This window comes from Bombina bombina, chromosome 8 (genome assembly GCF_027579735.1).
Source record: "Bombina bombina isolate aBomBom1 chromosome 8, aBomBom1.pri, whole genome shotgun sequence".
Taxonomy (NCBI): Eukaryota; Metazoa; Chordata; class Amphibia; order Anura; family Bombinatoridae; genus Bombina; species Bombina bombina.
The window spans coordinates 143,567,846-143,639,934 of record NC_069506.1 but is presented as its reverse complement, the minus strand read 5'-3'; the positions used below and the strand labels follow the sequence as shown (position 1 = coordinate 143,639,934).

The 72,089-nt window shown below is 40.1% G+C and overlaps 1 protein-coding gene across 2 annotated transcripts; it reads left to right on the top strand.

Annotated features, from left to right (window-relative positions):
• The first annotated feature begins 28,617 nt into the window (after positions 1-28,617).
• On the top strand, positions 28,618-65,927 carry ZNF524 (zinc finger protein 524). Of its 2 annotated transcripts, XM_053690609.1 has the most exons (3): positions 28,618-28,756; positions 31,036-31,157; positions 64,133-65,927. In XM_053690609.1, the coding sequence occupies exon 3, from the start codon at positions 64,184-64,186 to the stop codon at positions 65,552-65,554; it is 1,371 nt and encodes a 456-aa protein (XP_053546584.1). In that variant the 5' UTR covers positions 28,618-28,756; positions 31,036-31,157; positions 64,133-64,183; the 3' UTR covers positions 65,555-65,927. The 2 variants fall into 2 exon arrangements, with proteins under 2 accessions (XP_053546584.1, XP_053546585.1); XM_053690610.1 differs by lacking the exon at positions 31,036-31,157.
• Positions 65,928-72,089: the final 6,162 nt, after the last annotated feature.

Genomic DNA, 72,089 nt, shown 5'->3' with positions numbered 1-72,089 from the left:
GTCAGATTAGGGGTTAATAATTGAAGTTAGGTGTCGGCAATGTTAGGGAGGGCAGATTAGGGGTTAATACTATTTATGATAGGGTTAGTGAGGCGGGTTAGGGGTTAATAACTTTATTATAGTAGCGGTGCGGTCCGCTCGGCAGATTAGGGGTTAATAAGTGTAGGCAGGTGTCGGCGACGTTGTGGGGGGCAGATTAGGGGTTAATAAATATAATATAGGGGTCGGCAATGTTAGGGCAGCAGATTAGGGGTACATAGGGATAACGTAGGTTGCGGCGGTTTACGGAGCGGCAGATTAGGGGTTAAAAAAAATATGCAGGGGTCAGCGATAGCGGGAGCGGCAGATTAGGGGTTAATAATATAATGCAGGGGTCAGCGATAGCGGGAGCGGCAGATTAGGGGTTAATAAGTGTAAGTATAGGGGTGTTTAGACTCGGGGTACATGTTAGAGTGTTAGGTGCAGACGTAGGAAGTGTTTCCCCATAGGAAACAATGGGGCTGCGTTAGGAGCTGAACGCTGCTTTTTTGCAGGTGTTAGGTTTTTTTTCAGCTCAAACAGCCCCATTGTTTCCTATGGGGATATCGTGCACGAGCACGTTTTTGAGGATGGCCGCGTCCGTAAGCAACTCTGGTATCGAGAGTTGCATTTGCGGTAAAAATGCTCTACGCTCCTTTTTTGGAGCCTAACGCAGCATTTGTTTGAACTCTCGATACCAGAGTTAAATTTATGGTGCGGCCAGAAAAAAGCCCGCGGAGCGTTAACAGCCCTTCTACCGCAAAACTCCAAATCTAGGCCTGAGTATCCATTGTTGAAGGAGCAGCAACGCACTACTGGGAGTTAGCTGAACACATCTGGTGAGCCAATCACAAGAGGCATATATGTGCAGCCACCAATCAGCAGCTAGTTCCCAGTAATGCATTGATGCTCCTGACACTACTAAGGTATTCTTTCAGCAAAGGATACCAAGAGAATTAAGCACATTTTATAATAGCAGTAAATTGGAATGTTGTCTAAATTTGTATGCTTTATCTGAATCACAAAATAACATTTTTGGGTTTCATGCCCCTTTAAGAGCAACATGTATTATTGATGTTCTCCTATATTTGCAACTAAAAAGGTGTATAAGAATTAATGCCCTTATTTATCATTTAAAAATGTCCCTAAAATTGGGCAAGACTGACTGTAAAATTCTCCTACTCAGTTTGCGTAGGCACACGGGAGCACTAAAAAAGGGTTAAATTAGATTGTCGCAGGCGTATTTTCTATAACATGCCTTTTCAAATAGTCTAGTTACTTATTTATCATTTATTGTGCCTATAGAGAACTTAAAGTTCTCCTACAAATGTGCGCACTGAAGTTTTCCATAAGTACTATGGAGTACAGCATTAGAAATCATTTCTCTTTGAGCTTGTACTGTGAGTTCTTTCTGATATTGGCAGGAATTTCTGTTGCAAGGTGCCTGTGGAGGAAGATTTAGCATTTTCACAATATTGCAATCGTGATTTTGTGTTGTCATATTTCATAATATTGTGATCTCTATTTTACGTTTGTAATATTCATATTGTGTAATATTGCTATTGCACTGTAGCAAATATCTATAGATATAGTTATTCGACAGGAGAGATAAACTATTAGTTATTCGACAGGAGAAATTTACCATTAGTTCACCTGAGCTTCATAAATCTTGCTCTAAGTGGTATGTCAAGGATGTTGAGTGGATCTTGCTGGTGTAGTTAAAATGTGACTTTATATATTAAAGGCAGAAGGGTGTCTTTACATGCTACCATTCGGGTAGTGTTAGGACATATATATACAGAAAGAGGAGCAATCTGCCAGGAACGAATAACAGCTCAGTGGCTTGTTATATGGCCTGGGAGTAGCTTCTATTAGACCAATTGTGCTTTTCACAGAAGAGAACTTTCCTGAAGTATATCAGTCTGATCCCGACCAACAAGGTCAGTCCAGCCCAAAAAATACCAGGAAATTATTTTCTGAAGAAGGGAAATGGCAACCTCCTTTGGGCCTCATCAGTGAGGTGCAGCCACACCCCTCTAAGCACATTGGGCAAGGAGTCCATGTCTGGTTTTCCCCATCAGCCTTAGTGAGACTTTCCCCAGGATCATAATACAAATACACATAGAAAGAGAAGCAATCTGCCATGAAGGAACAACAGCTCAGTGGCTTGCTCTATGGCCTGGTTACCACCTGGGAGTAGCTTCTTTTAGCCAAATTGTGCTTTTCACAGAGGAGAACTTTCCTGAAGTATATCAGTCTGATCCTGCCCAACAAGGTCAGTCCAGCCCTAAAATAACAGGCAATTCTCCTCTGAACAAGAGAAATGGCAACCCCAAACAATCGTTTTGGCTTTCTTTGTGCCTCGTCATTGAGGTGCAGCCACATCCCTCTAAACATATTGGGCAAGGAGTCCACGTCTGGTCTCTACGATCACCCTTAGGTAGACTTTCCCCAGGGTCATAATACAAATACATACAGAAAGAGAAGCAATCTGCCAGGAAGGAACAACACCTCAGTGGCTTTTTTTATGGCCTACTAACCACCTGGGAGTATCTTCTTTTAGCTTAATTGTGCTTTTCACAGAGGAAAACTTTCCTGAAGTATATCAATCTGATTCCGCCCCCAACAAGGTCAGTCCATCCCCTAAAATACCAGGCAATTCTCCTCTGAAGAAGGGAAATGGCAACCCCAGATGATCATTTCAGCTTCTTTTGGGCCTTGTCAGTGTGATGCAGCCACATCCATCTAAGCACATTGGGTAAGGAGTCAACGTCTGGTTTCCCCATCACTCTTAGGGAGACTTTTCCCAAGGTCATAATACAAATACATACAGTAAAAGAAGCCAGAACAATTGTCTGGGGTTGCCATTTCCCTTATTCAGAGGAGAATTGCCTAGTATTTCGGGGCTGGACAGACCTTGTTAGACGGGATCAGAATGATTTACTTCAGGAAAGTTTTCCTCTGTGAAAAGCACAATTGGGCAAAAAGAAGATACCCCCAGGTGGTTACTAGACACTGAGCTGTCGTTCCTGGCAGATTACTTCTCTTTCTGTATGTATTTGCAGTATGGTTATTTCATAAGGGCTTTTGAGTGATCTCAGTTTTCCTAAGGAGAATATCAAACACAAATAGTTGGGGATCATCCATGATTTTCAAGATGATTGGGAGGTATGTTGTGTACAAATCATCTAGGTATATACTTTTAGCAATAGTGCAAAATTCTCAACCATCCTGTATTTGGCAGGCTTGTCTTTAACTTAATAACTAATTAGCACTGATATAAACATATATGTGAACAAGAGTAGTCCAACTCAGGGTTTAAATTTAGCTTTTTATGTGCAATGTATTAAAATTCCATCATATTTGTAGCCATATTTTGGCTCTCATTTGAGCCTTAGTCAAATGTAACACTTTTTGATACATTATATACTAAAAGCTAATTTTTAACCCTGTATGTCTGTTGATTGTTTCTGGAATAGGGCTCCTACCTGGCCTTTTCAAATAACAAGGGTTACTAAATTTAATGTTTAAATTTAATAGCTGTACAGTATGTATACACACACACACACACACACATACATATATATGTAAACATAGGAGTATGTAATAAATACAGCACATCAATGACCAAAGCAAATGTTCTGAATTCAGAATGGGGAACCAGGGAACTCCAAAAACTCTGAAACCACAACAAAAAATGCCCACTCTTCCCTAAAATGCCCAGCCATGACCCCAGGCTGCATTGTGCATAAATATCACTAAAGCAACCATTTTCTGTAGTCTATTGGGTTTCTGCCAAATGTAGGATCAAATCTCTCTAGTAAAAGCAAAATTAATACATCTTAAAGGGTATAATTTCACAATAAATCTACTAAGATACAAAGACAGTTTGATGGTATTTTGATTTGGCATCTGAATAAATAATACATTAATGCTTAATTACTTCATTAGTAGGTCTTTGACAATAGCAAGTATTAGTAACCATGCTACCTTTGACTTTGGGCCTTGATATTTTTTATATATCGAGTTCCCAGGAAACACCTACGATCTTAATGATATTATAACTACATACTTTATACAAGATGAACTTCAACAAATGATCTCACTCTGGTATAATGGTTGCAAAATTGAGGTTTACTTTAAAGGGACCATTATAGGTGAAAAATTACATTCTCTAATTTGGGGCATTTGCTGTACACTGGAGGTCCTTTTCTGTGGTCAAGCCTCATCGCTGTGGTGGTAGTCTATGAAGCCGCCAGTAGCTATAGAAGATCCGGACTGCATGCAAAGCCTCAGCTACTTGAAGAATAACATTTCACAAGCGGATAATCTGCCATTAGAAATTAAAGGTCCTTTCTGGTTTCCATAAGGAAGGCTTGAAGTTAGTCGAGGGCTGGGTATAACCAGCCCAGACAGGCTTGCCTCTGGGGTAGGAGTGAGTGGAGGCACATCGGAGGATGAATAACGACAATACAAAAAGAGCCTCAGTAGCTGGAGAGCAATACAAAGAGCTGTAATCTTCTCACCTTTCCAGGCTTGGTTTAAGTGAATCGAAGTATTACATAATGCCTGTACAGGGATAAGAACTAATCCTGAAATGAGGTAGGACATATTTTTCTAATTTTTTATTAAGAAGACGATATTGCTGGCTAACCTCTTATGAGTTTCCACATCCATTTCTGGTTTGATAACTTCAGAGTCTGTGAACATTAAAGGGACAGTCTACACCAACATTTTTCATATTTAAAAAGATAGATAATCCCTTTATTACCCATTCCCCGTTTTTACATAACCAACACAGTTATATTAATATGCTTTTTACCTCTGTGATTACCTTGTATCTAAGCCTCTGCAGACAGCCTCCTTATCTAAGTGCTTTTGGCAGACATGCAGTGTAGTCAATCAGTGAAAACTCCTAAATAACTTCACGGAAGTGAGCACAATGTTATCTATATGACACACATGAACTAACACTGTCTAACTGTGAAAAACTTTCAAAATGCTCTGTGCTAGGAGGCAGTTTTCAACTGTTTGGAAATCAGTTTGAGCCTAGCTAGGTTTAGCTTTTAAAAAATACCACCAAGGGAACAAAGCAAATTTGATGATAAAAGTAAATTGGAAAGTTGTTTAAAATTGCATGCCCTATCTGAATCATGAAAGTTTAGTTTTGACTTTACTGTCCCTTTAACATATGCAAAACAGAAAGAGAAGCAGTCTGCCAGGAATGAACAGCAGCATCAATAGCTTGTTCTATAGTCCGGTTACCCCCCGGAAGTAGCTTCTTTCTGCCCAATTGTGCTTTTCACAGAGGAAAACTTTCTTGTAGTATATCAGTCTGATCCCGCCAACATGGTCAGTCAAGCCCCGAAATACCAGGCAATTCTGCTCTGAATAAGGAACATGACAACCCCAGACGATCGTTTCGGCCTCCTTTGGGCCTCGTCAGTGAGGTGCAGCCATATCCCTCTAAGCACATTGGGCAAGGAGTCCACGTCTGGTTTCCCCCATCACCCATAGGGAGACTATCCCTATGGTCATATTTACTGTCCCTTTTAGCGCCAGTTTAATTCACTAATTGCTGATTTAGCAAGTGTTCAGCCATCTCTGTTGTCTTTACCTGTTTAGATGTAACCAGAGTAAAAATAGAGACTGACCTAATTATATCTAATAACTTTTTGATGAAATATTCAGAGCCTGTGGATAATGGCTTAAAGCGACACAAAACCTAAAATGTTTCTTCATGATTTAGACAGAGCATACATTTGTAAAAAAACTTTCCAGTGTACTTCTATTATCAATGTAGCTTCATTCTCTTGATATCCTTTCATGAAGGAACAGCAATGCATTACTGTGAGCTAGCTGAACACATCAGTAAGCCAATCACAAGAAGCATATATGTGCAGCCACCAATCAGCAGCTAGCTCCCAGCTCCCGAGTCTACCTAGCTATACTTTTCAATAAAGGAAACTAGGGAACAAAGCAAACTAGATAAAAATAAGTGAATTGGAAAGTTGTTTAAAATTGTGTACTTTTTTAAAGTACTATTTAGAAGAAGTCAATAACTGGCCTTAAAGGGACAAAAAAACAACTTTTTTTTCTTTCATGATTCAGATAGAGCATGCAGTTTTAAGCAACTTTCTAATATACTCATATTTTTCTTCATTCTCTTGCTATCTTTATTTGAAAAAAACAGGAATGTAAGCATTGGAGACTGCCCATTTTTGGTTCAGTACCTGGGTAGCGCTTGCTGATTGGTGGCTTAATATAGCCACCAATCAGTAAGTGCTACCCAGGATGCTCAACCAAAAATGGTCTGGCTTCTAAATATACATTCCTGTTTTTTTTTATCAAAATAAAAATAAAAATAAAGATGCCAAGAAAATGAAGAAAAATTGATAATAGGAATAAATTAGAACGTTGCTTAAAATTGCATGCTCTATCTGAATCATGGAAGAAAAAAAATTGGGTTTAGTATCCCTTTAACCCCTTAAGGACCAACGCCGTACAGGGTACGTCCTACAAAAAAATGTCCTTAACGACCAAGGACGTACCCTGTACGACGTTGGTTCCTTTAAGCGGTGGAAGCGATCCTGATCATTTCCAGCCACTTTCCTGTTATTTCAGTGATGCCTCGATATTGAGGCATCCTGCAATAGCAGTTTTTAGCCATCCGATGCAGAGAGAGCCACTCTGTGGCCCTCTCTGCATCGGACATCGATGGCCACGATCGTTGGTGGATGGGAGGCAGGTGAGCAGCAGGGAATAGAGCTGTTTGGAAGGGATCAGGGGGTGGGACGTTTCAGGTGGGAGGCTGATCTCTACACTAAAGCTAAAATTAACCCTGCAAGCTCCCTACAAGCTACCTAATTATCAAACGCATAGTATTGATCTAGGCCCATTTTGGTATATTTCATGCCACCATTTCACTGCCAAATGCGATGAAATAAAAAAAAATTGTTCACTTTTTCACAAACTTTAAGTTTTGCACTGAAATTATTTACAAACAGCTTGTGTAATTATGGCACAAATGGTAGTAAATGCTTCTCTGGGATCCCCTTTGTTCAGAAATAGCAGACATATATGACTTTGGTATTGCTTTATGGTAATTAGAACGAAGGCCGCTAAATGCTGCTGCGCACCACACTTGTATTTTGCCCAGCAGTGAAGGGGTTAATTAGGTAGCTTGTAGTGAGCTTGTAGGGTTGATTTTAGCTTTAGTGTAGTGTAGTAGACAACCCAAAGTATTGATCTAGGCCCATTTTGGTATATTTCATGCCACCATTTCACCGCCAAACGCGATCAAATAAAAAAAATAGTTAACTTTTTCACAATTTTAGGTTTCTCACTGAAATTATTTACAAACAGTTAGTGCAATTATGGCACAAGTGGTTGTAAATTCTTCTCTAGGATCCCCTTTGTTCAGAAATAGTAGATATATATATGGCTTTGGCATTGCTTTTTGGTAATTAGAAGGCTGCAAAATGCTGCTGCGCACCACACGTGTATTATGCCCAGCAGTTAAGGGGTTAATTAGGTAGCTTGTAGGGTTAATTTTAGCTTTAGTGTAGAGATCAGCCTCCCACCTGACACATCCCACCCCCGGAACCCCCTCAAACAGCTCCCTTCCCTCCTCCACTCCACAATTGTCAGTATAAAAATAAAGGTGCGCTTTTAAAAAAAAATGTTTTAAAATATATATATATATATATATATATATTTAAATATATATATATAAGTGTAGGATTACCCCCCCAACCTCCCTGATTCCCCCCCCCCCCCAAACAGCTCTCTCAGCCTCCCCCCTCAACCTAATGGCCGCTATCTTAGGTATTGGCAGCTGTCTGCCAGTACCCAGTTTACTAATAAAAAATAATTTTTTTTAAATTAAACTAAACACCCCATTTTCTGTAGTGTCACGATCGCTTCCAGTGCTTGAAAACCCTGAGTAACATTTTTTGTAGGACGTTCCCTGTACGCCCTTGGTCCTTAAGGGGTTAAACAACTTTCCAGTTTACTTGTATCATCAATTTTGCTTTGTTCTCTTGGTATTCTTAGTTGAAAGCTAAACCTAGGTAGCCTCGTATGCTAATGTACTAGCCATTGAAGGCCATCTCTTATCTGAATGCATTTTGACAGTTTTTCACAACTAGAGGGCATTAGTTCATACGTGCCATATAGATAACATTGTGGTCACGCCCATGGATTTACTTTGGAGTCAGCACTAATTGGCTAAAATGAAAGTCTGTCAAAAGAACTGAAATAATGGGGCAGTCTGCAGAGGCTTTAGATACAAGGTAATCACAGAGGTAAAAAGTATATTAAAACTGTGTTGGTTATGCAAAACTGGGGAATGGCTAATAAAGGGATTCTGGTGTAGACTGTCCCTTTAATAACAATAATTATCACTATTATTATTATTACTATTGGATACACAAGTAAAGTCTAATCCTTTACTTTTCTCTGAATGTTCAGCAAAGTATTAGGTTGCAAAAAAAACACCCCAAAAACTAAAAATAATACTGAAGTCTAAATAGGTACTCAGAGTTCCTGAAGTCCGGCGGAGAAGGTCTTCTTCCAGGCAGCAACATCACAAAAGGCCTTTTTAAGGACTATTGGTAATTTAGTTTTAGATTAGGGGGTGTTTTGTTTTGGGGTGGCTTTTTATTTTTATAGGAGTATTAGATTAGGTTTAATTTTTGATAATTTTGTTTATTTTTTCTGTAATTTTAGACTTTTTTATTTTTTGTAATTTTAGATTTAGCTATTTTAATTTAATCTTAGGGTTTTTTTTAAGTAATGTTAGGATTTTTTATTATAATTGTAACTTAGTATTTTTTTATTTTATGTAATTGTGGTTAATTTAGGAGTGTTAGGTTAGGGGGCTTAGTGATTAGATTAGTTATTTGCGTTCTGGGGGGATAGAGGATTAGGGGTTAATAGTTTAAATAGGTACTTTGTGATGTGAGGGGATGGTGGTTTAGAGTTTAATACATTTTATTGTTAGTTGCGATGTGGAGGGATGGCGGTTTAGGGGTTAATAGTTTAACCCCTTAGTGACCAGACCACTTTTCCATTTGTTGACTGTTTGGGACCAGGGCTATTTTTAAATTTCTGTCTTTAGCTGTAATTTTCCTCTTACTCATTTACTGTACCCACACATATTATATACCGTTTTCCTCGCCATTAAATGGACTTTCTAAAGATACCATTATTTTCATCATATCTTATAATTTACTATAAAAAATTATAAAATATGATGAAAAAATGGAGAAAAACACTATATATATATATAATGAAAAAATTGAGAAAAACACCCTATATAAATATGATGAAAAAATGGGGAAAAACACACTTTTTCTAACTTTGACCCCCAAAATCTGTTACACATCTACAACCACCAAAAAACACCCATGCTAAATAGTTTCTAAATTTTGAAATACCCAATGTTTACATGTTCTTTGCTTTTTTGCAAGTTATAGGGCAATAAGTACAAGTAGCACTTTGCTATTTCCAAACCATTTTTTTTCTCAAAATTAGCGATAGTTACATTGGAACACTGATATCTGTCAGGAATAATTGAGTAACCCTTCACATGGATATATTTCTTTCTTTTATGTAATTGGCAAGAGTCCATGAGCTAGTGACATATGGGATGTACAATCCTACCAGGAGGGGCAAAGTTTCCCAAACCTCAAAATGCTTATAAATACACCCACCACACCCACAATTCAGTTTTACAAACTTTGCCTCCTATGGAGGGGGTGAAGAAAGTTTGTGCTAAGATTTCTACGTTGATTTGCGCTTCTCAGCATTGTTGAAGAACGATTCCTCTTAGAGTACAGCGAATGTCAGAGGGACGTGAAGGGAGTATCACTTATTGAATACGATGATTTCCTTATGGGGGTCTATTTCATAGGTTCTCTGTTATCGGTCGTAGAGATTCATCTCCTACCTCCCTTTTCAGATCGACGATATACTCTCAATTTACCATTACCTCTACTGATAACTGTTCCAGTACTGGTTTGGCTATCTGCTATATGTGGATGGGTGTCTTTTGGTAAGTATGTTTTTTATTACTTAAGACACCTCAGCTATGGTTTGGCACTTCATGCATTTATATAAAGTTCTAAATATATGTATTGTACTTATATTTGCCATGAGTCAGGTTCATGTATTTCCTTCTGCAGACTGTCAGTTTCATATTTGGGGAAAATAAACATTTTTAAAGAAATTTTTTCTTACCTGGGGTTTAGTCTTTTTTTCAATTAGGCCCGCGGGTGCGCCAAATGCTAGACTTTATTTGCGTCATTCTTGGTGCGAGAATTTTTTGGGCCCGAAAAATACGTCTACTATGACACAACTTTGTCATTTCCAGCGTCATAGTTGATGCCGAAGCCTTACACACGGTTGCTTCATTAGTGACGCGAGTGTGTCATTTCCGATTATTATTGATGCCAAAAAGTTTTCAGTTACGTTGTGCGTCATACTTGGCGCCAAACTTTTTCATTATTTTTTTTTTTTTTAATTTAAAATATTTTTTTTATTGAGGTTATAAGAAATAAGACATAACATTTCATCTGAAAACAATGTTAACATGGAACTAAAAAGTACATATCATTCCAGGACATAAACATAGCCATGAATTAACGAGGTACCATCTCTTAGTATAAATTCTGTGTCTTTGGGATACGATGAGTACAATATTCATGCAATATACAGCTGTAATCAGTGTTCAAATCTCTTTTATGGAAGTGAAAATCTGCAACAAAATAGAGGCGCATGTAATTGCAATTGCGAGTCATGTAAAACATAGATGTTAGGAAAGGAGAAAATGTTTGTATGTGGAGTAATGAAACCTCGGTTTTATATGTTATATGTAGGAAGTATGGTCCACACTTTACCATAGAGGAAGTTTATGTATCTATTTATTCTGGTAGAATTGGGGCAAGTGTGGAATAGTATTTGATAGGTCGCTGTTGGACCTAATTAGTCAGGAGGGGGGAAAGGGAGTCCAGTGGGCCAGAGCCACTCAAAATGAAATGAGGGAGGGGGGAATGAGGGGCGGAGCCAACTGAGATATCAGGATAGTGATGTGGAGGGAGTGAATAAAGGTCATGTTATAAAGTTACAGGGGTGTACTCTATAAGGAGTGACTTACTGTTTAGGTGACTACTAGGGAGGTACGCAGAAGTAATTATTTGGCTTAGTGGGGTAGGAGAGCTAAAAAGGTGCTGTGTGTTATATAAAATGGCTAGAATAAATAAGTGAAAAATAAGCAAATTATTGGTAAAGATATCATTTCCAATCTTCAGGTGGTGTTGTATATAGTGAGGGGAACCTGGGATCATGTATGTTGCGAGTCTCCCATATGGAAATGGAATGTAATCTATAAGCTTGGCTGATAGTGGTAACTTGGCATCTTTAAGAGATCAATAATACAAAGAGATAGGATATTCCTCACAAACAATAATAGTGCAATTAATAATATAGTAGACAGTTTGAACTGATTATATATACTGGGCTCCATGGCATTTGGTATTGGGAATTATAATTCTGCCATTTTGGTAAGGGGGAATATAACTGTAGAATGACCAAGTCTATGTATCTGCTGTAGGATAACCATTAAAGTATAATATCATGTCTTTATAACCTAAACTAAAGTGTTAAAGAGAGGCTGCGTGAAGCATATGAGGGAAAAGTGATATATGGTATGATCACAATGACCAGCAGAAACCTGTAGGCAATAAATAATAACTACAGATGTCGTAATCAATAAATATTATGAACGTGAAAGCAAAAGTAGCATGGTAAATGTCCCAGGACAATAGCTTATGTAACGCATGTCTAGAAGAGCAATTGGGGGTGACATTATCTATCCCACAGCATAAAACAACATTGGTAATAAAATCGTATATATCAGAGGTTTACTGAGAATTATAGAAGCATAGCTAAATACAATAGTACTGTGAATCATATCTACACTTAAGTGTTAATGAAGTAGTTCATCTGAACCATAAGGAATAATAAAACTCTAAAAAAGGTAGGGTACATTGGTATTCAACATAGAATTATACAGCATGCTAACAGACAAAATGTATATGCTATGATTTTAGGTAAAAATTATAACTAGTACATACCAAATTGCACGCATACAGAAAAAAGAGTTCTTGCTTACATCAAGTGCGCATGAGGGCTATTTTAAAACCTTATATTTAGCGGTGGTAGGTAACTATAAGATGTAGTATATTATGCAATGTAAGGCTGCGCACAATAATCCTGGATGCATATTTATATAGCTACATTCACATCTATAGAGTCCAAACGGATCTCTCAGACCTTGTCACAGAGGTTTACAAAAGGAGAGAGGGCGCCACATAGTGTGATATAATTTTAAGCAGAGTGGTAAAAATCTGTAGCGGTGGTGTGCTTACCAGATAATGTTGTACTGTGCTGTGACCAGTACTGTCTCGCCTGCTAGCACTTAAATCAGTGGCTAGTACACTGCCAGACAGAGTCTTTCCAGGGGCTCTTCCTTCAGGCTGTGGGCTCCAAAATCTTCAGTATTGGCTGCGAGCAAAACTTCGTTTTGTGACTTTGGATTTTAACTCAGTAACAACATTATCTGGTAAGCACACCACCGCTACAGATTTTTACCACTCTGCTTAAAATTATATCACACTATGTGGCGCCCTCTCTATCTCCTTTTCTAAACAGCTACATCCCCGCTCTCTGGGAACAAGAGGAGCTGCCTTCAATAAAGCACCGACTAACAAGACAACCTCAAAGAAACAGACTTTTACCACTGGTTTCTTACAGTCAACAGCCGAGTCAGATTTACTCGACAAAGGACATAGTAACTATTCATATACAGTCCAATTTGTTGGATCACTACATTGGTATTATACATCCCTAATTGTTTCATTTTATTATTTCATATTTTTTGTGAAAATCCGAATATTTATATACAATCATTTATACATTTCCTCTTTACCCATAACAGCGCGCCTTTTGTATTCCTCAGTGGGATACCACACAACTTGTCACAGAGGTGTATAAATAAAGCAGATAGGGCTGTATGTATCTGAGAGACTTTGAACAATAAGTGTTACTGAACAGTAGGGACATGAGCATGTAATAGGCTATGTGCTTTATGAGTTAGGGTGCTGTGGCTACATATTAACATGTATACGAACTTGCTCCATAGATATTATGGGTTATTATAGGTGCTATAAGCAAACAAATACAAAACATAGGGAACAATCAACATATAAATCAATCACAAACATATTAAACAGCTGCAAGATCAGTAGCCAACAGGGCAATATGGGTATAGATTAGTGTCAGTGAGGTTTAAGTGCATTGAATCCTAGCGCTCAGGCAGTCAGCCCTGATCTAGAATACCAGATATTCCCAAACATGGCACAGTCACAAGGCCACTGAGATCGGAGTCCAAAGTCCCAAAACACATATCGAGTATTGATATAACATAGGTAATCCAACTAACAGATAGACGATCACCAGATTTAAGTCTAACCTAGATTACCCTACACCTATTCTATCTGCAAGCCATGTGCTCCGGTGCAAATATGTGGTGTCTATTCCCTGCAGGAGCAATATGCTATTCCACAGCGCTTGCTGAACACAAACACTGTGAGTTAGTAACAAGTAGGAGCCGCTGTCTGCAGTGAGAAAGTGGGTGACAACCTGCGTCACCATCATGAGCAGTCCCTGTAGTTCCCAGGATAACGGGATCTCAGTAGTTAGGTACGGTTTCAGCGTGAGGTCTCCACACTGTCCATGGATCGGACAGTCAGCTGGCTCTAGTGCATCAGCCATCTCTGATGAGCAGGAGCCGATTTCCGGGTTGGCCGTTAGGCGTTGGGCTGGAGGAACATGGTGAGCAGGGAGATCCAAAGAAGACAAATTGACGTGTGTGCGAACAGCTTTAGAACACCATATCTCCCCAGGTACTGGCTCTGCATGTATAAGCAGCGGAAGGAAAGGGTCCGATGTCTGACCTGACTTGGATAATGCAGTGCCCAGCGGGAGGTCACTAGAAGGGATCTCTGAGCAGTATTGAATGTTGTCTGCAAGTTTAGCATAGCCCCCGTCACAGTGCATAAGGTTTGTGCTCTTAGCCTCATGGCTCAGCTGCGGTGCAAGGGGTAGTAGTAGCAACATTAGATCTTCTTTTAAGCTCTGAAAGTGCTGCTCTAGGAGTTGTTGGGTCCGTTGTTCCCAAATCTCTAGGGCCTCCATTGCAACAGCGCCAATTATATGTAGTTTCTGTCAGGTATCTCCTCGTGGCGCAGCTGTAAAGTAATTGTCCGTGTTAAACTCGCTAGATAGTAAATCTTCTATTTCTTTAAGTAGAGGATGGGAAATACAGGCTATCTAGGATATCCCAGAGAAAGTTTGGGCTCTTTGTATGTGGATTAAATCCGATAATTAAGTCTAAGAGCCCGGAGCTTCAGAAAAACACGTCTAGCTGCTTCAACAGTTGGCTCCGCCCCCCCTTTCTCTTGTAAGGTGTATCCAGTCCACGGATCATCCATTACTTGTGGGATATTCTCCTTCCCAACAGGAAGTTGCAAGAGGACACCCACAGCAGAGCTGCTATATAGCTCCTCCCCTAACTGCCTTATCCAGTCATTCTCTTGCAACTCTCAACAAAGATAGAGGTAGTAAGAGGAAAGTGGTGAAATATAGTTAGTTTTTGTCTTCAATCAAAAGTTTATTATTTTTAAATGGTACCGGAGTTGTACTTTTTTTTATCTCAGGCAGCATTTAGAAGAAGAATCTGCCTGCATTTTCTATGATCTTAGCAGAAGTAACTAAGATCCACTGCTGTTCTCACATATGTCTGAGGAGTGAGGTAACTTCAGAGGGAGAATGGCGTGCAGGTTATCCTGCAATGAGGTATGTGCAGTTTTAAGTTTTTCTAGGGATGGAATTGCTAGAAAATGCTGCTGATACCGGATTAATGTAAGTTAAGCCTAAATACAGTGATTTAATAGCGACTAGTATCAGGCTTACTATTAGAGATTATACAATATAAAACGTTTGCTGGCATGTTTAATCGTTTTTATATATGCTTTGGTGATAAAACTTATTGGGGCCTAGTTTTTTCCACATGGCTGGCTTGATTTTTGCCTAGAAACAGTTTCCTGAGGCTTTCCACTGTTGTAGTATGAGTGGGAGGGGCCTATTTTAGCGCTTTTTTGCGCAGTTAAAATTACAGACAGAGACATTCAGCTTCCCTCAGCAGTCCCCTGCATGCTATAGGACATCTCTGAAGGGCTCTAAAGGCTTCAAAAGTCATTTATTGAGGAAGGTAGGGCCACAGCTGAGCTGTGGCAGTTGTTGTTACTGTTTAAAAAACGTTTAATTCGTTTTTTTGATCCGTTTTTTTGCATTAAGGGGTTAATCATCCATTTGCAAGTGGGTGCAATGCTCTGCTAACCTATTACATACACTGTAAAAATTTCGCTTGAATTACTGCCTTTTTTTCACTGTTTTTCAAATTTTGACAAAATTTGTTTCTCTTAAAGGCACAGTACCGTTTTTTATATTTGCTTGTAAACTTGATTTAAAGTGTTTTCCAAGCTTGCTAGTCTCATTGCTAGTCTGTATAAACATGTCTGACATAGAGGAAACTCCTTGTTCATTATGTTTAAAAGTCATGGTGGAACGCCATATGAGAATGTGTACTAAATGTATTGATTTCACTTTAAACAATGTAAGATCAGCGGCAGTCATGGATAATACACTGTCAGCGGTATTAGCCAGACTACCTGAATTTAGAGGAAAGCATGATAGCTCTGGTGTTAGGCGTAATACATAGCATACAGACGCTTTAAGAGCCATGTCTGATACTGCCTCACAATATGCAGAAGCTGAGGAAGGAGAGCTTCAGTCTGTGGGTGATATCTCTGACTCAGGGAAACCTGGTTTTGATATTTCTACTTTTAAATTTAAGCTTGAGAACCTCCGTGTTTTGCTTAGGGAGGTTTTAGCTGCTCTGAATGACTGTGACACCATTGCAGTGCCATAGAAATTGTGTAGACTGGATAAATACTTTGCAGTGCCGGTGTGTACTGAGGTTTTTCCAATACAATTCTTTTTACAGAAATTATTAATAAAGAGTGGGATAGACCCGGTGTGCCGTTTTCCCCCCCTCCTTTTTTTTAGAAAAATGTTTCCCATAGACGCCACCACACGGGACTTATGGCAAACGGTCCCTAAGGGAGCAGTTTCTACTTTAGCAAAGCGTACTACTATCCCTGTCGAGGACAGTTGTGCTTTTTCAGATCCTATGGATAAAAAATTAGAGGGTTACCTTAAGAAAATGTTTATTCAACAAGGTTTTATCCTGCAGCCCCTTGCATGCATTGCTCCTGTCACTGCTGCTGCGGCGTTCTGGTTTGAGTCTCTGGAAGAGGCTTTACAGACAACGACTCCTTTGGAGGACATACTTAACAAGCTTAGAGCACTTAAGCTAGCTAATTCTTTTGTTTCTGATGCCATTGTTCATTTGACTAAACTAACGGCTAAGAATTCTGGATTTGCCATCCAGGCGCGTAGGGCGCTATGGCTCAAATCTTGGTCAGCTGATGTGACTTCAAAGTCTAAACTACTTAACATTCCCTTCAAGGGGCAGACCCTATTCGGGCCTGGTTTGAAGGAAATTATTGCTGACATTACTGGAGGTAAAGGTCATGCCCTTCCTCAGGACAGGTCCAAATCAAGGGCCAAACAGTCTAATTGTCGTGCCTTTCGAAACTTCAAGGCAAGTGCAGCATCAACTTCCTCTGCTACAAAACAAGAGGGAACTTTTGCTCAGTCCAAGACGGCCTGGAAACCTAACCAGTCCTGGAACAAAGGCAAGCAGGCCAAAAAGCCTGCTGCTGCCTCTAAGACAGCATGAAGGAATGGCCCTCTATCCGGTAACGGATCTAGAAGGGGGCAGACTTTCTCTCTTCGCCCAGGCGTGGGCAAGAGATGTTCAGGATCCCTGGGCGTTGGAGATTATATCTCAGGGGTATCTTCTGGACTTCAAGGCTTCTCCTCCACAAGGGAGATTTCACCTTTCACTATTATCTGTCAACCAGATAAAGAAATAGGCATTCTTACACTGTGTGCAAGACCTCCTAGTTATGGGAGTGATCCATCCAGTTCCAAAGGAGGAGCAGGGACAGGGATTTTACTCAAATCTGTTTGTGGTTCCCAAAAAAGAGGGAACCTTCAGACCAATCTTGGATCTAAAGATCTTAAACAAATTCCTCAGAGTTCCATCATTCAAAATGGAAACTATTCGGTCCATCCTACCTATGATCCAGGAGGGTCAATATATGACTACGGTGGATCTAAAGGATGCTTACCTTCGCATTCCGATACACAAAGATCATCATCGGTTCCTAAGGTTTGCCTTTCTGGACAGGCATTACCAGTTTGTGGCTCTTCCCTTCGGGTTAGCTACAGCCCCAAGAATTTTTACAAAGGTTCTGGGGTCGCTTTTGGCAGTCCTAAGGCCGCGGGGCATAGCTGTGGCCCCTTATCTAGACGACATCCTGTTACAGGTGTCAAATTTCCAAATTGCCAAGTCCCATACGGACATAGTTCTGGCATTTCTGAGGTCGCACGGGTGGAAAGTGAACGAGGAAAAGAGTTCTCTGTCCACACTCACAAGAGTCTTCTTCCTAGGGACTCTGATAGATTCTGTAGAAATGAAAATTTACCTGACGGAGTCCAGGTTATCAAAACTTCTAAATTCTTGCTGTGTTCTCCATTCTATTCCGCGCCCTTCGGTGGCTCAGTGCATGGAGGTAATCGGCTTAATGGTAGCGGCAATGGACATAGTTCCGTTTGCGCGCCTACATCTCAGACTGCTGCAATTATGCATGCTCAGTCAGTGGAATGGGGATTACACAGATTTGTCCCCTCTACTAAATCTGGATCAAGAGACCAGAGATTCTCTTCTCTGGTGGCTATCTCGGGTTCATCTGTCCAAAGGTATGACCTTTCGCAGACCAGATTGGACAATTGTAACGACAAATGCCAGCCTTCTAGGTTGGGGTGCAGTCTGGAACTCCCTGAAGGCTCAGGGATCGTGGACTCAGGAGGAGAAACTCCTCCCAATAAATATTCTGGAATTGAGGGCAATATTCAATGCTCTTCAGGCTTGGCCTCAGTTAACAACCCTGAGGTTCATCAGATCTCAGTCGGACATCATCACGACTGTGGCTTACATCAACCATCAAGGGGGAACAAGGAGTTCCTTTGCGATGTTAGAAGTCTCCAAAATAATTCGCTGGGCAGAGAAACACTCTTGCTACCTATCAGCGATCCATATCCCAGGTGTAGAGAACTGGGAGGCGGAATTTCTAAGTCGTCAGACTTTTCATCCGGGGGAGTGGGAACTCCATCCGGAGGTGTTTGCTCAATTGATTCATCGTTGGGGCAAACCAGAACTGAATCTCATGGCGTCTCGCCAGAACGCCAAGCTTCCACCGTTTCCTCTGCTCCCTCGACTGATTGCCAGAATCAAGCAGGAGAGAGCATTGGTGATTTTGATAGCGCCTGCGAGGCCACGCAGGACCTGGTATGCAGACCTAGTGGACATGTCATCCTTTCCACCTTGGACTCTGCCTTTGAGACAAGACCTTCTACTTCAAGGTCCTTTCAATCATCCAAATCTAATTTCTCTGAGACTGACTGCATGGAGATTGAACGATTGATTTTATCAAAGCGTGGCTTCTCCGAGTCTGTCATTGATACCTTAATACAGGCACGAAAGCCTGTTACCAGGAAAATCTACCATAAGATATGGCGTAAATATCTTTATTGGTGTGAATCCAAGAGTTACTCATGGAGTAAGATTAGGATTCCCAGGATATTATCTTTTCTCCAAGAAGGTTTGGAGAAAGGATTATCAGCTAGTTCTTTGAAGGGACAGATCTCTGCACTGTCTATTCTTTTGCATAAGCGTCTGGCGGATGTTCCAGACGTTCAGGCGTTTTGTCAGGCGTTGGTTAGAATCAAGCCTGTGTTTAAACCTGTTGCTCCCCCATGGAGCTTAAATTTGGTTCTTAAAGTTCTTCAAGGGGTTCCGTTTGAACCTCTTCATTCCATAGATATCAAGCTTTTATCTTGGAAAGTTCTCTTTTTGATGGCTATTTCCTCAGCTCGTAGAGTCTCCGAGTTATCTGCTTTACAATGTGATTCTCCTTATCTGATCTTCCATGCAGATAAGGTAGTTCTGCGTACAAAACCTGGGTTTTTGCCTAAGGTGGTATCCATTAAGAATATCAATCAAGAGATTGTTGTTCCATCATTGTGTCCTAATCCTTCTTCAAAGAAGGAACGTCTTTTACATAATCTGGACGTGGTTCGTGCTTTAAAGTTTTACTTACAAGCTACTAAAGATTTTCGTCAAACATCTGCTTTGTTTGTTGTTTACTCTGGACAGAGAAGAGGTCAAAAGGCTTCGGCAACCTCTCTTTCTTTTTGGCTAAGAAGCATAATCCGCTTAGCCTATGAGACTGCTGAACAACAGCCTCCTGAAAGGATTACAGCTCATTCTACTAGAGCTGTGGCTTCCACTTGGGCCTTTAAAAATGAAGTTTCTGTTGAACAGATTTGCAAGGCGGCGACTTGGTCTTCGCTTCATACTTTTTCCAAATTCTACAAATTTGATACTTTTGCTTCTTCGGAGGCTATTTTTGGGAGAAAGGTTTTACAGGCAGTGGTACCTTCCGTTTAAGTACCTGCCTTTGCCCTCCCTTCATCCGTGTACTTTAGCTTTGGTATTGGTATCCCACAAGTAATGGATGATCCGTGGACTGGATACACCTTACAAGAGAAAACACAATTTATGCTTACCTGATAAATTTATTTCTCTTGTGGTGTATCCAGTCCACGGCCCGCCCTGTCATTTTAAGTCAGGTCAAAATTTTAGATTAAACTACAGTCACCACTGCACCCTATGGTTTCTCCTTTCTCGTCTTGTTTCAGTCAAATGACTGGATATGGCAGTTAGGGGAGGAGCTATATAGCAGCTCTGCTGTGGGTGTCCTCTTGCAACTTCCTGTTGGGAGTGAGAATATCCCACAAGTAATGGATGATCCGTGGACTGGATACACTACAAGAGAAATAAATTTATCAGGTAAGCATAAATTGTGTTTTTTCATTATTTAATACCCCATTGATGTTTGCCTCTTGCCTTTTTCTCTATCAGAGGGCTATGCTATTTGCATTTTTTTTCCCATTCCTGAAACTGTAATATAAGGAAATTGATAATTTTGCTTTATATGTTGTTTTTTCTTTTACATTTTGCAAGATGTCTCAATCTGATCCTGCCTCAGAAGTTTCTGCTGGAACATTGCTGCCTGACATTGGTTCTAACAAAGCTAAGTGCATTTGTTTGTAAGATTGTGGAAATTATTTCGCCGAATGTCATTTGTAAGAGTTGTCATGATAAACTTTTACATGCAGATAGTGTGTCCATCAGTTATAGTACATTGCCAGTTGCAGTTCCTTCAACTTCTAATGTACATAATATACCTATCAATTTTAAAGAATTTGTTTAAGATTCTATCCAGAAGGCTTTGTCTGCATTTCCACCTTCTAATAAACGTAAAAGGTCTTTTAAAACTTCTCATTCACTTGATGAAATTTCAAATGACCAACAACATAATAATTTATCCTCCTCTGATGAGGATCTATCTGATACAGAAGATCCTTCCTCAGACATTGACACTGACAAATCTACTTAGTTAATTAAAATAGAGTATATGCGTTCTTTATTAAAAGAAGTGTTAATTACTTTGGATATTGAGGTAACCAGTCCTCTTGACGTTAAGTCTAATATACGTTTAAATGCTGTTTTTAAACCTCCTGTGGTTTCTCCAGGGGTTTTTCCTATTCCTGAGGCTATTTCTGATATGATTTCTAAGGAATGGAATGAGCCAGGTACTTCTTTTATTCCTTCTTCAAGGTTTAAAAAATGGTATCCTTTACCAGCAAATTCTATAGAGTTTTGGGAAAAAATCCTCAAAGTTGATTGGGCTATTTCTACTCTTGCTAAACGTACCACTATTCCTATGGAAGATAGTACTTCCTTTAAGGATCCTTTAGATAGGAAGCTTGAATCTTATCTAAGGAAAGCCTATTTATATTCAGGTCATCTTCTCAGACCTGCAATTTCTATGGCTGATGTTGTGGCTGCATCAACTTTCTGGTTGGAGAATTTAGCGCAACAAGATTTGGATTCTGACATATCTAGCATTATTTGCTTACTGCAATATGCTAATCATTTTATTTGTGATGCAATTTTTTTGGTATTATCAAAATTGATGTTAGATCCATGTCTTTAGCTATATTAGCTAGAAGAGCTTTGTGGCTTAAATCTTGGAATGCTGATATGACATCTAAATCTAGATTACTATCTCTTTCTTTCCAAGGTAATAATTTATTTGGTTCTCAGTTGGATTCTATGATTTCAACTGTTACTGGGGGAAAGGGAGTTTTTCTGCCTCAGGATAAAAACCTAAGGGTAAATCTAAGGCTTCTAACCGTTTTCGTTCCTTTCGTCAAAATAAGAAACAAAAACTCAATCCTTCCCCAAAGGAATCTGTTTCCAATTGGAAGCCTTCCTCAAATTGGAATAAATCCAAGCCATTTAAGAAACCAAAGTCAGCCCTAAGTCCGCATGAAGGTACGGCCCTCAGATAGATTCAGTGTCCATGACTCTGTCTCTAACAGACAAGAGATGTTTAAAATTGCACTGACACTTCCTTGGTGTTATCATCCTGCTTACATTTTCCCGCCTCTAGTTCTCCTTCCAAGAGTGATATCCAAAATCATCATGGAAAAATCGTTTGTGTTGCTGGTGGCTCCAGCATGGCCACACAGGTTTTGGTATGCGGATCTGGTTCGGATGTCCAGTTGCCTTGGCCACTTCCGTTAAGGCCGGACCTACTGTCTCAAGTTCCGTTTTTCCATCAGGATCTCAAATCATTAAATTTGAAGGTATGGAAATTGAATGCTTAGTACTAAGTCATAGAGGTTTCTCTGACTCAGTGATTAATACTATGTTACAAGCTCGTAAATCTGTCTCTTGAAAGACTTATTATAGAGTTTGGAAGACTTACATTTCATGGTGTTCTTCTCATAAATTCTCTTGGCATTCTTTTAGAATTCCTAGAATTTTACAGTTTCTTCAGGATGGTTTGGATAAGGGTTTGTCTGCAAGTTCCTTGAAGGGACAAATCTCTGCTCTTTCTGTTTTATTTCACAGAAAGATTGCTATACTTCCTGATATTCACTGTTTTGTACAGGCTTTAGTTCGTATTAAGCCTGTCATTAAATCAATTTCTCCTAATTGGAGTCTTAATTTGGTTTTGAAGGCTTTACAGGCTCCTCCATTTGAGCCTATGCATTCTTTGGACATTAAACTACTTTCTTGGAAAGTGTTGTTCCTTTTGGCTATCTTTTCTGCTAGAAGAGTTTCTGAGCTATCTGCTCTTTCTTGTGAGTCTCCTTTTCTGATTTTTCATCAGGATAAGGCAGTTTTGCGGACTTCTTTTCAATTTTTACCTAAGGTTGTGAATTCTAACAACATTAGTAGAGAAATTGTTGTCCCTTCCTTGTGTCTTAATCCTAAGAATTCTTTGGAAAGATCCTTACATTCTTTGGATGTGGTAAGAGCTTTGAAATATTATGTTGAAGCTACTAAAGATTTCAGGAAGACTTCCAGTCTATTTGTTTTATTTTCTGGTCTCTTATTTCCTTGACTTCTTGGTTAAAACATTTGATTAATCAAGCCTTTTTGGAGTCGGGTCAGGCCCCGCCTCAGATAATTACAGCTCATTCTACTAGATCAGTCTCCACTTCGTGGGCCTTTAAGAATGAAGCTTCAGTTGATCAGATTTGTGGCAACTCGGTCCTCTTTGCATACATTTACTAAATTCTACCGTTTTGATGTATTTGCTTCTTCAGAAGCAGTTTTTGGTAGAAAAGTTCTTCAGGCAGCTGTTTCAGTTTGATTCTTCTGCTTTTGATTTAAGTTTTTTTCTTTCATTTATGAGAATAAACTTATTTTTTTTGGGTTGTGGATTAATTTTTTCAGCGGAAATTGGCTGTTTTTATTTTTATCCCTCCCTCTCTAGTGACTCTTGCGTGGAGTTCCACATCTTGGGTATTGCTATCCCATACGTCACTAGCTCATGGACTCTTGCCAATTACATGAAAGAAAACATAATTTATGTAAGAACTTACCTGATAAATTAATTTCTTTCATATTGGCAAGAGTCCATGAGGCCCACCCTTTTTATGGTGGTTATGATTTTTTGTATAAAGCACAATTATTTCCAAATTTCTTTTGTTGATGCTTTTTACTCCTTTCTTTATCACCCCACTGCTTGGCTATTCGTTAAACTGAATTGTGGGTGTGGTGAGGGGTGTATTTATAGGCATTTTGAGGTTTGGGAAACTTTGCCTCTCCTGGTAGGATTGTATATCCCATACGTCACTAGCTCATGGACTCTTGCCAATATGAAAGAAATGAATTTATCAGGTAAGTTCTTACATAAATTATGTTTTTTAGTGGACAACGCATAGTATTGATCTAGGCCCATTTTGGTATATTTCATGCCACCATTTCACTGCCAAATGCGATGAAATAAAAAAAAATTGTTCACTTTTTCACAAACTTTAAGTTTTGCACTGAAATTATTTACAAACAGCTTGTGTAATTATGGCACAAATGGTAGTAAATGCTTCTCTGGGATCCCCTTTGTTCAGAAATAGCAGACATATATGGCTTTGGTATTGCTTTATGGTAATTAGAACGAAGGCCGCTAAATGCTGCTGCGCACCACACTTGTATTTTGCCCAGCAGTGAAGGGGTTAATTAGGTAGCTTGTAGTGAGCTTGTAGGGTTGATTTTAGCTTTAGTGTAGTGTAGTAGACAACCCAAAGTATTGATCTAGGCCCATTTTGGTATATTTCATGCCACCATTTCACCGCCAAATGCGATCAGATAAAAAAAAAAAAAACTTTAACTTTTTCACAATTTTAGATTTTTCACAGAAATGATTTACAAACAGTTAGTGTAATCATGGCACAAATGGTTGTAAATGCTTCTCTGGGATCCCCTTTGTTCAGAAATAGCAGACATATATGGCTTTGTCATTGTTCTTTGGTAATTAGAAGGCCGCTAAATGCTGCTGAGCACCACACTTATATTATGCCCAGCAGTTAAGGGGTTAATTAGGTAGCTTGTAGGGTTAATTTTGGCTTTAGTGTAGAGATCAGCCTCCCACCTGACACATCCCACCCCCTGATTCCTCTCTTCCCTCCCCCACCTCACAATTGTCACCGCCATCTTAAGTACTGGCAGAAAGCCTGCCAGTACTAAAATAAAAGCCATTTTTTTTTCTAGCTATTCTGCAGTGTTGGATCCCCCCTTAGCCCCCAAACTTCCTGATCCCCCCCAAACAGCTCTCTAAACCTCTCCCCTCTACCTAGTTGCCGCCATCTTGGGTACTGGCAGCTGTCTGCCAGTACCCAGTTTGTTAAAAAAAAAGCCTTATTTATAAATAAATAAAAACCCAATTTTCTTTAGTGTAGCTGCCCCCCCTTATATCCCTAACCCCTTTCCCTTCCAGATCCCTTTCTAAATATTTATTTGCCCCCTCTCCCTCCATCCCTTAGACTTTTCTGTAGTGCAGCGGTCCCAGTTACACCTGCTCCCGTGTGCTCCTGCGCGCTCATGCCCACCTGCGTGCGTTCTCGTGCACCCGTGCGCGCATCGGCCTCCGCTCCCGGCACCTGGAAGGAAGTGGACCAGTTATGGGCCGCCCACTGGCTACAGCTCCCACCCACCAACGATCGGCACCATTGCTGGCCGATCCCGAGAGGGCCACAAAGTGGCTCTCTCTACATTGGATGCTTAAAAAAAGTATTACAGTGATGCCTCAATATCGTGGCATCACAGCAATACCCTGGAAGTGATCACGGTCACTTCCAGAGCTTTAAACCTCAGAGGACGTGTCAGGCATGTCCTTGGTCCTTAAAGGGACAGTCTAGTCCAAAAAAACTTTCATGATTCAGATAGGGCATATAATTTTAAACAATTTTCCAATTTACTTTTATCATCAATTTTTCTTTGTTTTCTTGGTATTCTTAGTTGAAAGCTTAACCTAGGAGGTTCATATGCTAATTTCTTAGACCTTGAAGGCCGCCTCTTAAGAATGCATTTTAACAGGTTTTTCACCACTAGAGGGTATTAGTTCATGTTTTTCATATAGATAACACTGTGCTCATGCACGTGAAGTTACCTGGGAGCCATCACTGATTGGCTAAACTGCAAGTCTGTCAAAAGAACTGAAATAAAGGGGCAGTCTGCAGAGGCTTAGATACAAGATAATCACAGGTAAAAAATATATAAATATAACTATGTTGGTTATGCAAAACTAGGGAATGGGTAAAAAAGGGATTATCTATCTTTTAAAACAATAACAATTCTGGTGTAGACTGTCCCTTTAAGAGTATTTCTTTGTAGGACGTGCCTGACACGTCCTTGATTGTTAAGGGGTTAAATAGGTACTTTGCGTTGTGGAGGGATGGCGGATTAGGGGTTAATAGTTTACATAGGTACTTTGCGATGTGGGGGAATGAAGGTTTAGAGGTTAATACATTTTACTGTTAGTTGCGATGTGGGGGGATGACGGTTTAGTGGTCAATACATTTATTATAAGTTGTGATGTGGGGGGATGGCGGATAGAGGGGTGTAGATGTGTGGGGTTTATTTTTGGGAGGCGGGTTAGATTTCAATAGGAAAAAGGTCTCAAAATGCTCCTTATTCCTATTTTACACCTAGTTGAGCTGGGTGTAATTTTTGTTAATGTATCGGCAGCCTTGGGCAGTGTATTAACGGTTTGCACAGTCATTGGAAACCTGGTATTTTTTAAAGATTAGCGGCTTTTGATACTTTGTAAGGGACACAAAAATGTTTTCAGTAGCCAGAGTCTGTTTGCCGAAATTGAGTTATAACGGGCCGTTTGAAGCAATCGGTTAACGATATTGCTTCCGATAGCATATTTAACGGTTTGCGAGCGCACGCAAACCTAATTGCGGCTCAATGGAAACAAGCCCTCTGTTGGGTCATGAGTGGGGAGTTTATGTTGATGTATATGCAACTCCAGATCTTACATGGGGTTGCATTTAGAAAATTGCCCTTTTGTCCCAGCTTCACACCCCCTTAAACCCTTTAGGGAGACTAAACATAGTTTTTGGGGTTGTTGCAGCTGAGGTGAAAGCAGATGATACTTACCATGTGAAGTCTTCTGCAGCTCTTGGTGTCCCTGCCAGATGCCACAGATGACATCATTAGCCATATCACTAATGGTATCATTGAGGCTCCCAGCTTCTCCGGAAGCTGCAGAAGTTGGTGGAAAGGTAAGTATGATTTAAACCACTGCAGGTCTACAATCAATAAATTAATAAATACAGTATATATATATATATATATATATATATATATATACTGCACGTAATTAAACTACGTATTCTAAAATATTTAAGCATTTGACAAGAGTACGATCACTAAAAAATAGGTTTGTTGTATGTGGTTGTGCAATAAAGCTACTTTTTTTAAAGTGATGGTCAATTTTACACTATTTCTCATTACAATTCGAATCCACATGTATTTTTAAGCTAAATCGCATATATTAACTGTACCTAATGTTATTTCAAAATATATATATACTTATTTTATGTGCTTACTCGGTACGATCATTGCTCCTCCCCATGAATAACTTCCTTGAATTTGCTTCCTCCCGGCGACAGATCTACTCGCCCCTCCCCACGTCACTGCCCTGGCATTACAGACTTCGATAAGCTGTACACGCATGCGTTAGAAATCTGTAATCAATTAGGATGCGATTACGGAGATTAGGATGCGATTACGGAGCTAGGGCATGCGCAGAATTGAATAAGGGTGTTTTTACTTAGAGCTGATTCCCCGAGTGGCCTGTACTGTAATTGGATAATAAAAACACGTGACGGCAGAAAAAACAATGGCGGACGATCGACGGGAGGAGGATGGATATTAGTAAGGTAGGAAAATAATATAAGATATCGCACAAACTAGAATGAATATGGCGAAATGATGAATGAAAGTCACATTATTTTGGTAGTTACATTAGGATCGCAAGATGTAGTTAGTCATACTTGACCATCACTTTAATGTGACTTTAGTGGGAAGCTACTTTAATGATAAGTCTCTATCTTATTTAGGGTTTCAAGGTGTCCAATATATAACTGGGAGGGGAGGGTGAAGCCACCTCCCTGAAATGAGTGTGTATATATATATACAGTATATATATATATATATATATATATATATATATATATATATATATATATATATATATACGTTGATTGGAGTAGCCGTGTTAGTCCAGAGATTTAGATATCAAAATAACAAGAGTATTACATTGAGCAATGATACTTTTTTTATTGGACTAACTATACATTTATAAGTTGACAAGCTTTCGGAAGAGTTCCTTCCTTTATCAAGTCTAAGGCAATTGCTTTAGACTTACTTGACAAAGGAAGGAACTCTTCCGAAAGCTTGTCAACTTATAAATGTATAGTTAGTCCAATAAAAAAAGTATCATTGCTCAATGCAATTCTCTTGTTATTTTGATATATATATATATATATAGATAGATAGATAGATAGATAGATAGATAGACAAAGTGCACTCCTAACTTCAGTTATTAGGCCTTGGGTGCAGCAAAAGTAATATCCAGTGTTTGCAGAAGGAAGCGCACTCCAAAGGATTTGTTATGTTATTCACTTTTATTCTGTATTTAGAATAAAAGTGAATAACTTAACAAGTCCTTTGAAGTGCGCTTCCTTCTGCAAACACTATATATATATATATATATATATATATATATATATATATACACACAGTATCTCAAAAAGAATGGGTAACAGCTGCTCAATGTGATGTCTGGCATGGTTTAGTTTGGGGACAACTATGCAACATATGTTATGTTGGTTTTTAATTATCAGTACAATTGATTTGAAATAAATATGGATCACTAAGTCGTTTTGGGAAATAGTGATAATATTGGCTTATTGTTGTGAATACTGAAGCGTGTGTCTTAAAATGAATATATATATATATATATATATTTTATATATATATATATTTTATATATATATATATATATATATATATATATATATATATATATATATATATATATATATATATGTATTGCAGTTTAATCACAGGATGTAATAACTACTCCCAGGTCCTTACTAGGTTAAAATAATTGACACGTGTTTATTAATTGACACTTTACATTTTTATAGGGACAATTTTATAGGGGAGACATGGTGTCGTTAATAATTTATTTCAAGCTACAGATAACCACCTGAAACGAACAGTGCACAGACATAATAAACCTGGAGAGAGGGTATTAGGACCCTGTGGTGATGCCCTCCCCACTCGTGCAGCTTTCTTTTTCTGCCTTCTCCTCCTCTCAGTCCGCAGACTCTGTTGGGTCCTAGAGCCCAACCTTTGCACCTACCAGTTTCTTTTGTTCCAGGAAGCCAGTATAATGCAAGAGCAATGCAAAGGGTTTCCAACCGGACTCTGATTTCTGACCCACCATTTGTTCACTGATATCTACTACAGAAGATAGCAATGGATGACAAGGTATTTCTGTGTTTATTTGTGCCATTTACCAGCATGCTTTGGTGTTCAGTGACCCTGGCTGTGCAGGATTGTAACGTGAAACACAGGTCATCTGTAGCAATGCAGAACGTGCAGCTGAGCTCACTGTTTCACTGATGCTTTCTGTGCTATGCACTGGGTGACAACTGTCCCCGTCTGCTCTATGCTAGGGTTTTGTGTCACATTATCACAGCCGTGCAAACACTGTGACTCCAGGGGTTATGTATACAGTGTCACTCTAGTATTGGAAGGGACAGCTGCCTTTTGCTTTTCTCCAAAGGCTAACTTACCATATGTTATACCATGTTTGTATATATAACAATAACACACAGTGCTGGCTCCACTTAAATTGTATTTTTATTTCGGTCTCATGCATGGCAGCCCATAACTTCTGTTGTTTTAACTTTTCCCAATGCCGTTAATGTCCTTATTCAGATTATTGCAGGAAATTATACTTTGTCACAAGTTTACATATTGAGAAATAATGACATCATTTTTAAACATTCGTATTTACCATACGTTTTTGTAGGATGAAAGTATATCCTATTAAATGTAAAGTATAAATGTAAATGTATAACTAATTATTGTGTTTAAATAGATTATTTGGATATGAGAGTTATCATATTAAAGTAATGAGAATAACACAATTAGTTAATGTTGTTTCCTTGACAAAAACAGAACCAACTTTTTTCAGCACCAATTTTTTTTTTAGTAATAACTAGAGCTGTCGAATAATTAATATGTCAGTTATTAAAGGCATTGAAGAGTTAAAAAAAAACCTCACCCTGTTTCTTTAGTGAACTGTAAATTTTATATATATATATATATATATATATATATATATATATATATATATATATATATATATATTACACAACCTCTGACTGGAAATTGATGGAAATGAAGCAAGTACTAAAAGTTTAAGTAAACTTAAAGGGATACTAAATCCAATTTTTTCTTTCTTTCATGATTCAAATAGAGCATGCAATTTTAAGCCACTTTCTAATTTACAGCCATTATCAATTTGTCTTTTTTCTCTTGCTGTCTTTATTTGAAAAAGAAGGTATTTAATCTAAGGAGCCAGCCAATTTTTGGTTCAGACCTGGACAGCACTTGCTTATTGGTGGGTGCATTTAGCCACCAATCATCAAGCACAACCCAGATGGTGTATCAAAAATGGGCCGGCTTCTAAACTTACATTCTTAATTTTTAAATAAAGATAGCAAGAGAATGAAGAAAAATTGATAATAGGAGTAAATTAGAAAGTTGCTTAAAATTGCATGCTCTGAATCATAAAAAAACAATTTGGGTTCAGTGTCCCTTTAAAATCAGTTACATGACCTGTACGTGAATCATTTTAACATGGATGTTTATATTATAACCAAATACACCACTGAAGTGAAGTGTATAGCGAGTTATTAGAACTGATGTAGTGTATGTCCAAGAATCACATATAGGTGTGATAGTCACATGTCCACATACTTCTGGCCATATAGTGTATCAGACTGAATTAAAGGCACAGTGAAGTAAAAATTAAACTTAAAGGGACAGTCTACACCTTGGTCATCTTAAAGTCTTACCTTAGATTAAGCTGCAAATAACTTAATCTAAAAAAACTATTCATTTTAAAATAACCTTCTTACTGTTATTGCTGCATGATATAGAAAGGGAGCAGGAGGATATTTACAGCTTATTCTAAGGAAAGACTTTAAGATGACTATGGTGTAGACTGACCCTTTAAATAGATTGGATAGAGCATACCATTTTAAACTACTTTGCAGTTTACTTCTGTTATCAATTTTGCTTAATTCTCTAGGTATAATTTGTTAAAGAGTAATCCTAGGTGAGTTCAGGAGAGTTCACATAAACCTAAGGAGGCTGATAGGAGCTTAGGAGTGTGCATGTGTCTTTAGCATTCTGTGGCAGCAGTGTCTGCAACTATATATAACATTGCTATAAATACTGTTGCAAACTGCTGCCGGATGGCTAAAACATGTGCACGCTCCTGAGCTCACCTATGATTACTCTTTAACAAAGGATACACAAAGAACAAAGCAAGTAGAAGTAAATTAGAAATTTGTTTAAAATTGCTTGCTCTATCTGAATCGTGAACATTTAATTTTGACTTTACTGTCCAGCTAACTTTCCTTATAAAGCATAATTACTTTATAGTAGTACCCTGTGTCTGCAAAGTTTAGCTAAATGGCACCAGCAAAGCAAGAAAAAAAATGTTTAAATTATGTCCTATATAATTATTACAGGTGACTGCTGTGGGTAGGCGAGCTGGATGTGAGATGTGAAGGAAGACGTGGCCATCAACCCCATAGCCTTCAGCTACTTTTACAGACAGACAAAGGCAATTGCTAAACCAGTCCTCCATAAGGTTATTATAGCAGATATTTAATCTTTATTTGTCCCTACGCATACGCAGCAGTCATAACTGGGGTTTAGAGTGGTGGCCTTAACTTTCCTGTAGGCTGCTACCATCATGCTTAGTGGCTTGACTATTGGAAGAGTGCTGGGTTGCATGACATTATGAGCATTGTAGTTCCTATGCATGATTCAGACTCTGATGCCAGCAGCTGCAGGCTGTGAATGTGACCTTTAAAAAGCATTACAGACAGTAGAAGAATGGATCAAACACAAGATATCTCAAATCTAGTTGTCAATCCAATTTTTTTAGTTACCATGACAACTTGAGTTTGTGGATTTATTGAGCCTTGTCCTAAGGTGATGATATGAAACCTAAGGGTGAATCATTAGTCAAAATTGGAGCATTCACATTGCTCAGACAAGGGTCTATTTCAGCTTAGAGTTCTTAGTGGTTGCTCTTTTTATAGTGATGTTCTGCATTGTATAAAAACATGTGACCCCCCTCTTTTGTAGAGCAGGACTCTTCTTTCACATGTTCCTCCAAATATTGTGGAGAACACTTCAGGGACTTCTTAAGAAACCCAGCCACCATAACAACGATTGTGGCTTGTTATTCACACAACAGATTTTAAATACACAGCCCCCTACATCTGCCACATTAAAAAGGTTAATTCCTGTAGGTACGAATCAAGGACTACAACACCCATAGCTTCTGCTAAATATATAACTGGAAAGTAATATTATCTTACATAAATTACTATTTGTAGCAAATCACAAATTTCCTACCTCTTGTATAAATTGCTGATGATTCTAACACAAATGGTATCCTTTGATAGGAGAATAAAGGGTATCCTTGCTAGTTGTTTATAATGTAGCAATTCCAATACTCGCCCAACCACCACAACTGTCTGGAAGATATACAAAGACCCTCTACCTTACACACCTCTGTGTTCTATGGCTCTTCCAGATTCACCAAGAGTAAAGTTTGTATTCACTTTTTTTTTTTCCTGTTAATAAACTTTTCAATTTAACTTTTTGTCTAAGAACTTTAAAAAACACTTTAAACATGTCCAATAACCTTGGAAGCAAAAAGATTGTTACTAAGGCACTACTAATGTGTCAATGCAGGAATTTAGTTTCTATATAATTAATCAGCTAAATTAATATGCTGAAATCAAAAAATGAGAGACAGAGGTGCTGTGTACTGGAATTACAACTAAAAAGAATCAGTAAAAAACTGATGTTGACGTACACCTGGATAGCACTCACATTCCTGCTAGTTAAATTAATGAGATAGATTGTTTCGGACTATCAGATGGAGTGTAAGGCAATTGGATTAAAATATAACTTTTAATAGAAATGTTAAAATAATGTATTTACAAAAGGACACACATTTAAAATCAACGTTAGTATCATATCAGTATATGTGCTGGGTGAAACACCGCCCGTGGGGGTAAACTTCAGGTTTGATAATAAAGAGATGGATATTCTTCAGTGATTTGGGCTTTTGTAATAACTTATTAGTAATACTAATCTAGCCCATAAAACTGCAGCGATAGGTTGACAGGGCTGGTAGTATCTCAGCCAGTTTAGTTAAATCAAGGTGGCTGCAGTAGACTGCTGTACTTTAGTTTTACGACCTTAGCCAATGCTGGATACTATAAATTGAAATGTAGTGGAGTCTTAAAGATTATAGGTCAAAATAATTTTTGATGTATATTGTGGCTTAGACATATGGGTAAGAATGAAGTCACTTACTTTCCAGGTGACGGGTCTATATCAGTTACTGTAATTTTAGCTCCCTATTTAGCGGGATTTCACTCTCCACTTAAGTGGTCGGTGTGTAGAACATAGGTTAAAAGGCTGTCTATCCTTATAATAAAGCTTGAGAGTACAAATTATTATCAAACATACGTAGTAAATTGGCTCCCTACGTTATAAAGAATGAATATGGTTTAGTATATCTGTAACTGACTGGCCTGTACCACAAAATGTAAATAAATCTTGCTGTCACAGTTTATTTCTATACAATAATTCTAAAGTCACCAGATTATAAGTTTATTTAGCACGTTACATATGCTTACAAGTTATCATAATGTGTTGGATTTTCAGTTGACGAAACTTGCTTAATTGTACCTCTTGCTGTAAATAGTTGCAGCAGGTACTGTTAGTTTATTTAGATAATGGTAAGGTTATTTTTGTGGATACATACAGTAGTTACACCTTGTTTACAAAACGTATCCATAAGGTTACCTAGGTAAGTATTTGTAATTGTAAGGTTCTTATCACTGCATTACCGGCCTATACCGCAGTTTATAACACTCTTTCGTAAATTTATATTTTTGAGTTGTGGATAGTTGTTTAGCCACTTTATGCTTTAGTGGTTATAAAGTTACGTATGATTATAAGTCTTGGATGTTATAGATCATAGATTAGGACTGAATGGAATAAGTTTTTATCAATAGATTACCAGTCTATACCGCTGCCTATATCATCGTTCCGGCAAATAAGTGTTATTACCGTATGTTGAGTTTATTATTCGTGTAGTGTTACTGTGAGTTTTAACGTAGCTGAAATAATTTGACTGGTGTTGAGATCACAGCTGACAAGTGAGAGTAACTAGAGTTGGTTGCTCAAAAATATAAATTTACGAAAGAGTGTTATAAACTGCGGTATAGGCCGGTAATGCAGTGATAAGAACCTTACAATTACAAATACTTACCTAGGTAACCTTATGGATACGTTTGTAAACAAGGTGTAACTACTGTATGTATCCACAAAAATAACCTTACCATTATCTAAATAAACTAACAGTACCTGCTGCAACTATTTACAGCAAGAGGTACAATTAAGCAAGTTACGTCAACTGAAAATCCAACACATTATGATAACTTGTAAGCATATGTAACATGCTAAATAAATTTATAATCTGGTGACTTTAGAATTATTGTATAAAAATAAACTGTGACAGCAAGATTTATTTACATTTTGTGGTACAGGCCAGTCAGTTACAGATATACTAAACCATATTCATTCTTTATAACGTAGGGAGCTAATTTACTACGTATGTTTGATAATAATTTGTACTCTCAAGCTTTATTATAAGGATAGACAGCCTTTTAACCTATGTTCTACACACCGACCGCTTAAGTGGAGAGTGAAATCCCGCTAAATAGGGAGCTAAAATTACAGTAACTGATATAGACCCGTCACCCGGAAAGTCAGTGACTTAATTCTTACCCATATGTCTAAGCCACAATATACATCAAAAATTATTTTGACCTATAATCTTTAAGACTCCACTACATTTCAATATATAGTATCCAGCATTGGCTAAGGTCGTAAAACTAAAGTACAGCAGTCTACTGCAGCCACCTTGATTTAACTAAACTGGCTGAGATACTACCAGCCCTGTCAACCTATCGCTGCGGTTTTATGGGCTAGATTAGTATTACTAATAAGTTATTACAAAAGCCCAAATCACTGAAGAATATCCATCTCTTTATTATCAAACCTGAAGTTTACCCCCACGGGCGGTGTTTCACCCAGCACATATATGATACTAACGTTGATTTTAAATGTGTGTCCTTTTGTAAATACATTATTTTAACATTTCTATTAAAAGTTATATTTTAATCCAATTGCCTTACAATCGTCCGATAGTCCGAAACAATCTATCTCATTAATTTAACTAGAAGGAATGTGAGTGCTATCCAGGTGTACTTCAACATCAGTTTTTTACTGATTCTTTTTAGTATGTCCAATAACCTCCCACTTGCCGACACTGACAGACCCATGTTTTATAGACTACCATACAGACCCATGATTAAACACTACTACACAGAATGTTATATTTTGAAGTGTAAAGTGATGGTAAATCCGAGCTTTTAAAAAACGCTAGGATTTACCATTACTAGAAATGAACTGTAGTTTCAGTCATCAGTTAAATATATAAAAAAAAAAAAGGTGGTAAACTTTCTGTGCAGCGGCAGCTCGCCAAAGTCAGCGGCCACGGCGCAGCACTCTTTACCAATGAGGTGACGTTTCCACCTCTAAACTAATAGCCATGCTAGAATGCCAGATGACACGCACGGCTATTGTGCTAGCGCTGACTTTAGTCAGCTGCCGCAGCCCAGAAATGGGGTGTTTAGCACCCTTTTTAATAACTGATGACTGAAACTACAATTTATTTTTAGTGATGGTAAATCCGAGCGTTTTTTAAACACTCACATTTACCATTACTTTAAAAGAGACATGAAACCCATTTTCTTTCATGTAATTAACAAGAGTCCATGAGCTAGTGACGTATGGGATATACATTCCTACCAGGAGGGGCAAAGTTTCCCAAACCTTAAAATGCCTATAAATACACCCCTCACCACACCCACAAATCAGTTTTACAAACTTTGCCTCCAAGGGAGGTGGTGAAGTAAGTTTGTGCTAGATTCTACGTTGATATGCGCTCCGCAGCAAGTTGGAGCCCGGTTTTCCTCTCAGCGTGCAGTGAATGTCAGAGGGATGTGAAGAGAGTATTGCCTATTGAATGCAGTGATCTCCTTCTACGGGGTCTATTTCATAAGGTTCTCTGTTATCGGTCGTAGAGATTCATCTCTTACCTCCCTTTTCAGATCGACGATATACTCTTATATTTACCATTACCTCTACTGATTCTCGTTTCAGTACTGGTTTGGCTTTCTACAAATATGTAGATGAGTGTCCTGGGGTAAGTAAGTCTTATTTTCTGTGACACTCTAAGCTATGGTTGGGCACTTTATTTATAAAGTTCTAAATATATGTATTCAAACATTTATTTGCCTTGACTCAGAATGTTCAACTTTCCTTATTTTCAGACAGTCAGTTTCATATTTGGGATTATGCATTGAATTATCATATTTTTCTTACCTCAAAAATTTGACTTTTTTCCCTGTGGGCTGTTAGGCTCGCGGGGGCTGAAAATGCTTCATTTTATTGCGTCATTCTTGGCGCGGACTTTTTTGGCGCAAAAATTCCTTTCCGTTTCCGGCGTCATACGTGTCGCCGGAAGTTGCGTCATTTTTTGACGTTATTTTGCGCCAAAGATGTCGGCGTTCCGGATGTGGCGTCATTTTTGGCGCCAAAAGCATTTAGGCGCCAAATAATGTGGGCGTCTTATTTGGCGCTAAAAAAATATGGGCGTCGCTTTTGTCTCCACATTATTTCAGTCTCATTTTTCATTTGCTTCTGGTTGCTAGAAGCTTGATATTTGGCATTTTTTCCCATTCCTGAAACTGTCTTATAAGGAATTTGATCTATTTTGCTTTATATGTTGTTTTTTCTCTTACATATTGCAAGATGTCTCACGTTGCATCTGAGCCAGAAGATACTACAGGAAAACCACTGCCTGCTGGATCTACCAAAGCTAAGTGTATCTGCTGTAAACTTTTGGTAGCTATTCCTCCAGCTGTTGTTTGTAATAATTGTCATGACAAACTTGTTAAAGCAGATAATATTTCCTTTAGTGATGTACCATTGCCTGTTGCAGTTCCCTCAACATCTAAGGTGCAGAATGTTCCTGATAACATAAGAGATTTTGTTTCTGAATCCATAAAGAAGGCTATGTCTGTTATTTCTCCTTCTAGTAAACGTAAAAAGTCTTTTAAATCTTCTCTCTCTACAGATGAATTTTTAAATGAACACCATCATTCTGATTCTTTGGACTCTTCTGGTTCAGAGGATTCTATCTCAGAGATTGATGCTGATAAATCTTCATATTTATTTAAGATGGAATTTATTCGCTCTTTACTTAAAGAAGTACTAATTGCTTTAGAAATAGAGGATTCTAGTCCTCTTGATACTAATTCTATACGTTTGGATAAGGTTTTTAAAGCTCCTGCGGTTATTCCAGAAGTCTTTCCTGTTCCTAATGCTATTTCTGCAGTAATTTCCAAGGAATGGGATAAATTGGGTAATTCATTTACTCCTTCTAAACGTTTTAAGCAATTATATCCTGTTCCGCCTGACAGGTTAGAATTTTGGGACAAAATCCCTAAAGTTGATGGGGCTATTTCTACCCTTGCTAAACGTACTACCATTCCTACGTCAGATGGTACCTCGTTTAAGGATCCTTTAGATAGAAAAATTGAATCTTTTCTAAGAAAAGCTTATCTATGTTCAGGTAATCTTCTTAGACCTGCTATATCATTGGCTGATGTTGCTGCAGCTTCAACTTTTTGGTTGGAAACTCTAGCGCAACAAGTAACAAATCGTGATTCTCATGACATTATTATTCTTCTCCAGCATGCTAATAATTTTATCTGTGATGCCATTTTTGATATTATTAGAGTTGATGTTAGGTTTATGTCTCTGGCTATCTTAGCCAGAAGAGCTTTATGGCTTAAGACCTGGAATGCTGATATGGCTTCTAAATCAACTCTACTTTCCATTTCTTTCCAGGGAAACAAATTATTTGGTTCTCAGTTGGATTCTATTATTTCAACTGTTACTGGTGGGAAAGGAACTTTTTTACCACAGGATAAAAGATCTAAAGGTAAAAACAGGGCTAACAATCGTTTTCGTTCCTTTCGTTTCAACAAAGAACAAAAGCCTGATCCTTCGTCCTCAGGAGCAGTTTCAGTTTGGAAACCATCTTCAGTCTGGAATAAATCCAAGCCTGCTAGAAAGGCAAAGCCTGCTTCTAAGTTCACATGAAGGTACGGCTCTCATTCCAGTTCAGCTGGTAGGGGGCAGGTTACGTTTTTTCAAAGAAATTTGGATCAATTCTGTTCACAATCTTTGGATTCAGAACATTGTTTCAGAAGGGTACAGAATTGGTTTCAAGATGAGACCTCCTGCAAAGAGATTTTTTCTTTCCCGTGTCCCAGTAAATCCAGTGAAAGCTCAAGCATTTCTGAATTGTGTTTCAGATCTAGAGTTGGCTGGAGTAATTATGCCAGTTCCAGTTCCGGAACAGGGGATGGGGTTTTATTCAAATCTCTTCATTGTACCAAAGAAGGAGAATTCCTTCAGACCAGTTCTGGATCTAAAATTATTGAATCGTTATGTAAGGATACCAACGTTCAAGATGGTAACTGTAAGGACTATATTGCCTTTTGTTCAGCAAGGGAATTATATGTCCACAATAGATTTACAGGATGCATATCTGCATATTCCGATTCATCCAGATCATTATCAGTTCCTGAGATTCTCTTTTCTAGACAAGCATTACCAATTTGTGGCTCTACCGTTTGGCCTTGCTACAGCTCCAAGAATTTTCACAAAGATTCTCGGTGCCCTTCTGTCTGTAATCAGAGAACAGGGTATTGTGGTATTTCCTTATTTGGACGATATCTTGGTACTTGCTCAGTCTTTACATTTAGCAGAGTCTCATACGAATCGACTTGTGTTGTTTCTTCAAGATCATGGTTGGAGGATCAATTTACCAAAAAGTTCTTTGATTCCTCAAACAAGGGTAACCTTTCTGGGTTTCCAGATAGATTCAGTGTCCATGACTCTGTCTTTAACAGACAAGAGACGTCTAAAATTGATTACAGCTTGTCGAAACCTTCAGTCTCAATCATTCCCTTCGGTAGCCTTATGCATGGAAATTCTAGGTCTTATGACTGCTGCATCGGACGCGATCCCCTTTGCTCGTTTTCACATGCGACCTCTTCAGCTCTGTATGCTGAACCAATGGTGCAGGGATTACACGAAGATATATCAATTAATATCTTTAAAACCGATTGTTCGACACTCTCTAACGTGGTGGACAGATCACCTTCGTTTAATTCAGGGGGCTTCTTTTGTTCTTCCGACCTGGACTGTAATTTCAACAGATGCAAGTCTCACAGGTTGGGGAGCTGTGTGGGGATCTCTGACGGCACAAGGAGTTTGGGAATCTCAGGAGGTGAGATTACCGATCAATATCTTGGAACTCCGTGCAATTTTCAGAGCTCTTCAGTTTTGGCCTCTTCTGAAGAGAGAATCGTTCATTTGTTTTCAGACAGACAATGTCACAACTGTGGCATACATCAATCATCAAGGAGGGACTCACAGTCCTCTGGCTATGAAAGAAGTATCTCGAATTTTGGTTTGGGCGGAATCCAGCTCCTGTCTAATCTCTGCGGTTCATATCCCAGGTGTAGACAATTGGGAAGCGGATTATCTCAGTCGCCAAACGTTGCATCCGGGCGAATGGTCTCTTCACCCAGAGGTATTTCTTCAGATTGTTCAAATGTGGGGGCTCCCAGAGATAGATCTGATGGCCTCTCATCTAAACAAGAAACTTCCCAGGTATCTGTCCAGATCCCGGGATCCTCAGGCGGAGGCAGTGGATGCATTATCACTTCCTTGGAAGTATCATCCTGCCTATATCTTTCCGCCTCTAGTTCTTCTTCCAAGAGTAATCTCCAAGATTCTGAGGGAATGCTCGTTTGTTCTGCTAATAGCTCCGGCATGGCCTCACAGGTTTTGGTATGCGGATCTTGTCCGGATGGCATCTTGCCAACCATGGACTCTTCCGTTAAGACCAGACCTTCTGTCGCAAGGTCCTTTTTTCCATCAGGATCTGAAATCCTTAAATTTAAAGGTATGGAGATTGAACGCTTGATTCTTGGTCAAAGAGGTTTCTCTGACTCCGTGATTAATACTATGTTACAGGCTCGTAAATCTGTATCTCGAGAGATATATTATAGAGTCTGGAAGACTTATATTTCTTGGTGTCTTTCTCATCATTTTTCTTGGCATTCTTTTAGAATACCGAGAATTTTACAGTTTCTTCAGGATGGTTTAGATAAGGGTTTGTCCGCAAGTTCTTTGAAAGGACAAATCTCCGCTCTTTCTGTTCTTTTTCACAGAAAGATTGCTATTCTTCCTGATATTCATTGTTTTGTACAAGCTTTGGTTCGTATAAAACCTGTCATTAAGTCAATTTCTCCTCCTTGGAGTTTGAATTTGGTTCTGGGAGCTCTTCAAGCTCCTCCGTTTGAACCTATGCATTCATTGGACATTAAATTACTTTCTTGGAAAGTTTTGTTCCTTTTGGCCATCTCTTCTGCTAGAAGAGTTTCTGAATTATCTGCTCTTTCTTGTGAGTCTGCTTTTCTGATTTTTCATCAGGATAAGGCGGTGTTGCGAACTTCTTTTGAATTTTTACCTAAAGTTGTGAATTCCAACAACATTAGTAGAGAAATTGTGGTTCCTTCATTATGTCCTAATCCTAAGAATTCTAAGGAGAAATCGTTGCATTCTTTGGATGTTGTTAGAGCTTTGAAATATTATGTTGAAGCTACGAAATCTTTCCGTAAGACTTCTAGTCTATTTGTTATCTTTTCTGGTTCTAGGAAAGGCCAGAAAGCTTCTGCCATTTCTTTGGCATCTTGGTTGAAATCTTTAATTCATCTTGCCTATGTTGAGTCGGGTAAAATTCCGCCTCAGAGAATTACAGCTCATTCTACTAGGTCAGTATCTACTTCCTGGGCGTTTAGGAATGAAGCTTCGGTTGACCAGATCTGCAAAGCAGCAACTTGGTCCTCCTTTGCATACTTTTACTAAATTCTACCATTTTGATGTATTTTCTTCTTCTGAAGCAGTTTTTGGTAGAAAAGTTCTTCAGGCAGCGGTTTCAGTTTGAATCTTCTGCTTATGTTTTTTGTTAAACTTTATTTTGGGTGTGGATTATTTTCAGCAGGAATTGGCTGTCTTTATTTTATCCCTCCCTCTCTAGTGACTCTTGTGTGGAAAGATCCACATCTTGGGTAGTCATTATCCCATACGTCACTAGCTCATGGACTCTTGTTAATTATGTAACGGTACCAACAGGAAACCAAGGGTTAACACCAGGGAACAATGTCCTGCATAGGGAATCAGCAATTCACAACCCAGCCAGTTTTCAGGTTTAAAACAGAATGTCTTTTATTAAGGCTCATATGCCCAGTATTTATGCAGGTCTGACCCCCCAGAAGGGGGGTTGAAAGAATGTTGTACATTAGATGGAGGGAACACGCCCTTTTACATGATACAATAGAATACCTTGCTCAAGCTGATAACAATTTAAACACAAACACACACTTGGCTTTCCTTATCATCTAGGGTCTGCTCTCTGAGGTTGATTAAACAATGGACTGTGTATCAATAACATTAATGACAGTGCACAATAGCTGAGGCTAAAGCTGAACACAGTTAACTCCTTCAGTGGTGACAGAAGGGTCTGTCACATCTACATAGCACAATATACAGCCTATAGACAACCTTTCTTACGTTATAGTCCAGAAGTGGCTAGGTTTGCCACAATGCTCCCCCAGAACCAAGCCGGCATACACAGTCTGATCCCAACGGATCGGCTTGGGGATGTCCGGGGCAACAACTTTCGGCTCAAGTAAGCTACGGGGTGTTCTCCGCCATCTGCTCCAACTTGGCTCAGTACTGCCCCCACTCCAAACATGGAAGCGTCTCTTTCCGGAGGGACTGGGCTTGGGTAGTCACAGGGTTAACATCAGCGGGATCCATGGGAGCATAGGCAGAAACAAGGGGGGCCAAGTCATTTCCAAGGAGAACATCAGCAGGTAAGTCCTTCTTGACCCCCACATTCACAAGTCTAGCGCCCACTCCCCAATCCAAATGTACCCTGGCAACAGGTAGGCGGAACACAGTGCCCCCTGCTACCCTCACAGCCATAGTGTCTCCAGTGTGCTGTTTCTCAGACACCAAGTTCTCTTGAAGCAAGGTCATGGTAGCACCAGTATCCCGTAGACCACTGACCTCCTTCCCATTCACTTTAACCCGCTGCCGGTTATTCCGGTGGGCAGCTTGCACGGGGTCTGCTTCATGTAGGCTGCCCCAGCATTCTGGCGCCTCTACGTAGCGGGCCGCAGGCTGAGGATTATGTGGGATTCCGCCGGCGGGTCTTCTCCAGGACTGTGCTTGATTTGCTGCATTTAGGGGACACTCTGGTCTTTTGTGCCCTAGTCGCTTACATCCAAAGCACCGAATAGGTTGTGAGTAGCCTCGCGAATTGAACCGGGCTCTCTGAGGGTAGTTCGTGGCCGGAGGCCGTGTGGTATAGCGGTACGCCGGGGCCTGGTAACTGGCAGCTGCTGGGGTGACTGGGGGTCTGTACTCCACTCTAGCAGTGGGCAATCGGTATACCGCTCCCCCTGCCCCTCGTACTGCCACGGATCCGCCCGTGTGTACTGTATCCGGCACCAAATGGGGAGCTATCAGGGTTAAAGTAGCTCCCGAATCCCGAAGTCCCTGGACCTCCTTCCCCTCTACGGTCCCCAGCTGGCGGTGATGTTGCCAGTTATCGGCGGCCCGGACCGACATCACCTCATGCAGAATTCCCAGGGGTTCCTCGGCTTGGGTGCTCAACACCTCATGAGCGGCTGGCTCCGTTTGGTAATGGTGAGCAGCCGCCCTTGGGGCCTGGTTCTGTCTGACCTGGTTCCAAGCTTGTCGACTCCGATTTTGGGTGCACTCACGTGCCATATGTCCCCACTGCTTGCAGGTGTGGCATTGTATATTCGCCCGTCCGTTGTTAGGCTGTAGTCCATGGTGCCTCCTGGCATCAAAATGCTGGTCTGCTAATCTGGCTGCTTCGGTTAAGGTGAGGGGTTTTCGATCTCTCACCCATTCTTGGGCTTCTGGGGACAAGCCGTTAAAGAATTGCTCCAACAGCATCAGTTGTCGCAATTCTTCCATGGTGGTAGCTTGGCTAGCCTGTATCCACCCTTGAGATGCTTGATCCAGCTTGTGGGCCCACTCTGCATGTGAATCTCTTTCTGGCTTGCGCAAGCCTCTAAACTTGCGCCGGTATGCCTCTGAGGTAATGGCATATCTTTCCAAGATCGCTCTCTTCACTTTAGCGTAATCCTTGCTGTCCTCCCTGGGTACAGCGCGATACGCTTCCGCTGCTCTACCAGCTAGCTTGCCTGCTAGCACCGGCACCCATACGGACTGCTCCAAATCATGTAACTCACACAGTCTCTCAAAATCCTGTAAATACCCATCGATCTCATCCTTCTCCTCACAAAACATTTTAAATGCATGGTATGGGATTTTGGGTCTTACTGGGTTGCTGAGTGCGTCCAAAATGGATTCTGCTCGGGAGGATGCATTCCGCGGACTGTGTGCCATCACGTACTCCTGCACATCTGCCATTACCACGGATAGCATATCCCGTGGTACAGGTTGGGGTAAAAATTCCAGCCTGGTCCTCATTTCCCTCTGGTATAGGGTCTCCTCCATGGCTGCTGGAGGCGTAGCGCTGCGAGCTCTGTCTCCCTCCATCAGCTCAGCAATTAATATAGCCTTGGGTTTGCTGCTGCCTATCTTTCCCCTGGCTTCTAGCAGTTCCTTTAACGTTTGTCTCTTTAGCTTAGAATAATCCATCTCCATTCACTTTGGTCCCTGGTACTCCTTCCATCTTAGTCAGTATTGTAGTAATCCCCCTCTTCCTGAGGTTACTGGCTTGTGTAGTTGCTCTTCTGGGCGATAAGGTTCATTCCGTCGCTTGCCACCAATTGTAACGGTACCAACAGGAAACCAAGGGTTAACACCAGGGAACAATGTCCTGCATAGGGAATCAGCAATTCACAACCCAGCCAGTTTTCAGGTTTAAAACAGAATGTCTTTTATTAAGGCTCATATGCCCAGTATTTATGCAGGTCTGACCCCCCAGAAGGGGGGTTGAAAGAATGTTGTACATTAGATGGAGGGAACACGCCCTTTTACATGATACAATAGAATACCTTGCTCAAGCTGATAACAATTTAAACACAAACACACACTTGGCTTTCCTTATCATCTAGGGTCTGCTCTCTGAGGTTGATTAAACAATGGACTGTGTATCAATAACATTAATGACAGTGCACAATAGCTGAGGCTAAAGCTGAACACAGTTAACTCCTTCAGTGGTGACAGAAGGGTCTGTCACATCTACATAGCACAATATACAGCCTATAGACAACCTTTCTTACATTATAGTCCAGAAGTGGCTAGGTTTGCCACAAATTACATGAAAGAAAACATAATTTATGTAAGAACTTACCTGATAAATTCATTTCTTTCATATTAACAAGAGTCCATGAGGCCCACCCTTTTTTGTGGTGGTTATGATTTTTTTGTATAAAGCACAATTATTCCAATTCCTTATTTTATATGCTTCGCACTTTTTTTCTTATCACCCCACTTCTTGGCTATTCGTTAAACTGATTTGTGGGTGTGGTGAGGGGTGTATTTATAGGCATTTTAAGGTTTGGGAAACTTTGCCCCTCCTGGTAGGAATGTATATCCCATACGTCACTAGCTCATGGACTCTTGTTAATATGAAAGAAATGAATTTATCAGGTAAGTTCTTAAATAAATTATGTTTTTTTTCTTTCATGATTCAGAAAGAGCATGCAATTTTAAACAACTTTCCAATTTACTTCTATTATCTAATTTGCTTCATTCTCCTGAAGCATATCTTGATAGGCTCAGGAGCTGCTGATTGGTGGCTGCACATAGATGCCTTAGTTATTGCCTCACCCATGTGCATTGCTTTTCTTCAACAAAGGATATCTAAAGAATTAAGCAAATTAGATTATAGAAGTAAATTGGAATGTTGCTTAAAATTGTACTCTCTATCTGAATAATGAAAGATTTTTTGGGGGGGTTTCATGTCCCTTACAAGTGTTCCTTTAAGAATCAGCTGAATACAGGAGGCTATGGCTTCTAGATGTTATACAGATAGCACTCAAGACACTGGATGCTTCTGAGGCTTCCTAGGTATGCTAACATGGAAAGAAGCTTTTCTCCAACATTGGTGTGTCCGGTCCACGGCGTCATCCTTACTTGTGGGAATATCTCTTCCCCAACAGGAAATGGCAAAGAGTCCCAGCAAAGCTGGCCATATAGTCCCTCCTAGGCTCCGCCCACCCCAGTCATTCTCTTTGCCGTTGCACAGGCAACATCTCCACTGAGATGGTTAAGAGTATGTGGTGTTTAGTTGTAGTTTTTTTATTCTACTATCAAGAGTTTGTTATTTTAAAATAGTGCTGGTATGTACTATTTACTCTGAAACAGAAAAGGATGAAGATTTCTGTTTGTGAGAGGAAGATGATTTTAGCAGACAGTAACTAAAATCGATTGCTGTTTCCACATAGGACTGTTGAGATGAAGTAACTTCAGTTGGGGGAAACAGTTAGAAGACTTTTCTGCTTAAGGTATGACTAGCCATATTTCTAACAAGACTGTGTAATGCTGGAAGGCTGTCATTTCCCCTCATGGGGACCGGTAAGCCATTTTATTAGTCTCAAACAGAATAAAGGGCTTAATATGGGCTATAAAACTGGTAGACACTTTTATGGGCTAAATCGATTGCTGTATTTGGACATTTTATACATGTTTATGCTGATAATTCACACTTATAAACTTGGGGAACGTTTTTTAACGTCAGGCACTATGTTAGACACCTATTCCAGTCAGGAAGGGCCTTCCCAGTTGTAGGCTGAGCCTCATTTTCGCGCCATTACTGCGCAGTTGTTTTTGAGAGCAAGACATGCAGATGCATGTGTGAGGACCTGAAAGTAGTTGGAAAAGTTCCTAGAAGGCGTCATTTGGTATCGTATTCCCCTCTGGGCTTGGTAAAGTCACAGCAAAGGCTGTAGCTGGGACTGTATAGGGGTTAAATCTGTAACCGGCTCCGGTCTCGTTATTTTAAGGGTTAAAGCTCTGAAAATTGGTGTGCAATACTTTTAATGCTTTAAGACACTGTGGTGAAAATTTGGTAAATTTTGAACAATTCCTTCATATTTTTTCACATATTCAGTAATAAAGTGTGCTCTGTTTAAAATTTAAAGAGACAGTAACGGTTTTGTTTTAAAACGGTTTTTGTGCTTTATTGACAAGTTTAAGCCTGTTTAACATGTCTGTGCCTTCAGATAAGCTATGTTCTATATGTATTAAAGTCAATGTGTCTCCCCCTTCAAAATTGTGTGATAATTGTGCCATAGCGTCCAAACAATGTAAGGACAATACTGTCACAGATAATGAAGTTGCCCAAGATGATTCATCAGATGAAGGGAGTAGACATGGTTCTACATCATCTCCTTCTGTGTCTATACCAGTTTTGCACACGCAGGAGGCCCCTAGTACTTCTAGCGCGCCAATGCTTATTACCATGCAACAATTGACGGCTGTAATGGATAACTCCATAGCAAATATTTTATCCAAAATGCCTACACATCAGAGAAAGCGCGATTGCTCTGTTTTAAACACTGAAGAGCAGGAGGGCGCTGATGATAATTGTTCTGTCATACCCTCACACCAATCTGAAGGGGCCAGGAGGGAGGTTTTGTCAGATGGGGAAATTTCAGATTCAGGAAAAAATTCTCAACAGGCTGAACCTGATGTTGTGACATTTAAATTTAAATTAGAACATCTCCGCGCACTGCTTAAGGAGGTGTTATCTACTCTGGATGATTGTGTCATTCCAGAAAAATTATGCAAGATGGACAAGTTCCTAGAGGTTCCGGTGCACCCCGACGCTTTTCCTATACCCAAGCGGGTGGCGGACATAGTGAATAAGGAGTGGGAGAAGCCTGGCATACCTTTTGTTCCCCCTCCTATATTTAAGAAATTATTTCCTATGGTCGACCCCAGAAAGGACTTATGGCAGACAGTCCCTAAGGTCGAGGGGGCAGTTTCTACTCTAAACAAGCGCACTACTATTCCTATCGAGGATAGTTGTGCTTTCAAAGATCCTATGGATAAAAAATTGGAGGGTTTGCTTAAAAAGATTTTTGTACAGCAAGGTTACCTTCTACAACCCATTTCGTGCATTGTTCCTGTCACTACAGCAGCGTGGTTCTGGTTCGAGGAACTAGAAAAGTCGCTCAGTAGAGAGACTCCATATGAGGAGGTTATGGACAGAGTTCACGCACTTAAGTTGGCTAACTCTTTCTCCAACATTGGTGTGTCCGGTCCACGGCGTCATCCTTACTTGTGGGATATCTCTTCCCCAACAGGAAATGGCAAAGAGTCCCAGCAAAGCTGGCCATATAGTCCCTCCTAGGCTCCACCCACCCCAGTCATTCTCTTTGCCGTTGCACAGGCAACATCTCCACAGAGATGGTTAAGAGTTTTTTGGTGTTTAAATGTAGTTTTTATTCTTCTATCAAGTGTTTGTTATTTTAAAATAGTGCTGGTATGTACTATTTACTCTGAAACAGAAAAGGATGAAGATTTCTGTTTGTGAGAGGAAGATGATTTTAGCAGACAGTAACTAAAATCGATTGCTGTTTCCACATAGGACTGTTGAGATGAAGTAACTTCAGTTGGGGGAAGCAGTTAGCAGACTTTTCTGCTTAAGGTATGACTAGCCATATTTCTAACAAGACGATGTAATGCTGGAAGGCTGTCATTTCCCCTCATGGGGACCGGTAAGCCATTTTCTTAGTCAAACAAACAGAATAAAGGGCTTATTATGGGCTAAAAAACTGGTAGACATTTTTATGGGCTAAATCGATTGCTTTATTTGGGCATTTTATTCATATTTATGCTGACAATTTGCATTTATAAACTTGGGGAACGTTTATTAAACGGCAGGCACTGTGTTAGACACCTTTTCCAGTCAGGGGGCCTTCCTAGTTGTAGACTGAGCCTCATTTTCGCGCCATTACTGCGCAGTTGTTTTTTGAGAGCAGGGCATGCAGATGCATGTGTGAGGATCTAAAAATTGCTGGAAAAGCTTCTAGAAGGCGTCAATTGGTATCGTATTCCCCTCTGGGCTTGGTTGGGTCTCAGCAAAGACTATAGCTGGGACTGTACAGGGGTTAAATTTATAAACGGCTCCGGTTCCGTTATTTTAAGGGTTAAAGCTCTGATATTTGGTGTGCAATACTGTTAATGCACTGTGGTGAAATTTTGGTAATTTTTGAACAATTCCTTCATACTTTTTCACATATTCAGTAATAAAGTGTTTTCTGTTTAAAATTTAAAGAGACAGTAACGGTTTTGTTTTAAAACGTTTTTTTGTGTTTTGTTGACAAGTTTAAGCCTGTTTAACATGTCTGTACCTTCAGATAAGCTATGTTCTATATGTATGAAAGCCAATGTGTCTCCCCATTTAAATTTATGTGATAATTGTGCCGTATCGTCCAAACAAAGTAAGGACAGTACTGCCACAGATAATGAAATTGCCCAAGATGATTCCTCAGATGAGGGGAGTAAACATGATACTACATCATCTCCTACTGTGTCTACACCAGTTTTGCCCACGCAGGAGGCCCCTAGTACATCTAGTGCGCCAATACTTATTACCATGCAACAATTAACGGCTGTAATGGATAACTCCATAGCAAATATTTTATCCAAAATGCCTACTTATCAGAGAAAGCGTGATTGCTCTGTTTTAAACACTGAAGAGCAGGAGGGCGCTGATGATAATTGTTCTGTCATACCCTCACACCAATCTGAAGGGGCCATGAGGGAGGTTTTGTCTGATGGAGAAATTTCAGATTCAGGAAAAATTTCTCAACAAGCTGAACCTGATGTTGTGACATTTAAATTTAAATTAGAACATCTCCGCGCACTGCTTAAGGAGGTGTTATCTACTCTGGATGATTGTGACAATTTGGTCATTCCAGAGAAATTATGTAAGATGGACAAGTTCCTAGAGGTTCCGGTGCACCCCGACGCTTTTCCTATACCCAAGCGGGTGGCGGACATAGTAAATAAGGAGTGGGAAAAGCCCGGCATACCTTTTGTTCCCCCCCCTATATTTAAGAAATTATTTCCTATGGTCGACCCCAGAAAGGAATTATGGCAGACAGTCCCTAAGGTCGAGGGGGCAGTTTCTACTCTAAACAAACACACTACTATTCCTATCGAAGATAGTTGTGCTTTCAAAGATCCTATGGATAAAAAATTGGAAGGTTTGCTTAAAAAGATTTTTGTACAGCAAGGTTACCTTCTACAACCCATTTCGTGCATTGTTCCTGTCACTACAGCAGCGTGGTTCTGGTTTGAGGAACTAGAAAAGTCACTCAGTAGAGAGACTCCATATGAGGAGGTTATGGACAGAGTTCACGCACTTAAATTGGCTAACTCTTTTATTTTAGATGCCGCTTTGCAATTAGCTAGATTAGCGGCGAAAAATTCAGGGTTTGCTATTGTGGCGCGCAGAGCGCTTTGGCTAAAGTCTTGGTCAGCGGATGTGTCATCCAAGACAAAATTGCTTAACATCCCTTTCAAAGGTAAAACTCTATTTGGACCAGAATTGAAAGAGATTATTTCAGACATCACTGGGGGAAAGGGCCACGCCCTTCCACAAGATAGGTCTTTCAAGGCTAAAAATAAGTCTAATTTTCATTCCTTTCGCAATTTCAGGAACGGACCGGCCTCTAATTCTGCATCCTCTAAGCAAGAGGGTAATGCCTCACAACCCAAACCAGCCTGGAAACCGATGCAAGGCTGGAACAAGGGTAAGCAGGCCAAGAAGCCTGCCGCTGCTAACAAAACAGCATGAAGGAGTAGCCCCCGATCCGGGACCGGATCTAGTGGGGGGCAGACTCTCTCTCTTTGCTCAGGCTTGGGCAAGAGATGTTCAGGATCCCTGGGCGCTAGAAATAGTTTCTCAAGGTTATCTCCTGGAATTCAAGGAACTACCCCCAAGGGGAAGGTTCCACATGTCTCACTTATCCTCAAACCAAATAAAGAGACAGGCATTCTTACATTGTGTAGAAGACCTGTTAAAGATGGGAGTGATACACCCAGTTCCAATAAAGAAACAAGGAATGGGATTTTATTCCAATCTGTTCGTAGTTCCCAAAAAAGAGGGAACTTTCAGACCAATTTTGGATTTGAAGATCCTAAACAAATTTTTCAGGGTACCATCGTTCAAGATGGAAACCATTCGAACGATTCTACCCACTATCCAGGAAAGTCAATTTATGACTACCGTGGATCTAAAGGATGCCTACCTACATATTCCTATCCACAAAGAACATCATCAGTTCCTAAGGTTCGCTTTTCTGGACAAGCATTACCAGTTTGTGGCCCTCCCATTCGGGTTAGCCACTGCTCCAAGGATTTTCACAAAGGTGCTAGGGTCCCTTCTAGCGGTTCTAAGACCGAGGGGCATTGCAGTAGTACCTTACTTGGACGACATTCTAATACAAGCGTCGTCCCTGTCAAAAGCAAAGGCTCATACAGACATCGTTCTGGCCTTTCTCAGATCACACGGATGGAAGGTGAACATAGAAAAAAGTTCTCTGTCTCCGTCGACAAGAGTTCCCTTCTTGGGAACAATAATAGATTCCTTAGAAATGAGGATTTTTCTGACAGAGGTCAGAAAATCAAAACTTCTAAGCTCTTGTCAAGCTCTTCATTCTGTTCCTCGTCCTTCCATAGCGCAGTGCATGGAAGTAGTAGGGTTGATGGTTGCAGCAATGGACATAGTTCCTTTTGCACGAATTCATCTAAGACCATTACAACTGTGCATGCTCAAACAGTGGAATGGGGATTATACAGACTTGTCTCCAATGATTCAAGTAGATCAGAAGACCAGAGATTCACTCCGTTGGTGGCTGACCCTGGACCATCTGTCCCAGGGAATGAGCTTCCGCAGACCAGAGTGGGTCATTGTCACGACCGACGCCAGTCTAGTGGGCTGGGGCACGGTCTGGGAATCCCTGAAAGCTCAGGGTCTATGGTCTCGGGAAGAGTCTCTTCTCCCGATAAACATTCTGGAGCTGAGAGCGATATTCATTGCTCTCAGGGCTTGGCCTCAACTAGCAAAGGCCAGATTCATAAGGTTCCAATCAGACAACATGACGACCGTTGCGTATATCAATCATCAGGGGGGAACAAGGAGTTCCCTGGCGATGAAAGAAGTGACTAAAATAATTCAATGGGCGGAGGATCACTCCTGCCACCTGTCTGCGATCCACATCCCAGGTGTGGAAAACTGGGAGGCGGATTTTCTGAGTCGTCAGACATTCCATCCGGGGGAGTGGGAACTCCACCCGGAGATCTTTGCCCAAATAACCCAATTATGGGGCATTCCAGACATGGATCTGATGGCGTCTCGTCAGAACTTCAAGGTTCCTTGCTACGGGTCCAGATCCAGGGATTCCAAGGCGACTCTAGTAGATGCACTAGTAGCACCTTGGACCTTCAACCTAGCTTATGTATTTCCACCGTTTCCTCTCATTCCCAGGCTGGTAGCCAGGATCAATCAGGAGAGGGCCTCGGTGATCTTGATAGCTCCTGCGTGGCCACGCAGGACTTGGTATGCAGACCTGGTGAATATGTCATCGGTTCCACCATGGAAGCTACCTTTGAGATAGGACCTTCTTGTTCAGGGTCCATTCGAACATCCAAATCTGGTCTCCCTCCAGCTGACGGCTTGGAGATTGAACGCGTGATTCTATCGAAGCGTGGGTTTTCAGATTCTGTGATAGATACTCTGGTTCAGGCCAGAAAACCGGTAACTAGAAAGATTTACCATAAAATATGGAAAAGATATATCTGTTGGTGTGAATCCAAAGGATTCCCATGGAATAAGATAAAAATTCCTAAGATTCTCTCCTTTCTACAAGAAGGTTTGGAGAAAGGATTATCTGCAAGTTCTCTAAAGGGACAGATCTCTGCTTTATCTGTCTTACTACACAAAAGACTGACAACTGTGCCAGATGTTCAAGCATTTGTTCAGGCTCTGGTTAGGATCAAGCCTGTTTACAGACCTTTTGACTCCTCCCTGGAGTCTAAATCTAGTTCTTTCAGTTCTTCAAGGGGTTCCGTTTGAACCTTTACATTCCATAGATATTAAGTTACTATCTTGGAAAGTTTTGTTTTTGGTTGCAATTTCTTCTGCTAGAAGAGTTTCAGAGTTATCTGCTCTGCAGTGTTCTCCGCCCTATCTGATGTTCCATGCAGATAAGGTGGTTTTGCGTACTAAGCCTGGTTTTCTTCCTAAGGTTGTTTCTAACAAAAATATTAACCAGGAGATAGTTGTTCCTTCTTTATGTCCGAATCCAGTTTCAAAGAAGGAACGTTTGTTACATAATTTGGACGTAGTCCGTGCTCTAAAATTCTATTTAGAGGCTACAAAAGTTTTCAGACAAACTTCTTCCTTGTTTGTTGTTTATTCTGGTAAAAGGAGAGGTCAAAAAGCGACTTCTACCTCTCTTTCCTTTTGGCTTAAAAGCATCATACGATTGGCTTATGAGACTGCCGGACGGCAGCCTCCTGAAAGAATCACAGCTCACTCCACTAGGGCTGTGGCTTCCACATGGGCCTTCAAGAACGAGGCTTCTGTTGACCAGATATGTAAGGCAGCGACTTGGTCTTCACTGCACACTTTTGCCAAATTTTACAAATTTGATACTTTTGCTTCTTTGGAGGCTATTTTTGGGAGAAAGGTTTTGCAAGCTGTGGTGCCTTCCGTTTAGGTAACCTGATTTGCTCCCTCCCTTCATCCGTGTCCTAAAGCTTTGGTATTGGTTCCCACAAGTAGGATGATGCCGTGGACCGGACACACCAATGTTGGAGAAAACAGAATTTATGCTTACCTGATAAATTACTTTCTCCAACGGTGTGTCCGGTCCACGGCCCGCCCTGGTTTTTTAATCAGGTCTGATGAATTATTTTCTCTAACTACAGTCACCACGGTACCATATGGTTTCTCCTATATATATTTCCTCCTGTCCGTCGGTCGAATGACTGGGGTGGGCGGAGCCTAGGAGGGACTATATGGCCAGCTTTGCTGGGACTCTTTGCCATTTCCTGTTGGGGAAGAGATATCCCACAAGTAAGGATGACGCCGTGGACCGGACACACCGTTGGAGAAAGTAATTTATCAGGTAAGCATAAATTCTGTTTTTATTTTAGATGCCGCTTTGCAATTAGCTAGATTAGCGGCGAAAAATTCAGGGTTTGCAATTGTGGCGCGCAGAGCGCTTTGGCTAAAGTCTTGGTCAGCGGATGTATCATCCAAGACAAAATTGCTTAACATCCCCTTCAAGGGTAAAACTCTCTTTGGACCAGAATTGAAAGAGATTATCTCAGACATCACTGGGGGAAAGGGCCACGCCCTCCCACAAGATAAGCCTTTCAAGGACAAGAATAAGTCTAATTTTCGTTCCTTTCGTAATTTCAGGAACGGACCGGCCTCTAATTCTGCATCCTCTAAGCAAGAGGGTAATGCCTCACAGTCCAAACCAGCCTGGAAACCGATGCAAGGCTGGAACAAGGGTAAGCAGGCCAAGAAGCCTGCTACCGCTAACAAAACAGCATGAAGGAGTAGCCCCCGATCCGGGACCGGATCTAGTGGGGGGCAGACTCTCTCTCTTTGCTCAGGCTTGGGCAAGAGATGTTCAGGGTCCCTGGACGCTAGAAATAGTTTCTCAGGGTTATCTTCTGGAATTCAAGGAACTACCCCCAAGGGGAAGGTTGCACATGTCTCACTTATCCTCAAACCAAATAAAGAGACAGGCGTTCTTACATTGTGTAGAAGACCTGTTAAAGATGGGAGTGATACACCCAGTTCCAATGACGGAACAAGGAATGGGATTTTACTCAAATCTGTTCGTAGTTCCCAAAAAAGAGGGAACCTTCAGACCAATTCTGGATTTAAAGATCCTAAACAAATTTCTCAGGGTACCATCGTTCAAAATGGAAACCATTCGAACGATTCTACCCACTATCCAGGAAGGTCAATTTATGACTACCGTGGATCTAAAGGATGCGTACCTACATATTCCTATCCACAAAGAACATCATCAGTTCCTAAGGTTCGCCTTTCTGGACAAACATTACCAGTTTGTGGCCCTCCCATTCGGATTAGCCACTGCTCCAAGGATTTTCACAAAGGTACTCGGGTCCCTTCTAGAGGTTCTAAGACCGAGGGGCATTGCAGTAGTACCATACTTGGACGACATTCTAATTCAAGCGTCGTCCCTTTCAAAAGCAAAGGCTCATACAGACATCGTTCTGGCCTTTCTCAGATCTCACGGATGGAAGGTGAACATAGAAAAAAGTTCTCTGTCTCCGTCAACAAGAGTTCCCTTCTTGGGAACAATAATAGATTCCTTAGAAATGAGGATTTTTCTGACAGATGTCAGAAAGTCAAAACTTCTAAGCGCTTGGCAAGTTCTTCATTCTGTTCCACGTCCTTCCATAGCTCAGTGCATGGAAGTAGTAGGGTTGATGGTTGCAGCAATGGACATAGTTCCTTTTGCGCAAATTCATCTAAGACCTTTACAACTGTGCATGCTGAAACAGTGGAATGGGGACTATACAGACTTGTCTCCAGTGATTCAAGTAGATCAGAAGACCAGAGATTCACTCCGTTGGTGGCTAACCCTGGGTCACCTATCCCAGGGAATGAGCTTCCGCAGACCAGAGTGGGTCATTGTCACGACCGACGCCAGTCTAGTGGGCTGGGGCGCGGTCTGGGAATCCCTGAAAGCTCAGGGACTATGGTCTCGGGAAGAGTCTCTTCTCCCGATAAACATTCTGGAACTAAGAGCGATATTCAATGCTCTCAGGGCTTGGCCTCAGCTTGCAAAGGCCAGATTCATAAGATTCCAATCAGACAACATGACGACTGTTGCGTATATCAATCATCAGGGGGGAACAAGGAGTTCCCTGGCGATGAAAGAAGTGACCAAAATAATACAATGGGCGGAGGATCACTCCTGCCATCTATCTGCGATCCACATCCCAGGTGTGGAAAACTGGGAAGCGGATTATCTGAGTCGTCAGACATTCCATCCGGGGGAGTGGGAACTCCACCCGGAGATCTTTGCCCAGTTGACTCAATTATGGGGCATTCCAGACATGGATCTGATGGCGTCTCGTCAGAACTTCAAGGTTCCTTGCTACGGGTCCAGATCCAGGGATCCCAAGGCGACTCTAGTGGATGCACTAGCAGCACCTTGGACCTTCAACCTAGCTTATGTGTTTCCACCGTTTCCTCTCATTCCCAGGCTGGTAGCCAGGATCAAACAGGAGAGGGCCTCGGTGATCTTGATAGCTCCTGCGTGGCCACGCAGGACTTGGTATGCAGACCTGGTGAATATGTCATTGGTTCCACCATGGTAGCTACCTTTGAGACAGGACCTTCTTGTTCAGGGTCCATTCGAACATCCAAATCTGGTCTCCCTCCAGCTGACGGCTTGGAGATTGAACGCTTGATTCTATCAAAGCGTGGGTTTTCAGATTCGGTGATAGATACTCTGGTATAAGATAAAAATTCCTAAGATTCTTTCCTTTCTGCAAGAAGGTTTGGATAAAGGATTATCTGCGAGTTCTCTAAAGGGACAGATTTCTGCTTTATCTGTCTTACTACACAAAGGACTGGCAGCTGTGCCAGATGTTCAAGCATTTGTTCAGGCTCTGGTTAGGATCAAGCCTGTTTACAGACCTTTGACTCCTCCCTGGAGTTTAAATCTAGTTCTTTCAGTTCTTCAAGGGGTTCCGTTTGAACCTCTACATTCCATAGATATTAAGTTGTTATCTTGGAAAGTTTTGTTTTTGGTTGCTATTTCTTCTGCTAGAAGAGTTTCAGAGTTATCTGCTCTGCAGTGTTCTCCGCCCTATCTGGTGTTCCATGCAGATAAGGTGGTTTTGCGTACTAAGCCTGGTTTTCTTCCAAAGGTTGTTTCTAACAAAAATATTAACCAGGAGATAGTTGTACCTTCTTTGTGTCCGAATCTAGTTTCAAAGAAGGAACGTTTGTTACACAATTTGGACGTAGTCCGTGCTCTAAAATTCTATTTAGAAGCTACAAAAGATTTCAGACAAACATCTTCTCTGTTTGTCGTCTATTCTGGTAGAAGGAGAGGTCAAATAGCGACTTCTACCTCTATTTCCTTTTGGCTTAAAAGCATCATCCGATTGGCTTACGAGACTGCCGGACGGCAGCCTCCTGAAAGAATCACAGCTCACTCCACTAGGGCTGTGGCTTTCACATGGGCCTTCAAGAACGAGGCTTCTGTTGATCAGATATGTAAGGCAGCGACTTGGTCTTCACTGCACACTTTTGCCAAATTTTACAAATTTGATACTTTTGCTTCTTCGGAGGCTATTTTTGGGAGAAAGATTTTGCAAGCCGTGGTGCCTTCCGTTTAGGTAACCTGATTTGCTCCCTCCCTTCATCCGTGTCCTAAAGCTTTGGTATTGGTTCCCACAAGTAAGGATGACGCCGTGGACCGGACACACCAATGTTGGAGAAAACAGAATTTATGCTTACCTGATAAATTACTTTCTCCAACGGTGTGTCCGGTCCACGGCCCGCCCTGGTTTTTTAATCAGGTCTGATGAATTATTTTCTCTAACTACAGTCACCACGGTACCATATGGTTTCTCCTATTTTTTCCTCCTGTCCGTCGGTCGAATGACTGGGGTGGGCGGAGCCTAGGAGGGACTATATGGCCAGCTTTGCTGGGACTCTTTGCCATTTCCTGTTGGGGAAGAGATATTCCCACAAGTAAGGATGACGCCGTGGACCGGACACACCGTTGGAGAAAGTAATTTATCAGGTAAGCATAAATTCTGTTTTTTTAACAAAGGATGCCAAGAAAACAAAGTAAATTTGATAATAGGAAACTTTTTTTTTAAACTTGTACGCGCTGTCTGAATCATGAAAGTTTAATTCTTATTTTCATGTCTCACCATTAAGTAGCCATAACAGTAAAGGTGGAAATGTTCAAACCGCTTCCTTAAAGGGACCTGATACTCGTATGCTAAATATCTTGAATGTGATTCAGCATAATAGTAAGAATCTGACAAGAAAATATCACACGAACATCTCTATGTAATAAAAAGTAATATTATTTTACCTTAACATTTCTTCAGCTCACCAGACTAAGTGATCCGGAGCTACTCTTTTTACTGTTATCTTCATGGTGAAAGAAAAAAACTTTGCTGTACCGATCTCATGGGATTTCACTAAAATATCACACGATTTCACAGTAAACTTCCTTAAACTGGGGAGAGAAATATAGTGAATGTGCCTGCAGATACCAGATGCATGCTTCCTGCAAGGTCCGGGACTGGCATCCTGCTTAAAATCTCTTTACAATGGGATTTGGCAACTGATGAAAGGTTGAGGTAAACTGATCAAAGATTGAGGTAACATTTCTTCCTTTTTTACAGAGATGTTCATGTGATATTTTCCAGTCATCTTTTTTTTTTAAACAGCTTTATTGAAGATAAAGGGATTTTTTACAAAGGGTGGAGACGCAGCTCCTATTGCGGTACAGTAGTGCAAGGTTAATATTTGTTACAGAGTAATTAAAGAGACAACGTATATAACAAAAACATTATAAAAAAAACCCAAATCTATCTGTTTATAGCCTTTGGTTTGTCGTTTTAAATAAACATAGGAATACTGTAGTAGTGAGAGTTATCAGTGTAAAAATGCTTTGCGTGCATTATTGCTCAATCTACTAGAGCGTTGTTTTTTGTGTCTCAAGAGGATGATGTACCATAAGTGTCCTGGTGTGAGGATTTGTTATGTTGAGGTACTCTTCCCATATGAGGCAGAGGGAGAGGAAATAATCTAGCTTTTTGTTTTGTGTATAGTGGTATTTTTCCATTTGTATGAGTGTGGAGACCCTGTCTTTCCAAAATTGTATATTTGGGAGGTCTGTTTTTTTCCAACTATATGGGGCGTAAGTTACGTCACGTAACATTTGGCTGTGTTTGTCATGTTTGTGAATAATTTTAGCCTTAAGGTGCATTTAATGGGTGGAGGATGATTAAAAAGAAAGGTCCAAGGATTCAAGGGTATAGAAGTCTCTAGTGCTTTGTCTACTTTTTTAATATCTGACCAATATTTTTGGGCTACTGGGCATTCCCACTATAAGTGTATAAATGTACCTCTTTGGTCGCATCCTCTCCAGCACACAGAAGCGTATATAGAGTTTATTTTATTTAGTTTGTCAGGAGTATAATGCCATCTGCATAGACATTTCATATTCATTTCAAAAGTTGAAATGGAAGATGAGGATGAACTCATCTGATTGAAAATGGTATTCCTGAATTGTGGTCTTTGTTGCTCCCCTATTTCTGTTTCCCATTTTTGAGTATATGAAGGGGGATTTTCAACTTGGTGAGTTTGGAGAAGTTTATATGTTTTGGATAGGATACCTGTGTGTGGATGTGATAAAAGACAAAGGTTTTTGAAAGGGTCCTATAGATGTTGGTTTTATCAGGATGAGTTGAAAGGAAGTGTGTAAGTTGTATGTACATGAACCAATTTGTAAATTTAGGTCCTAGTATGTCTGCGATATCCTCTTTTTCAATTTTATTTTTCCAGTGTGTAGCATGGTATTGCTTGTTGTAGTGTAGGGATAATAATTTCTGTCGGAGAGGCAGATAATGTAAAGTTTGGGTTGTTCAGTAAAGGGGTTAATGGGGAGAATGGAGTCAATATTGTTTTGTAGTGTCAAATAGTATTGTCCCATACTTTAAATGTTTCTGTTATAAGGGTGGAGGAAAGATTTGATGAGCGTTTTCGTTTATTTGGGAGCCAGCAAAGGCCACCTAACTGTGCACAATTGGCGAGTCTATGTTCTAGTGATACTCAATCTTTATTGGAGTTGTGTTTGCACCAGTCTGTAAAGCGAGTCAGGAATGTTGCATTTCGGTACCATAAAAGATTAGGTACCTCAAAACCACCTCTATGTTTAGGTCTATACATTGTTTGTGTGGCAATTTGGGGACGTTTGTGTTGCCAGATGAATGAATTTATAAGTTTTTGGAATTGATTAATTAAGGGTTCAGGTAATGGTATGAGAAGGGTCTGGAAAAGATACAGTATCTTTGGGAGTTTCATCACCTTGATGGTGTTGATTCTACCTGTAAATGATATGAGCTTTGAAAAACAAATTAAAGAGTAGTGTTGATATTTGTCTTAAGAGCGTTGTAATTTAGTGATATCAGCTTGTCTGGGTGGGAAGGGATATGAACACCTAAGTATTTGATGGCGATAAGTTGATGTTTGAAGTTATACAGGGATCAGGTCGCTGGGTGTAGTGTTTATGCAGATGAATTCAGATTTGTTTGTGTTGATTTGGAAGTTGTAGAATTCTCAATAAGTGTGTAGGAGTGTCATTAATGATGGGATAGAGGGTTGTAGGTCATTTAGTGTCAATAGTACATCATCCACGTAGAGAGAGACCTTGTATTCCGTGGGACCAATTTGGATACCTTTGATTTCAGGAGATGTTCTAATGTAGGCCGCCTAGTACTTCCATTGCTAGTACAAACAATGTTGGGGAGAGGGGGCACCCCTGTCTTGTTCCATTTTTGATGTAGAAGGGTTGGGAAAGTGTGTAGTTTAGTTTAATTTTAGCTGTGAGGTTGTTATAAAGGACAAAGATTATATGTTTAAATTTATCATTGAACCTGAATTTTGTCAAGGTTGCCCTCAGAAAGGACCACTTTAAGCGGTCGAAAGCTTTCTCAGCATCACTGTGGGGATGTGATGTTTGTTGGTGTGTTCTATTATATTTAGAATTTTTATTGTGTTGTCTCTTGCTTCTCGTAATGGGATGAAGCCAACCTGGTTGACATGTATAAGTTCTGGGAGGATTCTGTTCATACGGGTGGCAATAATTTTGGCTTATAGCTTTATGTCAACATTCAAAAGGGAGATGGGACGAAAGTTTGAAGGTGAGTTTTTTTTTTCCTGGTTTAGGAAGTACTACCACATGTGATTCTAGCATTAAGGGGGGGGGATTTGAGCCATTTGAAATTTCGTTAAATATAGTTTGTAAGTGCGGGGCTAATGTTGTGGACAAGGTGTGATAGTATTTTGTGGAAAATCCATCTGGGCCTGGGCTTTTTGCTTTATTTAATTGTTTTTATAGCTGTTAATATTTCTTGAATGGTGATCTGGGAGTTAAGTTTTGACAGTTGAGCTTCATTTAGGGATGGGAGGGGACATTTTTAAATGAACTGTGTGTCTTTTTCAAGACTAGATGTTAATGTGGGTGATGGGTCTATGTTATATAAGTCACTGTAGTATTTGTGGGAAATATCTGTAATGGTTTTCAATGGATGTCCCTTGGGAGGGTTGATTTTGTAAATGTGTGTTTTAAGTCTCTTTTACTTTAGGGCTCTCACTAGCTATTTACTAGCTCTGTTGCCCTCGTAATGGAAGAGACTATATGTTTTATGTTGGAGTGATTGGTATTCTATTTGTAAGTAATCATTTAATGCTGCTCTGGTTGGTGTGAGCTTCATTAGGATGTCTTTATCAAGTGGGGCATTTTTATTAAGGAAGTCTAATTCTGAAAGTTTACGAGTGAGATCGTTATAGGATTTGTTTGGGGCTTTTCGTTCAATAGATTGTAGTTTGATGAGTTTACCTCTTAGAAAGCATTTGTGTGCCTCCCAAACTGCGAATTGATTAGTTGTGGATGGTATGTTAAGTTGGAAATATTCTGTCAGTAATTTGTTTAATTTATCTATTGTGTCTGCATTATCTAGTAATGTATCTTTTAGCTTCCAGAGAAACTGGCTAGATGAGGTTTCAGGCCAGTTAATTGATATTTAGACGGTAGAATGATCTGACCATGATGTTGGGGTTATTTCACTTCTACATATTTGGGAGAAGCTTGTTTGATTTGTCAATATGTAGTCTATACGACTGTGTCATATAAGTTATACAGTTTCATGTTTTTCCATAAGTGTGAAACTGTCCTTGTGGAGGATATTTTATGTGGGTTGTTGCTATCCATTACAGGTTGTAGAGGAATGTTAAGGTCTACACCTAGATAAATAAGTCCCTATGAGATATCTAATATGTGTTTAAACATCTTTGTGAAAAAAGGTCTTTGATTAGTGTTCGGGGCGTATGCATTTAGTAGGGGGATTGGCCTTCCATAAAGTAAACCAACTATACCCAGAAATCTGCCTTCAATGTGTGTACTTTTTTGGAGTAGTGTAAAAGGGAGAGTTTTCTTGAGTAGTATGCTTACTCTGCCTTTTTTTGTGTGTCCTGAACTGTGGAAGTGTTGGGTGTAGGTTGACCCTAGATATTTAGGTTCTTTATGTCGCCTGAAGTGAATTTCCTGTAGGAAAAAAATATATTTTTTGCAATTTGCAATATCTGGTAAAGCCTTAGAAAGTTTGCATGGAGAGTTTGAGCCCTTTGCATTTTGAGTCATTAGGGTAAGTGGATGGTGTTTGTTGTGTCATTTGTGGGAATATAGGGAGTTTACGAGACCTTTATATTTTAAATTGCAAAACCAGTACATTAAGAGAGCATGCACATATTTGATTCAATATTCCCATGATGAATGGACAGTTGGTCAGACAGACTTTTAGCATATAATGAGATGTCAAGTAACATTTCACCATTATTAGGCGATTAATATAAAGGCAAAAATACAGATATAAACAAAAGTTAAGATAAAAACCAAGATAATAGAACAAAAACATATCTCTCCATCTGAAATCAGACATGAAAAGGAAATTAACAAATAGGGGTGAACAGTCACAGAGTCTCTCTGTTTCTTCATCAGAGGTGTAATTGAAAGTAGGTGTTACTGATCTGGGTGTTGCCATAGTATCACACAGAGGTGATACACATTTACTGTATCAGCTGCTTGAAAGGATTGGAATGAAAGCATAATACCTGAAAAGGCTGAAATGGAAAAGTCACTCTTGTATCAGGTGTCTTCTTATCAGGAGCCCAATACCTGTTAGGGTGATGGAGTTTGTCTGTTTGCTTCAGAATCAGTTGTGTGTGGAGATCTTGGAGATTGTGAGTGCTTGTACGCTTTTGAAGCTGAGGAGGTGGTTTTATTAGGTAATTTAGTTTGCCATCTTTCAAGACTAACTCCCGCTCTCTTCTGTGTTGTTTGTTGCGTGGAGGAAGAAGTGGTGGGTTCCTCAGGTGGGTCAAGTCCCAGATCTCTGCAGAATGGAGTGATATCCCCAGGGTTTTTGCAGAAGATTCATTTATTGTCCTGAAGTAAAGGTATTTGTTTAGGGAATCCCCACCGATACGGAATCCTTTTATTACGTAGAAGTGTTGTTAAGGGGGAGAATTCCTTTCTCTGTTGTAAAGTTCTGGTTGATAAGTCCTGATACATTTGAATTGAATCACATTTCCTCTGAATCATACCGGCTGGAGCCTTCTGGATTGATTAAGTTAAGTAGCATCTCCTTTTCTAGGAAGTTTTTAAACCTGATGATTATGTCCCTAGGAGGTGCTGTGTCTAGGGGTTTGGGCCGGAAAGCTCTATGTGCCCTTACCCACAAGATATCATTCGTATAGGAGGGCTCTTTTAGTGTTGAGAATAGAGCTTGCAGGTATTCTGGTATACCCCTTAGACGTAAGTTCTTCATTCTGCTTCTATTTTCCATGTCATCAATTTTTTCCATGAGTGATTCTATAAGGTCTTATTGTGATGTTGTTGTGTCTTCTATACAGAGAATATAATCTCTCTTTCAGTTCTACCAGTTCTTCACATAAGCATGTTCTGAAAATTTCAGAAATATCTTGCTTTGTAGAAAAGTGAGATAATTATGATTGAGGGTTCGGGGTCTCAGTACTGGGGAGTGTTGGGGAAACATTCTCCTGAGTGTCTTGACTTGCAGATTTCTTTAGCTTCGTAGTAGCCGTGGGTGATGTGAATTGTTCTGTAGAGTTAAAATAAGACGGCATGGTATGGGATCTGGCCGTTGTAGATTTGGTGGCCTTGTCTTGCTTAGCAGGTCTTCTGGATGCCATTGTAAGGCAGATACGTTGCTTGTTAGGTGAGAAATCATGGTGTATATGCTGCCAAGTGCAGGTGTGGTCGTTGAGCTGAAATATTTGCGGTCGATTGCTGTGCAGTTGTTGAGAAACAGTTCTAAATAGGAGTGTATGTGTCTCCTTTAAGGGCCCAGTAACTTAGTATTTAAAGTCCCTTTGATCCTCTTTCTGTGATGGGATTCAGCAAGTTTTTATAAGGTTTGGCCTGTTGTTTTCTGGAGTGGTGATGTAGGTGTTTTTTTGCTGGATGTTTAAGCAAAATGCTCCAGTAGCTGTTGTCTAAATAGTCCTTATCGATATTCAGTATGCGTAGTCAGGGCCTGGTGTTTATAATGCCCAATATGCTTCTACGCAGTGTTTATATAGCTGTTATGTAAGGAGGCCTATTTTCTGCGCATGGTGGCGTTCTATTAGGTCAGGATCTGGTGTTTGTAATGCCCTTTGTGGTGCCCTTGTGGGTGTTGGGAGTGGCGTATTCGCTTAGATCACAGGGCTTGCTCCTCATGGAGCATGGTGTTTGGTGTATGTTTGTGGCCTACCTTACCAGACTGCAGGTGCTATTGCACTGTTGGGTTGTCGATCCTAGATGCGGTAGTTTCTCTCCCCCTCGTTATACAGTTATGCTGCTGGGGAATTTGCTGGTGTGTGGATTGCAAGCAGGGCAGTGTCGTCAGTTTTACAGACACTATGCCGCTTTAGCTTTTAGGTGTGTAAAGTGCTGGAGGTGCTTGTTATCCCGGTTCTAATACCTTTTGCTGGTAGAGTGCATCTCAGGGAGTTAGTTGGTGTGCATTGCAGCTGTTATTTGTTGTATTTGTTGCCCTAGGCTGGGATATAAAAGACTCTGTTCACAGAGCTCCGGATTTACGCTGCCATCTTGGCGGCTGCCGGCTCCGCCCCCTTCAGTCATCTTTTTACAGATATGCTGCATCACTTTCAAGTGATTCAACATTTGGGTATCATGTCCCTTTAAAGACCACAATATGAGTTTCCATTTCAGTTTTTATTGTTTATATATTATTATTTATTTGACAAATAAGGGTTTATAAATGTAGATGAAACATACAAACCAGTTAGAATATTAAAGAGCCAGCTACACATTTTATAGGAGGAATTTATGTAGACTAATCTAAAAGAGTTACAAGTCAGAATAAAATTTTAGTAGCCATGGATCTTTGGTTTCCCAAGGTTTGTCAAGCTATATGACAAAGTGTTCATGAAACTAACATTAACAAGTTATTTTCTGTTTTTAGATATGGGTCAATAAAGGAAATCGGAAACATCTAAATTAAAAGAAAAGATTTATGATGGAGTCTGCAAACCAGAACAGACAATATTACCAACCATGGAGGGTTGAACCATCATACCACAGTAAACCGTGGAATAATTCAATAAACAGTGCATACTTCAATGCCCTGGCAGCAAGGAGGCCTATATGGGGTTCAGGCATGGGGTTGATGGACAGAGAGACAAGTGCTTTTTTTGTAAAGCCTGGATCCCAACCACGTTATTCAGCTTTTAGCAGCCATGGGATACAACCAAAAATGATAGAGAATGGAGGTGCTTATCCCATATTAAATCACTTACCTCTAAACCACAGAAGTATGAGAGAGGAGATTTTTCCAGGTTTATACAACTATGTAGGGAGTTCTTACCATGAAAGCCAATTTGATGGTATGACTTCATCAAGATGGGTAGCAGCTGGATCAGAACTAATAAAATTAGACCCCGAACCTATTGCTACATCAATTTTCAAATCTCCATGGAGCTTTATACAAAATTCTTCTTTTGCAATGGGAGAACAACCGTGTGACCACCCTGGTAGTAAAAGTATACAGCATATGAATGGTAATTATTCACCTATAGAGGCTGTCAGGGTTGTGGAGCAGGAATTTATTAGGCCTCCTGTAGATTATATAACATCTGCAGCCTTTAAAACTAAAGAGTCCTATAATATTAATATGTGCTCAGGTATTAAGTATTCAACCGACGACTCACCTGATGCACAGGCACCTCCAGAGACCATTGAAGAACATCAAGACAACAATACCAACAACCACCTGTTGCCTCCTACCAGGGAAACAATAGATCTTACAGACGATAGAGAAGAACTGAAAGATGATAGTGCATGTGGTATAGAAGGAAATGTCTTATTAATTGATGATAAAGGGATCCCATATACAGTTTCAAAGACAGATCTAGAAACATTATCAAAAAAAGCTCAAGAGGAGAGATCATTCCAAGTTCCTAAAAAGCTTCACAATTGTCCGATGTGTTTTAGGACATTCCTTTACATGTCTGACCTGGAGAGACATAGTATCACCCATTCTGAGAAAAAGCCATTTGAGTGCGAAGTGTGTGGTAAGAGCTTTAAACGCTCATCCCACTTGCAACGGCACAAACATATTCATACTGGTGAGAGAGCATTCCAGTGTGTCATCTGCTTAAAGGGTTTCAGAGAGTCTGGGGAGCTGTTAAGACATCAAAGGGTGCACACTGGTGAGAAACCATACCAGTGTAACATCTGTCATCTGCGCTTCACTGAGCGAAACACCCTGCGGCGACACAACAAGCGAAAACATTCCAGTGATACATTGCAGCAACAGGATGCTGAAGACAGCAGTGACTTGGGAGAGACTCTGCAGGACATTCCCAGTGTAGAGGACCCAGAATGATCTATGATGTTCCATCAAACAACCTTTATACTTGTTTTCTATAGATCTATTTAAACATTTGTTTCTGCATCATTTGCAGCTCTTAATATCCGTATGACCACACCATTGTTTCTCTTGGCATATTTGTATTGTCTAAGTATTACTCAAATGTGTAAAACCTGCACATTTTATTTAAAGCGCGAAATGGCTTCAGATTCAATGTATAAAAGAGCATTGGTTTTGTTTTCACAAAAAAACGATTTAAAGGGACAGTAAAGTCAAAATTAAACTGTCATGATTCGGATAGAGCATGCAATTTTAAGCAACTTTCCAATTTACTTCTGTTAACAAATTTGCTTCGTTCTCATGGTATCTTTCATTGAATAGTAAAACTATAGGTAGGCTCATTAGAGCTCAGGAGTGTGCATGTGTCTTTGGTACTCTATGGCAGGAGTGTTTTGTAACATTGTATAACAAAGTATAAATAATGCTGCAAAACACTCCTGCCATTGAATACCAAAGACACATGCACACTCCTGAGCTCTTTTGAGCCTACCTAGTTTTACTCTTCAATAAAAGATTCCAAAACAACAAAAGCAAATTTGATAACATTAATAAATTGGAAAGGTGTTTAAAATGCTCTATCTGAATCAAGACAGTTTAATTTTGACTTTACTGCCCCTTTAAGTTTTAACCAATACTGCAGTATGGCTGGCATGTACTACCGGCTACAGCAAATTGGCTACTTATGTTTATTGGCTGTTAAATACAATGAGCATTTATCAGCCAATGAGTATATGTCAGGCAGCGCACATTAGTAGGAAGTACAGACCTGATCCAGTGGTATTAGAGTCAGTTAAAATGTAAACAGATTTTACTGCAAATTATCAGGCAAAAATAATAAAAAAAAGTAACAGAACACTTTCAATTGCGTGAGACAAAAGAATTGAGTATAATTACCCTTTAGGGCAGACAACCTCAAACTGGGCCTGCAGAGATTTTGGAACTACATTTCACATGATGCTCTGCCAGCTGATATGCTGGCTGAGCATCATGGGAAATGTAGTTACAAAACCTCTGGAGGGCCAAATTTGGGTATGTCTGCTTTAGAGTGATAGAGTGATAACAGCAAAGTAGTTACAACAGGTAATTGTAACATGTCTGCTGTCTGTCTTTTTTATATATTCATATTAACAGGGTTTTAAAAGCTTTTAAAATGTACTTACAATTTGATAACAAATCTTGTGATAAATGATATTTGTATTATAGTATAACCTATACGTTTATGAGCTGTGTTTTCCAGCAATAGAAAGTGTTTCTTTAAAGAGACAGTAAACATGTTGTTTTTTAATATTAAAGTGCAGTGTGTGCACAATTAATAAGCTTAGTCAGCCACTCACCTTTAAAAATATCATTCTTTTGGATAAAGCTAGCAGCACAGAAGTGCTCTACATTAAGGTGAAAAAATGATTTAACAACAACCCTGTGACAAGTGAGCTATGTAGAGGGAACTGGGTTGTGCTTGCAGGGAACAAAATATACTTTAGAATGGAATTTTTAAAGATGAGTGGCTGAATAAGCTTATTAAAGGGATATTGTAAATGGCTCGTTTAATTTATTTTGTTATTTGAAATAGCTACTTATGTCTGTTGTATCACCACCTGTAATCAAAAGATAAGTAACAAATGCTTTCTTTGTAGAAAAGCTATGTAAACAGGAGGCAATTGCACTAATTCATCTCCCAGGGTGTAGGAGAGAAATATAGATTTTGTCGATGTTTTGCTCATTCAGCCCCCAAACCCCAGCAATAATTAGCATTTTAATACCCAACATAGATAAGATTAGCAGGTCTGCGTTACTTGTAGACTTAGCCAATTGTTATGGACGTGTCATGGAGAACAACAGGTGATTGGTTTTAATGAGCAAACCAGCTATTTAAAATAAAAGAATAAACATGAAGGAACAATACCATAAGTTTAATACTCTACAGTAGGTATAACAAGTCCTTTTTAACATATAAAGGGGAAACACATTTTATAGTACAGTGTCCCTTTAATAGTGTGCATACTGCACAATAATGTTTACTGTGTTTTATCTACATTGCTCTGGCTTTACTCAGTATGATATTAAACATAATAATTTAGCTTTTTCCCTTTACTTATAATGCACAGAAATATATAAATGGCACAGATAAGATATAAAACACCTAGATTTATTAGGATGCAGATGGAACATGGTAAAAAAAAATTGCACTTAAGGGACATTGTACTCAAAACTGTTCTATAATGTATATAAATAAGCAGAATTTACAAGTGTAAAGTATATATTTGTTTTGTCTGAAAAAGGTAATTAAAAGCTGTTTAATTTAAATCTAAGCTAATACTGTAGTATTGGTTTTGTACTTACTACTAATCCTCACTGGTTAATAAGGACAACTCCCTTTATGTTATTGGTGGAGAGTGACATGGTCCTACAAGTGTGACAAGACCAATTTGGTTTATTGAAAGCAGGGGGGGAAAAAAAAGTAAAACATTTTAAAATGCCCTACTTTGTAAGTTGACTACAATGTCCCTTTTAAAGAAATGTTTAACACTCAGACAGGAAATGTATGCTGCATACCTAGGAATGCAACAAAGAAAAAAAAAACTAAAACTCTTTTATTGCATTGTTGCTCTAATCCATCTGTCTTTCTTTCATGTAATTAGCAAGAGTCCATGAGCTAGTGACGTATGGGATATACATTCCTACCAGGAGGGGCAAAGTTTCCCAAACCTCAAAATGCCTATAAATACACCCCTCACCACACCCACAAATCAGTTTTACAAACTTTGCCTCCTATGGAGGTGGTGAAGTAAGTTTGTGCTAGATTCTACGTTGATATGCGCTCCGCAGCAGGTTGGAGCCCGGTTTTCCTCTCAGCGTGCAGTGAATGTCAGAGGGATGTGAGGAGAGTATTGCCTGTTTGAATTCAATGATCTCCTTCTACGGGGTCTATTTCATGGGTTCTCTGTTATCGGTCGTAGAGATTCATCTCTTACCTCCCTTTTCAGATCGACGATATACTCTTATATTTATACCATTACCTCTGCTGATTTTCGTTTCAGTACTGGTTTGGCTTTCTACAACATGTAGATGAGTGTCCTGGGGTAAGTAAGTCTTATTTTCTGTGACACTCTAAAGCTATGGTTGGGCACTTTTTTATAAAGTTCTAAATATATGTATTCAAACATTTATTTGCCTTGACTCAGGATGTTCAACATTTCCTTATTTCAGACAGTCAGTTTCATATTTGGGATAATGCATTTGAATATATCATTTTTATCTTACCTTAAAATTTGACTTTTTCCCTGTGGGCTGTTAGGCTCGCGGGGGCTGAAAATGCTTCATTTTATTGCGTCATTCTTGGCGCGAATTTTTTTTTCTATTTCCGGCGTCATACGTGTCGCCGGAAGTTGCGTAATTTTTGACGTTTTTCGCGCCAGAAATGTCGGCGTTCCGGATGTGGCGTCATTTTTGGCGCTAATAGCATTTAGGCGCCAAATAATGTGGGCGTCAATTTTGTCTCCACTTTATTTAAGTCTCATCATTTGTTGCTTCTGGTTGCTAGAAGCTTGTTCACTGGCATTTTTTTCCCATTCCTGAAACTGTCATTTAAGGAATTTGATCAATTTTGCTTTATATGTTGTTTTTTCTATTACATATTGCAAGATGTCCCACGTTGCAACTGAGTCAGAAGATACTACTGGAAAATCGCTGCCTGGTGCTGGAACTACCAAAGCTAAGTGTATCTGCTGTAAACTTTTGGTAGTTGTTCCTCCAGCTGTTTGTAATAAATGTCATGACAAACTTGTTAATGCAGAAAATATTTCCTTTAGTAAAGTACCATTACCTGTTGCAGTTCCATCAACATCTAATGTTCAGAGTGTTCCTGATAACATAAGAGATTTTGTTTCTGAATCCATTAAGAAGGCTATGTCTGTTATTCCTCCTTCTGGTAAACATAAAAAGTCTTTTAAAACTTCTCTTTATACAGATGAATTTTTAAATGAACATCATCATTCTGATTCTAATGATTCTTCTGATACAGAGGATTCTGTCTCAGAGGTTGATGCTGATAAATCGTCATATTTATTTAAAATGGAATTTATCCGTTCTTTACTTAAAGAAGTCCTAATTGCATTAGAAATTGAGGATTCTGGTCCTCTTGATACTAAATCTAAACGTTTAGACAAGGTCTTTAGATCTCCTGTGGTTATTCCAGAAGTTTTTCCTGTTCCTGGTGCTATTTCTGAAGTAATTTCCAGAGAATGGAATAATTTGGGTAATTCATTTACTCCTTCTAAACGTTTTAAGCAATTGTTACGGTACCAAGGTTAATATCAGATGAACAATGTCCTGCATAGGGAATCAGCAATTCACAACCCAGCCAGTTTCAGGTTTAAAACAGAATGTCTCCTTTATTTGAAGGCAGCACACAGATTTATACACCCTGGGTTCAGGTTACAAAGGGCATTGGTTTAACAGTAAAGCAAACATATGAACAATGCATCAAACCTCTAACAATTGTCTATTCACAGGTAAAACAGATTAACATATTAAGTTAATTAACTAGGGAAGAACGTTTACTCAGACAATCTGATGTTGGGCAGTCTAGTTAACATAATCACACAAGGACACAATCAGATCTGAAACATACATAGAATACATCTTATTACAGAATATAGGAACAGTTCTTATTAGCTATAAAGTCTTTTATGCCCACTTGCTTTATAGAGTCACAATTGCTCCCAAAAGGTGCACTCACACCCTGTACCCATCCTGTATTTATGGATACAGGGTGACATAGACATAAGACAGAGTTATGAAAGTACATGGGGTGTCCAGCATATAAAATTCCATATTTCCATGCAGTCTCTGGGTATCCTTAAGCCCATGTACCTCCAGCCCAAAGAATGTTCCATAACAGGCCCTCCAATGTACAGTGGCGAGATTGGTTTCGTCACATCTCTCCCCTTTTCCAAACAGACTAACAGGGTATCTGACCTCCTGCCGGTCAGTGCCCTGGTTAGTCCAGCAACCCACCCATAAAACACAATTAGTAGTACAGCCCACCCACAATAAATGGTTACTACACCTGAGTATGGGGAAAACTTGTCCATGTCCAGGTGCCTCACCACAGCTGTGTGGGGGACTGGTACGCTGAATTGGTGGGTTGCGAGGTGGGCAGAGACCAGCTGTACTCTGCCCGGGTGGCAGCACTACCATGGAAGTAGCCTGGTGGGAGCCTGGTTGCTGGAGGGGAAGACCGACTGTCTCCCCTTCGGATACATAGCTGTGCTGCTGGAGGGGGAGACCAATCGTCTCCCCTTTGGCTAAACAGCCGTGTTGCTGGGGGACAGGACCATCAAACTCCTCTCCCTCTGGTTTGTCATGCTCGGCTGTCCAGGGTATATACTGTGCCATATACCACCAGAGCGCCTGGTAGGCATGTCAGTTTGCTGGGACAATCCATCTGTATTCCCGTTATGAGAGAGAATTCCTGTCCATACAAACAAGGGTTCAAATTCCTCAGTGCCCAGACCAGGGCCAAACAGTCCTTCAAAATCCCATCAGCTTCTTTACGAGTTTTCTGTACCTGCTCTTTATAGGTATCCACAATCCCTTCATACTGACATAGGGTGCCCTTGAGTTGCTGCACCTCACTATGAGCCAGCGTCAGCTTCTCCTCCAGTGTCACTAAGTTTGTCTTTAATGTTTCATGTTCCACTCTCAAGCTGGTGTTTTCTGCAGTCTGTCGGTGCAGCTTGTCTAGCAGAGATTCCTGTTCTAAACGTGCTTTTTCCTCTGCGCTCCTCTTCTCCTTCATCAGCGCATTGTAACGGGACCTCCACATATCAATAGCGGATAGAGATTTACTGAGCTCAGCGTCCTGGGGCTTAGCAGCAGGTGGGTCAGTCTCTGCTGCACGGATCTGGGCACGGGTAGTCACAGAGTTAACATCAGCGGGACCCATAGGAGCGTAGGCAGAAACAAGGGGGGCCAAGTCATTTCCAAGAAGAACATCAGCAGGTAAGTCCTTCTTGACCCCCACATTCACAGGTCTAGCGCCCACTCCCCAATCCAAATGTACCCTGGCAACAGGTAGGCTGAACACATCGCCCCCTGCTACCCTCACAGCCACAGTGTCTCCAGTGTACTGTTTCTCAGACACCAAGTTCTTTTGAAGCAAGGTCATGGTAGCACCAGTATCCCGTAGACCACTGACCTTCTTCCCATTCACTTTAACCAGTTGCCGGTTATTCCGGTGGGCAGCTTGCACAAGGTCTGCCTCATGTAGGATGCTCCAGCATTCTTGCGCCTCTACGTAGCGGGCCGCAGGCTGAGGATTACGTGGGATTCCGCCGGCGGGTCTTCTCCAGGACTGCGCTTGGTTCGCTGCGTTTAGGGGACACTCTGGTCTTTTGTGCCCTAGTTGCTTACATCTAAAGCACCGAATAGGTTGTGAGTAGCACCGCAGGGCTCTCTGAGGGTAGTTCGTGGCCGGAGGCCGTGTGGT

Excerpts from the sequence above, each read along its gene's own strand:
- ZNF524 (XM_053690610.1), top strand. The coding sequence starts at position 64,184 with ATGATGGAGTCTGCAAACCAGAACAGACAATATTACCAACCATGGAGG.